Consider the following 72,089-nt stretch of genomic DNA (forward strand, 5'->3'; position numbering starts at 1 on the left):
CACCGTCCGTGTGAGGGGGCACACCCCGGAGACGCGTGCCGCCTCTTCGGACATGCCAGCACTCCACCCCGCATGTATGAGGGCCCGGTGCGACGCTCGGGTGGCATTGCTACCCCCCCCATGGCCCCCGTCCCGCCTAACCCTGTAGCGTTTGACCACGGGATCTAGCCCTTTGACTTTGCACGGACACGTTTTAACCAGTGGAACTATCCACCCGGTCGTGTTAGGTCAGCCCATACGAACACTTTAGAGCAACATCCAGGCCAAACCCACAGTAAGATCCCCTCCCTGCAGACCCGACGCGTCCGTTTCCCCCCTTCACGTGCCGGCGACGGCGCCGTCCGTGTGAGGGGGCACACCCCGGAGATGCGTGCCGCCTCTTCGGACATGCCAGCACACCATCCCGCATGTATGAGGGCCCGGTGCGACGCTCGGGTGGCATTGCTACCCCCCCCCCCCCCACGGCCCCCGTCCCACCTAACCCTGTAGCGTTTGACCACGGGATCTAGCCCTTTGACTTTGCACGGACGGGTTTTGACCAGTGGAACTATCCACCCGGTCGTGTTAGGTCAGCCCATACGAACACTTTAGAGCAACATCCGGGCCAAACCCACAGTAAGATCCCCTCCCTGTAGACCCGACGCGTCCGTTTCCCCCCTCCAGGTGCCGGCGGCGGCGCCGTCCGTGTGAGTGGGCACACCCCGGAGACGCGTGCCGCCTCTTCGGACATGCCAGCACACCATCCCGCATGTATGAGGGCCCGGTGCGATGCTCGGGTGGCATTGCTACCCCCCCACGGCCCCCGTCCCGCCTAACCTTGTAGCGTTTGACCAGGGGATCTAGCCCTTTGACTTTGCACGGACGGGTTTTGACCAGTGGAACTATCGACCCGGTCGTGTTAGGTCAGCCTATACGAACCTTTAGAGCAACATCCGGGCCAAACCCACAGTAAGACCCCCTCCGTGTAGACCCGACGCGTCCGTTTCCCCCTCCAGGTGCCGGCGTCGGCGCCGTCCGTGTGAGGGGGCACACCCCGGAGACGCGTGCCGCCTCTTCGGACATGCCAGCACTCCACCCCGCATGTATGAGGGCCCGGTGCGACGCTCGGGTGGCATTGCTACCCCCCCCCCATGGCCCCCGTCCCGCCTAACCCTGTAGCGTTTGACCACGGGATCTAGCCCTTTGACTTTGCACGGACACGTTTTAACCAGTGGAACTATCCACCCGGTCGTGTTAGGTCAGCCCATACGAACACTTTAGAGCAACATCCAGGCCAAACCCACAGTAAGATCCCCTCCCTGCAGACCCGACGCGTCCGTTTCCCCCCTTCAGGTGCCGGCGACGGCGCCGTCTGTGTGAGGGGGCACACCCCGGAGATGCGTGCCGCCTCTTCGGACATGCCAGCACACCATCCCGCATGTATGAGGGCCCGGTGCGACGCTCGGGTGGCATTGCTACCCCCCCACGGCCCCCGTCCCACCTAACCCTGTAGCGTTTGACCACGGGATCTAGCCCTTTGACTTTGCACGGACGGGTTTTGACCAGTGGAACTATCCACCCGGTCGTGTTAGGTCAGCCCATACGAACACTTTAGAGCAACATCCGGGCCAAACCCACAGTAAGATCCCCTCCCTGTAGACCCGACGCGTCCGTTTCCCCCCTCCAGGTGCCGGCGGCGGCGCCGTCCGTGTAAGGGGGCACACCCCGGAGACGTGTGCCGCCTCTTCGGACATGCCAGCACACCATCCCGCATGTATGAGGTCCCGGTGCGACGCTCGGGTGGCATTGCTACCCCCCCCCCCCCACGGCCCCCGTCCTGCCAAACCCTGTAGCGTTTGACCACGGGATCTAGCCTTTGACTTTGCACGGACGGGTTTTGACCAGTGGAACTATCGACCCGGTCGTGTTAGGTCAGCCTATACGAACACTTTAGAGCAACATCCGGGCCAAACCCACTGTAAGATCCCCTCCATGTAGACGCGACGCGTCCGTTTCCCCCCTCCAAGTGCCGGCGGCGGCGCCGTCCGTGTGAGGGGGCACACCCCGGAGACGCGTGCCACCTCTTCGGACATGCCAGCACACCACCCCGCATGTATGGGGGCCCGGTGCGACGCTCGGGTGGCATTGCTACCCCCCCCCCCCCCCCACGGCCCCCGTCCCGCCTAACCCTGTAGCGTTTGACCACGGGATCTAGCCCTTTGACTTTGCACGGACGGGTTTTGTCCAGTGGAACTATCCACCCGGTCGTGTTAGGTCAGCCCATACGAACACTTTAGAGCAACATCCGGGCCAAACCCACAGTAAGATCCCCTCACTGTAGACCCGACGCGTCCGTTTCCCCCCTCCAGGTGCCGGCGGTGGCGCCGTCCGTGTGAGGGGGCACACCCCGGAGACGCGTGCCGCCTCTTCGGACATGCCAGCACACCATCCCGCATGTATGAGGGCCCGGTGCGACGCTCGGGTGGCATTGATACCCCCCCCCCCCCACACGGCCCCCTTCCCGCCTAACCCTGTAGCGTTTGACCACGGGATCTAGCCCTTTGACTTTGCACGGACGGGTTTTGACCAGTGGAACTATCCACCCGGTCGTGTTAGGTCAGCCCATACAAACACTTTAGAGCAACATCCGAGCCAAACCCACAGTAAGATCCCCTCCTTGTAGACCCGACGCGTCCGTTTCCCCCCTTCAGGTGCCGGCGGCGGCGCCGTCCGTGTGAGGGGGCACACCCCGGAGACGCGTGCCGCCTCTTCGGACATGCCAGCACACCACCCCGCATGTATGAGGGCCCGGTGCGATGCTCGGGTGGCATTGCTACCCCCCCCCCCCCCCCCACGGCTCCCGTCCCGCCAAACCCTATAGCGTTTGACTACGGGATCTAGCCCTTTGACTTTGCACGGACGGGTTTTGACTAGTGGAACTATCCACCCGGTCGTGTTAGGTCAGCCCATACGAACACTTTAGAGCAACATCCGGGCCAAACCCACAGTAAGATCCCCTCCCTGTAGACCCGACGCGTCCGTTTCCCCCCTCCAGGTGCCGGCGGCGGCGCCGTGCGTGTGAGGGGGCACACCCCGGAGACGCGTGCCGCCTCTTCGGACATGCCAGCACACCATCCCGCATGTATGAGGGCCCGGGGCGACGCTCGGGTGCCATTGCTACCCCCCCCCCCCCCCACGGCGCCCGTCCCGCCTAACCCTGTAGCGTTTGACCACGGGATCTAGCCCTTTGACTTTGCACGGACGGGTCTTGACCAGTGGAACTATCGACCCGGTCGTGTTAGGTCAGCCTATACGAACACTTTAGAGCAACATCCGGGCCAAACCCACAGTAAGATCCCCTCCGTGTAGACCCGACGCGTCCGTTTCCCCCCTCCAAGTGCCGGCGGCGGCGCCGTCCGTGTGAGGGGCACACCCCGGAGACGCGTGCCGCCTCTTCGGAGATGCCAGCACACCACCCCGCATGTATGAGGGCCCGGTGCGACGCTCGGGTGGCATTGCTACCCCCCCCCCCCACGGCCCCCGTCCCGCCTAACCCTGTAGCGTTTGACCACGGGATCTAGCCCTTTGACTTTGCACGGACGGGTTTTGACCAGTGGAACTATCGACCCGGTCGTGTTAGGTCAGCCTATACGAACACTTTAGAGCAACATCCGGGCCAAACCCACAGTAAGATCCCCTCCCTGTAGACCCGACGCGTCCGTTTCCCCCCTCCAGGTGCCGGCGGCTGCGCCGCTCGTGTAAGGGGGCACACCCCGGAGACGCGAGCCGCCTCTTCGGACATGCCAGCACACCACCCCGCATGTATGAGGGCCCGGTGCGACGCTCGGGTGGCATTGCTACACCCCAACGGCCCCCGTCCCGCCTAACCCTGTAGCGTTTGACCACGGGATCTAGCCCTTTGACTTTGCACGGACGGGTTTTGACCAGTGGAACTATCGACCCGGTCGTGTTAGGTCAGCCCATACGAACACTTTAGAGCAACATCCGGGCCAAATCCACAGTAAGATCCCCTCCGTGTAGACCCGACCTGTCCGTTTCCCCCTCCAGGTGCTGGCGTCGGCGCCGTCCGTGTGAGGGGGCACACCCCGGAGAAGCGTGCCGCCTCTTCGGACATGCCAGCACACCACCCCGCATGTATGAGGGCCCGGTGCGACGCTCGGGTGGCATTGCTACCCCCCCCACGGCCCTCGTCCCGCCTAACCCTCTAGCGTTTGACCACGGGATCTAGCCCTTTGACTTTGCACGGACACGTTTTAACCAGTGGAACTATCCACCCGGTCGTGTTAGGTCAGCCCATACGAACACTTTAGAGCAACATCCAGGCCAAACCCACAGTAAGATCCCCTCCCTGTAGACCCGACGCGTCCGTTTCCCCCTTCCGGTGCCGGCGGCGGCGCCGTCCGTGTGAGGGGGCACACCCCGGAGACGCGTGCCGCCTCTTCGGACATGCCTGCACACCACCCCGCATGTATGAGGGCCCGGTGCGACGCTCGGGTGGCATTGCTACCCCCCACGGCCCCCGTCCCGCCTAACCCTGTAGCGTTTGACCACGGGATCTAGCCCTTTGACTTTGCACGGACGCGTTTTGACCAGTGGAACTATCCACCCGGTCGTGTTAGGTCAGCCCATACGAACACTTTAGAGCAACATCCGGGCCAAACCCATAGTAAGATCCCCTCCCTGTAGACCCGACGCGTCCGTTTCCCCCCTTCAGGTGCCGGCGGCGGCGCCGTCCGTGTGAGGGGGCACACCCCGGAGACGCGTGCCGCCTCTTCGGACATGCCAGCACACCACCCCGCATGTATGAGGGCCCGGTGCGACGCTCGGTGGCATTGCTACCCCCCCACGGCCCCCGTCCCGCCTAACCCTGCAGCGTTTGACCACGGGATCTAGCCCTTTGACTTTGCACGGACGGGTTTTGACCAGGGGAACTATCCACCCGGTCGTGTTAGGTCAGCCCATACGAACACTTTAGAGCAACATCCGGGCCAAACCCACAGTAAGATCCCCTCCCTGTAGACCCGACGCGTCCGTTTCCCCCCTCCAGGTGCCGGCGGTGGCGCCGTCCGTGTGAGGGGGCACACCCCGGAGACGCGTGCCGCCTCTTCGGACATGCCAGCACACCATCCCGCATGTATGAGGGCCCGGTGCGACGCTCGGGTGGCATTGATACCCCCCCCCACGGCCCCCTTCCCACCTAACCCTGTAGCGTTTGACCACGGGATCTAGCCCTTTGACTTTGCACGGACGGGTTTTGACCAGTGGAACTATCCACCCGGTCGTGTTAGGTCAGCCCATACAAACACTTTAGAGCAACATCCGAGCGAAACCCACAGTAAGATCCCCTCCCTGTAGACCCGACGCGTCCGTTTCCCCCCTTCAGGTGCCGGCGGCGGCGCCGTCCGTGTGAGGGGGCACACCCCGGAGACGCGTGCCGCCTCTTCGGACATGCCAGCACACCACCCCGCATGTATGAGGGCCCGGTGCGATGCTCGGCTGGCATTGCTACCCCCCCCCACGGCCCCCGTCCCGCCTAACCCTGTAGCGTTTGACCACGGGATCTAGCCCTTTGACTTTGCACGGACGGGTTTTGACTAGTGGAACTATCCACCCGGTCGTGTTAGGTCAGCCCATACGAACACTTTAGAGCAACATCCGGGCCAAACCCACAGTAAGATCCCCTCCCTGTAGACCCGACGCGTCCGTTTCCCCCCTCCAGGTGCCGGCGGCGGCGCCGTCCGTGTGAGGGGGCACATCCCGGAGACGCGTGCCGCCTCTTCGGACATGCCAGCACACCATCCCGCATGTATGAGGGCCCGGTGCGACGCTCGGGTGGCATTGCTACCCCCCCCCCCCCCACGGCCCCCGTCCCGCCTAACCCTGTAGCGTTTGACCACGGGATCTAGCCCTTTGACTTTGCACGGACGGGTCTTGACCAGTGGAACTATCGACCCGGTCGTGTTAGGTCAGCCTATACGAATACTTTAGAGCAACATCCGGGCCAAACCCACAGTAAGATCCCCTCCGTGTAGACCCGACGCGTCCGTTTCCCCCCTCCAAGTGCCGGCGTCGGCGCCGTCTGTGTGAGGGGGCACACCCCAGAGACGCGTGCCGCCTCTTCGGACATGCCAGCACACCACCCCGCATGTATGAGGGCCCGGTGCGACGCTCGGGTGGCATTGCTACCCCCCCCCCCAACGGCCCCCGTTCCGCCTAACCCTGTAGCGTTTGACCACGGGATCTAGCCGTTTGACTTTGCACGGACGGGTTTTGACTAGTGGAACTATCCACCCGATCGTGTTAGGTCAGCCGATACGAACACTTTAGAGCAACATCCGGGCCAAACCCACAGTAAGATCCCCTCCCTGTAGACCCGACGCGTCCGTTTCCCCCCTCCAGGTGCCGGCGGCGGCGCCGTCCGTGTGAGGGGGCACACCCCGGAGACGCGTGCCGCCTCTTCGGACATGCCAGCACACCATCCCGCATGTATGAGGGCCCGGTGCGACGCTCGGGTGGCATTGCTACCCCCCCCCACGGCCCCCGTCCCGCCTAACCCTGTAGCGTTTGACCACGGGATCTAGCCCTTTGACTTTGCACGGACGGGTCTTGACCAGTGGAACTATCGACCCGGTCGTGTTAGGTCAGCCTATACGAACACTTTAGAGCAACATCCGGGCCAAACCCACAGTAAGATCCCCTCCGTGTAGACCCGACGCGTCCGTTTCCCCCCTCCAAGTGCCGGCGTCGGCGCCGTCTGTGTGAGGGGGCACACCCCGGAGACGCGTGCCGCCTCTTCGGACATGCCAGCACACCACCCCGCATGTATGAGGGCCCGGTGCGACGCTCGGGTGGCATTGCTACCCCCCCCCACGGCCCCCGTCCCGCCTAACCCTGTAGCGTTTGACCACGGGATCTAGCCCTTTGACTTTGCACGGACGGGTTTTGACCAGTGGAACTATCGACCCGGTCATGTTAGGTCAGCCTATACGAACACTTTAGAGCAACATCCGGGCCAAACCCATAGTAAGATCCCCTCCGTGTAGACCCGACGCGTCCGTTTCCCCCCTCCAGGTGCCGGCGACGGCGCCGTCCGTGTAAGGGGGCACACCCCGGAGACGCGTGCCGCCTCTTCGGACATGCCAGCACACCACCCCGCATGTATGAGGGCCCGGTGCGACGCTCGGGTGGCATTGCTACCCCCGAACGGCCCCCGTCCCACCTAACCCTGTAGCGTTTGACCACGGGATCTAGCCCTTTGACTTTGCACGGACGGGTTTTGACCAGTGGAACTATCCACCCGGTCGTGTTAGGTCAGCCCATACGAACACTTTAGAGCAACATCCGGGCCAAACCCACAGTAAGATCCCCTCCCTGTAGACCCGACGCGTCCGTTTCCCCCCTCCAGGTGCCGGCGGCGGCGCCGTCCGTGTAAGGGGGCACACCCCGGAGACGCGTGCCGCCTCTTCGGACATGCCAGCACACCATCCCGCATGTATGAGGTCCCGGTGCGACGCTCGGGTGGCATTGCTACCCCCCCCCCCCCACGGCCCCCGTCCCGCCAAACCCTTTAGCGTTTGACCACGGGATCTAGCCCTTTGACTTTGCACGAACGGGTTTTGACCAGTGGAACTATCGACCCGGTCGTGTTAGGTCAGCCTATACGAACACTTTAGAGCAACATCCGGGCCAAACCCACTGTAAGATCCCCTCCATGTAGACGCGACGCGTCCGTTTCCCCCCTCCAAGTGCCGGCGGCGGCGCCGTCCGTGTGAGGGGGCACACCCCGGAGACGCGTGCCGCCTCTTCGGACATGCCAGCACACCACCCCGCATGTATGGGGGCCCGGTGCGACGCTCGGGTGGCATTGCTACCCCCCCCCACGGCCCCCGTCCCGCCTAACCCTGTAGCGTTTGACCACGGGATCTAGCCCTTTGACTTTGCACGGACGGGTTTTGACAAGTGGAACTATCCACCCGGTCGTGTTAGGTCAGCCCATACGAACACTTTAGAGCAACATCCGGGCCAAACCCATAGTAAGATCCCCTCCCTGTAGACCCGACGCGTCCGTTTCCCCCCTTCAGGTGCCGGCGGCGGCGCCGTCCGTGTGAGGGGGCACACCCCGGAGACGCGTGCCGCCTCTTCGGACATGCCAGCACACCATCCCGCATGTATGAGGGCCCGGTGCGACGCTCGGGTGGCATTGATACCCCCCCCACGGCCCCCTTCCCGCCTAACCCTGTAGCGTTTGACCACGGGATCTAGCCCTTTGACTTTGCACGGACGGGTTTTGACCAGTGGAACTATCCACCCGGTCGTGTTAGGTCAGCCCATACAAACACTTTAGAGCAACATCCGAGCCAAACCCACAGTAAGATCCCCTCCCTGTAGACCCGACGCGTCCGTTTCCCCCCTTCAGGTGCCGGCGGCGGCGCCGTCCGTGTGAGGGGGCACACCCTGGAGACGCGTGCCGCCTCTTCGGACATGCCAGCACACCACCCCGCATGTATGAGGGCCCGGTGCGATGCTCGGGTGGCATTGCTACCCCCCCCCCCCACGGCCCCCGTCCCGCCTAACCCTGTAGCGTTTGACCACGGGATCTAGCCCTTTGACTTTGCACGGATGGGTTTTGACTAGTGGAACTATCCACCCGGTCGTGTTAGGTCAGCCCATACGAACACTTTAGAGCAACATCCGGGCCAAACCCACAGTAAGATCCCCTCCCTGTAGACCCGACGCGTCCGTTTCCCCCCTCCAGGTGCCGGCGGCGGCGCCGTCCGTGTGAGGGGGCACACCCCGGAGACGCGTGCCGCCTCTTCGGACATGCCAGCACACCATCCCGCATGCATGAGGGCCCGGTGCGACGCTCGGGTGGCATTGATACCCCCCCACGGCCCCCTTCCCGCCTAACCCTGTAGCGTTTGACCACGGGATCTAGCCCTTTGACTTTGCACGGATGGGTTTTGACTAGTGGAACTATCCACCCGGTCGTGTTAGGTCAGCCCATACGAACACTTTAGAGCAACATCCGGGCCAAACCCACAGTAAGATCCCCTCCGTGTAGACCCGACGCGTCCGTTTCCCCCCTCCAAGTGCCGGCGTCGGCGCCGTCTGTGTGAGGGGGCACACCCCGGAGACGCGTGCCTCCTCTTCGGACATGCCAGCACACCACCCCGCATGTATGAGGGCCCGGTGCGACGCTCGGGTGGCATTGCTACCCCCCCCCACGGCCCCCGTCCCGCCTAACCCTGTAGCGTTTGACCACGGGATCTAGCCCTTTGACTTTGCACGGACGGGTTTTGACCAGTGGAACTATCGACCCGGTCATGTTAGGTCAGCCTATACGAACACTTTAGAGCAACATCCGGGCCAAACCCATAGTAAGATCCCCTCCGTGTAGACCCGACGCGTCCGTTTCCCCCCTCCAGGTGCCGGCGACGGCGCCGTCCGTGTAAGGGGGCACACCCCGGAGACGCGTGCCGCCTCTTCGGACATGCCAGCACACCACCCCGCATGTATGAGGGCCCGGTGCGACGCTCGGGTGGCATTGCTACCCCCGAACGGCCCCCGTCCCACCTAACCCTGTAGCGTTTGACCACGGGATCTAGCCCTTTGACTTTGCACGGACGGGTTTTGACCAGTGGAACTATCCACCCGGTCGTGTTAGGTCAGCCCATACGAACACTTTAGAGCAACATCCGGGCCAAACCCACAGTAAGATCCCCTCCCTGTAGACCCGACGCGTCCGTTTCCCCCCTCCAGGTGCCGGCGGCGGCGCCGTCCGTGTAAGGGGGCACACCCCGGAGACGCGTGCCGCCTCTTCGGACATGCCAGCACACCATCCCGCATGTATGAGGTCCCGGTGCGACGCTCGGGTGGCATTGCTACCCCCCCCCCCCCCCCACGGCCCCCGTCCCGCCAAACCCTTTAGCGTTTGACCACGGGATCTAGCCCTTTGACTTTGCACGAACGGGTTTTGACCAGTGGAACTATCGACCCGGTCGTGTTAGGTCAGCCTATACGAACACTTTAGAGCAACATCCGGGCCAAACCCACTGTAAGATCCCCTCCATGTAGACGCGACGCGTCCGTTTCCCCCCTCCAAGTGCCGGCGGCGGCGCCGTCCGTGTGAGGGGGCACACCCCGGAGACGCGTGCCGCCTCTTCGGACATGCCAGCACACCACCCCGCATGTATGGGGGCCCGGTGCGACGCTCGGGTGGCATTGCTACCCCCCCCCACGGCCCCCGTCCCGCCTAACCCTGTAGCGTTTGACCACGGGATCTAGCCCTTTGACTTTGCACGGACGGGTTTTGACAAGTGGAACTATCCACCCGGTCGTGTTAGGTCAGCCCATACGAACACTTTAGAGCAACATCCGGGCCAAACCCATAGTAAGATCCCCTCCCTGTAGACCCGACGCGTCCGTTTCCCCCCTTCAGGTGCCGGCGGCGGCGCCGTCCGTGTGAGGGGGCACACCCCGGAGACGCGTGCCGCCTCTTCGGACATGCCAGCACACCATCCCGCATGTATGAGGGCCCGGTGCGACGCTCGGGTGGCATTGATACCCCCCCCACGGCCCCCTTCCCGCCTAACCCTGTAGCGTTTGACCACGGGATCTAGCCCTTTGACTTTGCACGGACGGGTTTTGACCAGTGGAACTATCCACCCGGTCGTGTTAGGTCAGCCCATACAAACACTTTAGAGCAACATCCGAGCCAAACCCACAGTAAGATCCCCTCCCTGTAGACCCGACGCGTCCGTTTCCCCCCTTCAGGTGCCGGCGGCGGCGCCGTCCGTGTGAGGGGGCACACCCTGGAGACGCGTGCCGCCTCTTCGGACATGCCAGCACACCACCCCGCATGTATGAGGGCCCGGTGCGATGCTCGGGTGGCATTGCTACCCCCCCCCCCACGGCCCCCGTCCCGCCTAACCCTGTAGCGTTTGACCACGGGATCTAGCCCTTTGACTTTGCACGGATGGGTTTTGACTAGTGGAACTATCCACCCGGTCGTGTTAGGTCAGCCCATACGAACACTTTAGAGCAACATCCGGGCCAAACCCACAGTAAGATCCCCTCCCTGTAGACCCGACGCGTCCGTTTCCCCCCTCCAGGTGCCGGCGGCGGCGCCGTCCGTGTGAGGGGGCACACCCCGGAGACGCGTGCCGCCTCTTCGGACATGCCAGCACACCATCCCGCATGCATGAGGGCCCGGTGCGACGCTCGGGTGGCATTGATACCCCCCCACGGCCCCCTTCCCGCCTAACCCTGTAGCGTTTGACCACGGGATCTAGCCCTTTGACTTTGCACGGACGGGTTTTGACCAGTGGAACTATCCACCCGGTCGTGTTAGGTCAGCCCATACAAACACTTTAGAGCAACATCCGAGCCAAACCCACAGTAAGATCCCCTCCCTGTAGACCCGACGCGTCCGTTTCCCCCCTCCAGGTGCCGGCGGCGGCGCCGTCCGTGTGAGGGGGCACACCCTGGAGACGCGTGCCGCCTCTTCGGACATGCCAGCACACCACCCCGCATGTATGAGGGCCCGGTGCGATGCTCGGGTGGCATTGCTACCCCCCCCCCCCCACGGCCCCCGTCCCGCCTAACCCTGTAGCGTTTGACCACGGGATCTAGCCCTTTGACTTTGCACGGATGGGTTTTGACTAGTGGAACTATCCACCCGGTCGTGTTAGGTCAGCCCATACGAACACTTTAGAGCAACATCCGGGCCAAACCCACAGTAAGATCCCCTCCCTGTAGACCCGACGCGTCCGTTTCCCCCCTCCAGGTGCCGGCGGCGGCGCCGTCCGTGTGAGGGGGCACACCCCGGAGACGCGTGCCGCCTCTTCGGACATGCCAGCACACCATCCCGCATGTATGAGGGCCCGGTGCGACGCTCGGGTGGCATTGCTACCCCCCCCCCCACGGCCCCCGTCCCGCCTAACCCTGTAGCGTTTGACCACGGGATCTAGCCCTTTGACTTTGCACGGACGGGTCTTGACCAGTGGAACTATCGACCCGGTCGTGTTAGGTCAGCCTATACGAACACTTTAGAGCAACATCCGGGCCAAACCCACAGTAAGATCCCCTCCGTGTAGACCCGACGCGTCCGTTTCCCCCCTCCAAGTGCCGGCGTTGGCGCCGTCTGTGTGAGGGGGCACACCCCAGAGACGCGTGCCGCCTCTTCGGACATGCCAGCACACCACCCCGCATGTATGAGGGCCCGGTGCGACGCTCGGGTGGCATTGCTACCCCCCCCCAACGGCCCCCGTCCCGCCTAACCCTGTAGCGTTTGACCACGGGATCTAGCCGTTTGACTTTGCACGGACGGGTTTTGACTAGTGGAACTATCCACCCGGTCGTGTTAGGTCAGCCCATACGAACACTTTAGAGCAACATCCGGGCCAAACCCACAGTAAGATCCCCTCCCTGTAGACCCGACGCGTCCGTTTCCCCCCTCCAGGTGCCGGCGGCGGCGCCGTCCGTGTGAGGGGGCACACCCCGGAGACGCGTGCCGCCTCTTCGGACATGCCAGCACACCATCCCGCATGTATGAGGGCCCGGTGCGACTCTCGGGTGGCATTGCTACCCCCCCCCCCCCCCACGGCCCCCGTCCCGCCTAACCCTGTAGCGTTTGACCACGGGATCTAGCCCTTTGACTTTGCACGGACGGGTCTTGACCAGTGGAACTATCGACCCGGTCGTGTTAGGTCAGCCTGTACGAACACTTTAGAGCAACATCCGGGCCAAACCCACAGTAAGATCCCCTCCGTGTAGACCCGACGCGTCCGTTTCCCCCCTCCAAGTGCCGGCGTCGGCGCCGTCTGTGTGAGGGGGCACACCCCGGAGACGCGTGCCGCCTCTTCGGACATGCCAGCACACCACCCCGCATGTATGAGGGCCCGGTGCGACGCTCGGGTGGCATTGCTACCCCCCCCCCACGGCCCCCGTCCCGCCTAACCCTGTAGCGTTTGACCACGGGATCTAGCCCTTTGACTTTGCACGGACGGGTTTTGACAAGTGGAACTATCCACCCGGTCGTGTTAGGTCAGCCTATACGAACACTTTAGAGCAACATCCGGGCCAAACCCACAGTAAGATCCCCTCCGTGTAGACCCGACGCGTCCGTTTCCCCCCTCCAGGTGCCGGCGGCGGCGCCGTCCGTGTGAGGGGGCACACCCCGGAGACGCGTGCCGCCTCTTCGGACATGCCAGCACACCATCCCGCATGTTTGAGGTCCCGGTGCGACGCTCGGGTGGCATTGCTACCCCCCCCACGGCCCCCGTCCCGCCTAACCCTGTAGCGTTTGACCACGGGATCTAGCCCTTTGACTTTGCACGGACGGGTCTTGACCAGTGGAACTATCGACCCGGTCGTGTTAGGTCAGCCTATACGAACACTTTAGAGCAACATCCGGGCCAAACCCACAGTAAGATCCCCTCCGTGTAGACCCGACGCGTCCGTTTCCCCCCTCCAAGTGCCGGCGTCGGCGCCGTCTGTGTGAGGGGGCACACCCCAGAGACGCGTGCCGCCTCTTCGGACATGCCAGCACACCACCCCGCATGTATGAGGGCCCGGTGCGACGCTCTGGTGGCATTGCTACCCCCCCCCCCCCCCCCAACGGCCCCCGTCCCGCCTAACCCTGTAGCGTTTGACCACGGGATCTAGCCGTTTGACTTTGCACGGACGGGTTTTGACTAGTGGAACTATCCACCCGGTCGTGTTAGGTCAGCCCATACGAACACTTTAGAGCAACATCCGGGCCAAACCCATAGTAAGATCCCCTCCCTGTAGACCCGACGCGTCCGTTTCCCCCCTTCAGGTGCCGGCGGCGGCGCCGTCCGTGTGAGGGGGCACACCCCGGAGACGCGTGCCGCCTCTTCGGACATGCCAGCACACCATCCCGCATGTATGAGGGCCCGGTGCGACGCTCGGGTGGCATTGATACCCCCCCCCACGGCCCCCTTCCCGCCTAACCCTGTAGCGTTTGACCACGGGATCTAGCCCTTTGACTTTGCACGGACGGGTTTTGACCAGTGGAACTATCCACCCGGTCGTGTTAGGTCAGCCCATACAAACACTTTAGAGCAACATCCGAGCCAAACCCATAGTAAGATCCCCTCCCTGTAGACCCGACGCGTCCGTTTCCCCCCTTCAGGTGCCGGCGGCGGCGCCGTCCGTGTGAGGGGGCACACCCTGGAGACGCGTGCCGCCTCTTCGGACATGCCAGCACACCACCCCGCATGTATGAGGGCCCGGTGCGATGCTCGGGTGGCATTGCTACCCCCCCCCCCCCCACGGCCCCCGTCCCGCCTAACCCTGTAGCGTTTGACCACGGGATCTAGCCCTTTGACTTTGCACGGATGGGTTTTGACTAGTGGAACTATCCACCCGGTCGTGTTAGGTCAGCCCATACGAACACTTTAGAGCAACATCCGGGCCAAACCCACAGTAAGATCCCCTCCCTGTAGACCCGACGCGTCCGTTTCCCCCCTCCAGGTGCCGGCGGCGGCGCCGTCCGTGTGAGGGGGCACACCCCGGAGACGCGTGCCGCCTCTTCGGACATGCCAGCACACCATCCCGCATGTATGAGGGCCCGGTGCGACGCTCGGGTGGCATTGATACCCCCCCACGGCCCCCTTCCCGCCTAACCCTGTAGCGTTTGACCACGGGATCTAGCCCTTTGACTTTGCACGGACGGGTTTTGACCAGTGGAACTATCCACCCGGTCGTGTTAGGTCAGCCCATACAAACACTTTAGAGCAACATCCGAGCCAAACCCACAGTAAGATCCCCTCCCTGTAGACCCGACGCGTCCGTTTCCCCCCTTCAGGTGCCGGCGGCGGCGCCGTCCGTGTGAGGGGGCACACCCTGGAGACGCGTGCCGCCTCTTCGGACATGCCAGCACACCATCCCGCATGTATGAGGGCCCGGTGCGACGCTCGGGTGGCATTGATACCCCCCCCCCCCCACGGCCCCCTTCCCGCCTAACCCTGTAGCGTTTGACCACGGGATCTAGCCCTTTGACTTTGCACGGACGGGTTTTGACAAGTGGAACTATCCACCCGGTCGTGTTAGGTCAGCCTATACGAACACTTTAGAGCAACATCCGGGCCAAACCCACTGTAAGATCCCCTCCATGTAGACGCGACGCGTCCGTTTCCCCCCTCCAAGTGCCGGCGGCGGCGCCGTCCGTGTGAGGGGGCACACCCCGGAGACGCGTGCCGCCTCTTCGGACATGCCAGCACACCACCCCGCATGTATGGGGGCCCGGTGCGACGCTCGGGTGGCATTGCTACCCCCCCCCCCCACGGCCCCCGTCCCGCCTAACCCTGTAGCGTTTGACCACGGGATCTAGCCCTTTGACTTTGCACGGACGGGTTTTGACAAGTGGAACTATCCACCCGGTCGTGTTAGGTCAGCCCATACGAACACTTTAGAGCAACATCCGGGCCAAACCCATAGTAAGATCCCCTCCCTGTAGACCCGACGCGTCCGTTTCCCCCCTTCAGGTGCCGGCGGCGGCGCCGTCCGTGTGAGGGGGCACACCCCGGAGACGCGTGCCGCCTCTTCGGACATGCCAGCACACCATCCCGCATGTATGAGGGCCCGGTGCGACGCTCGGGTGGCATTGATACCCCCCCCCACGGCCCCCTTCCCGCCTAACCCTGTAGCGTTTGACCACGGGATCTAGCCCTTTGACTTTGCACGGACGGGTTTTGACCAGTGGAACTATCCACCCGGTCGTGTTAGGTCAGCCCATACAAACACTTTAGAGCAACATCCGAGCCAAACCCACAGTAAGATCCCCTCCCTGTAGACCCGACGCGTCCGTTTCCCCCCTTCAGGTGCCGGCGGCGGCGCCGTCCGTGTGAGGGGGCACACCCTGGAGACGCGTGCCGCCTCTTCGGACATGCCAGCACACCACCCCGCATGTATGAGGGCCCGGTGCGATGCTCGGGTGGCATTGCTACCCCCCCCCCCCCACGGCCCCCGTCCCGCCTAACCCTGTAGCGTTTGACCACGGGATCTAGCCCTTTGACTTTGCACGGATGGGTTTTGACTAGTGGAACTATCCACCCGGTCGTGTTAGGTCAGCCCATACGAACACTTTAGAGCAACATCCGGGCCAAACCCACAGTAAGATCCCCTCCCTGTAGACCCGACGCGTCCGTTTCCCCCCTCCAGGTGCCGGCGGCGGCGCCGTCCGTGTGAGGGGGCACACCCCGGAGACGCGTGCCGCCTCTTCGGACATGCCAGCACACCATCCCGCATGTATGAGGGCCCGGTGCGACGCTCGGGTGGCATTGATACCCCCCCACGGCCCCCTTCCCGCCTAACCCTGTAGCGTTTGACCACGGGATCTAGCCCTTTGACTTTGCACGGACGGGTTTTGACCAGTGGAACTATCCACCCGGTCGTGTTAGGTCAGCCCATACAAACACTTTAGAGCAACATCCGAGCCAAACCCACAGTAAGATCCCCTCCCTGTAGACCCGACGCGTCCGTTTCCCCCCTTCAGGTGCCGGCGGCGGCGCCGTCCGTGTGAGGGGGCACACCCTGGAGACGCGTGCCGCCTCTTCGGACATGCCAGCACACCACCCCGCATGTATGAGGGCCCGGTGCGATGCTCGGGTGGCATTGCTACCCCCCCCCCCCCACGGCCCCCGTCCCGCCTAACCCTGTAGCGTTTGACCACGGGATCTAGCCCTTTGACTTTGCACGGATGGGTTTTGACTAGTGGAACTATCCACCCGGTCGTGTTAGGTCAGCCCATACGAACACTTTAGAGCAACATCCGGGCCAAACCCACAGTAAGATCCCCTCCCTGTAGACCCGACGCGTCCGTTTCCCCCCTCCAGGTGCCGGCGGCGGCGCCGTCCGTGTGAGGGGGCACACCCCGGAGACGCGTGCCGCCTCTTCGGACATGCCAGCACACCATCCCGCATGTATGAGGGCCCGGTGCGACGCTCGGGTGGCATTGCTACCCCCCCCCCACGGCCCCCGTCCCGCCTAACCCTATAGCGTTTGACCACGGGATCTAGCCCTTTGACTTTGCACGGACGGGTCTTGACCAGTGGAACTATCGACCCGGTCGTGTTAGGTCAGCCTATACGAACACTTTAGAGCAACATCCGGGCCAAACCCACAGTAAGATCCCCTCCGTGTAGACCCGACGCGTCCGTTTCCCCCCTCCAAGTGCCGGCGTTGGCGCCGTCTGTGTGAGGGGGCACACCCCAGAGACGCGTGCCGCCTCTTCGGACATGCCAGCACACCACCCCGCATGTATGAGGGCCCGGTGCGACGCTCGGGTGGCATTGCTACCCCCCCCCCCCCCAACGGCCCCCGTCCCGCCTAACCCCGTAGCGTTTGACCACGGGATCTAGCCGTTTGACTTTGCACGGACGGGTTTTGACTAGTGGAACTATCCACCCGGTCGTGTTAGGTCAGCCCATACGAACACTTTAGAGCAACATCCGGGCCAAACCCACAGTAAGATCCCCTCCCTGTAGACCCGACGCGTCCGTTTCCCCCCTCCAGGTGCCGGCGGCGGCGCCGTCCGTGTGAGGGGGCACACCCCGGAGACGCGTGCCGCCTCTTCGGACATGCCAGCACACCATCCCGCATGTATGAGGGCCCGGTGCGACTCTCGGGTGGCATTGCTACCCCCCCCCCCACGGCCCCCGTCCCGCCTAACCCTGTAGCGTTTGACCACGGGATCTAGCCCTTTGACTTTGCACGGACGGGTCTTGACCAGTGGAACTATCGACCCGGTCGTGTTAGGTCAGCCTGTACGAACACTTTAGAGCAACATCCGGGCCAAACCCACAGTAAGATCCCCTCCGTGTAGACCCGACGCGTCCGTTTCCCCCCTCCAAGTGCCGGCGTCGGCGCCGTCTGTGTGAGGGGGCACACCCCGGAGACGCGTGCCGCCTCTTCGGACATGCCAGCACACCACCCCGCATGTATGAGGGCCCGGTGCGACGCTCGGGTGGCATTGCTACCCCCCCCCCCACGGCCCCCGTCCCGCCTAACCCTGTAGCGTTTGACCACGGGATCTAGCCCTTTGACTTTGCACGGACGGGTTTTGACAAGTGGAACTATCCACCCGGTCGTGTTAGGTCAGCCTATACGAACACTTTAGAGCAACATCCGGGCCAAACCCACAGTAAGATCCCCTCCGTGTAGACCCGACGCGTCCGTTTCCCCCCTCCAGGTGCCGGCGGCGGCGCCGTCCGTGTGAGGGGGCACACCCCGGAGACGCGTGCCGCCTCTTCGGACATGCCAGCACACCATCCCGCATGTTTGAGGTCCCGGTGCGACGCTCGGGTGGCATTGCTACCCCCCCCCCACGGCCCCCGTCCCGCCTAACCCTGTAGCGTTTGACCACGGGATCTAGCCCTTTGACTTTGCACGGACGGGTCTTGACCAGTGGAACTATCGACCCGGTCGTGTTAGGTCAGCCTATACGAACACTTTAGAGCAACATCCGGGCCAAACCCACAGTAAGATCCCCTCCGTGTAGACCCGACGCGTCCGTTTCCCCCCTCCAAGTGCCGGCGTCGGCGCCGTCTGTGTGAGGGGGCACACCCCAGAGACGCGTGCCGCCTCTTCGGACATGCCAGCACACCACCCCGCATGTATGAGGGCCCGGTGCGACGCTCGGGTGGCATTGCTACCCCCCCCCAACGGCCCCCGTCCCGCCTAACCCTGTAGCGTTTGACCACGGGATCTAGCCGTTTGACTTTGCACGGACGGGTTTTGACTAGTGGAACTATCCACCCGGTCGTGTTAGGTCAGCCCATACGAACACTTTAGAGCAACATCCGGGCCAAACCCACAGTAAGATCCCCTCCCTGTAGACCCGACGCGTCCGTTTCCCCCCTCCAGGTGCCGGCGGCGGCGCCGTCCGTGTGAGGGGGCACACCCCGGAGACGCGTGCCGCCTCTTCGGACAAGCCAGCACACCATCCCGCATGTATGAGGTCCCGGTGCGACGCTCGGGTGGCATTGCTACCCCCCCCCCCCCCCACGGCCCCCGTCCCGCCAAACCCTGTAGCGTTTGACCACGGGATCTAGCCGTTTGACTTTGCACGGACGGGTTTTGACTAGTGGAACTATCCACCCGGTCGTGTTAGGTCAGCCTATACGAACACTTTAGAGCAACATCTGGGCCAAACCCACTGTAAGATCCCCTCCCTGTAGACCCGACGCGTCCGTTTCCCCCCTCCAGGTGCCGGCGGCGGCGCCGTCCGTGTGAGGGGGCACACCCCGGAGATGCGTGCCGCCTCTTCGGACATGCCAGCACACCATCCCGCATGTATGAGGGCCCGGTGCGACTCTCGGGTGGCATTGCTACCCCCCCCCCCCACGGCCCCCGTCCCGCCTAACCCTGTAGCGTTTGACCACGGGATCTAGCCCTTTGACTTTGCACGGACGGGTCTTGACCAGTGGAACTATCGACCCGGTCGTGTTAGGTCAGCCTGTACGAACACTTTAGAGCAACATCCGGGCCAAACCCACAGTAAGATCCCCTCCGTGTAGACCCGACGCGTCCGTTTCCCCCCTCCACGTGCCGGCGTCGGCGCCGTCTGTGTGAGGGGGCACACCCCGGAGACGCGTGCCGCCTCTTCGGACATGCCAGCACACCACCCCGCATGTATGAGGGCCCGGTGCGACGCTCGGGTGGCATTGCTACCCCCGAACGGCCCCCGTCCCACCTAACCCTGTAGCGTTTGACCACGGGATCTAGCCCTTTGACTTTGCACGGACGGGTTTTGACCAGTGGAACTATCCACCCGGTCGTGTTAGGTCAGCCCATACAAACACTTTAGAGCAACATCCGGGCCAAACCCACAGTAAGATCCCCTCCCTGTAGACCCGACGCGTCCGTTTCCCCCCTCCAGGTGCCGGCGGCGGCGCCGTCCGTGTAAGGGGGCACACCCCGGAGACGCGTGCCGCCTCTTCGGACATGCCAGCACACCATCCCGCATGTATGAGGGCCCGGTGCGACGCTCGGGTGGCATTGCTACCCCCCCCCACGGCCCCCGTCCCGCCTAACCCTGTAGCGTTTGACCACGGGATCTAGCCCTTTGACTTTGCACGGACGGGTTTTGACAAGTGGAACTATCCACCCGGTCGTGTTAGGTCAGCCTATACGAACACTTTAGAGCAACATCCGGGCCAAACCCACAGTAAGATCCCCTCCGTGTAGACCCGACGCGTCCGTTTCCCCCCTCCAGGTGCCGGCGGCGGCGCCGTCCGTGTGAGGGGGCACACCCCGGAGACGCGTGCCGCCTCTTCGGACATGCCAGCACACCATCCCGCATGTTTGAGGTCCCGGTGCGACGCTCGGGTGGCATTGCTACCCCCCCCACGGCCCCCGTCCCGCCTAACCCTGTAGCGTTTGACCACGGGATCTAGCCCTTTGACTTTGCACGGACGGGTCTTGACCAGTGGAACTATCGACCCGGTCGTGTTAGGTCAGCCTATACGAACACTTTAGAGCAACATCCGGGCCAAACCCACAGTAAGATCCCCTCCGTGTAGACCCGACGCGTCCGTTTCCCCCCTCCAAGTGCCGGCGTCGGCGCCGTCTGTGTGAGGGGGCACACCCCAGAGACGCGTGCCGCCTCTTCGGACATGCCAGCACACCACCCCGCATGTATGAGGGCCCGGTGCGACGCTCTGGTGGCATTGCTACCCCCCCCCCCCCCAACGGCCCCCGTCCCGCCTAACCCTGTAGCGTTTGACCACGGGATCTAGCCGTTTGACTTTGCACGGACGGGTTTTGACTAGTGGAACTATCCACCCGGTCGTGTTAGGTCAGCCCATACGAACACTTTAGAGCAACATCCGGGCCAAACCCATAGTAAGATCCCCTCCCTGTAGACCCGACGCGTCCGTTTCCCCCCTTCAGGTGCCGGCGGCGGCGCCGTCCGTGTGAGGGGGCACACCCCGGAGACGCGTGCCGCCTCTTCGGACATGCCAGCACACCATCCCGCATGTATGAGGGCCCGGTGCGACGCTCGGGTGGCATTGATACCCCCCCCCCACGGCCCCCTTCCCGCCTAACCCTGTAGCGTTTGACCACGGGATCTAGCCCTTTGACTTTGCACGGACGGGTTTTGACCAGTGGAACTATCCACCCGGTCGTGTTAGGTCAGCCCATACAAACACTTTAGAGCAACATCCGAGCCAAACCCATAGTAAGATCCCCTCCCTGTAGACCCGACGCGTCCGTTTCCCCCCTTCAGGTGCCGGCGGCGGCGCCGTCCGTGTGAGGGGGCACACCCTGGAGACGCGTGCCGCCTCTTCGGACATGCCAGCACACCACCCCGCATGTATGAGGGCCCGGTGCGATGCTCGGGTGGCATTGCTACCCCCCCCCCCCACGGCCCCCGTCCCGCCTAACCCTGTAGCGTTTGACCATGGGATCTAGCCCTTTGACTTTGCACGGATGGGTTTTGACTAGTGGAACTATCCACCCGGTCGTGTTAGGTCAGCCCATACGAACACTTTAGAGCAACATCCGGGCCAAACCCACAGTAAGATCCCCTCCCTGTAGACCCGACGCGTCCGTTTCCCCCCTCCAGGTGCCGGCGGCGGCGCCGTCCGTGTGAGGGGGCACACCCCGGAGACGCGTGCCGCCTCTTCGGACATGCCAGCACACCATCCCGCATGTATGAGGGCCCGGTGCGACGCTCGGGAGGCATTGATACCCCCCCACGGCCCCCTTCCCGCCTAACCCTGTAGCGTTTGACCACGGGATCTAGCCCTTTGACTTTGCACGGACGGGTTTTGACCAGTGGAACTATCCACCCGGTCGTGTTAGGTCAGCCCATACAAACACTTTAGAGCAACATCCGAGCCAAACCCACAGTAAGATCCCCTCCCTGTAGACCCGACGCGTCCGTTTCCCCCCTTCAGGTGCCGGCGGCGGCGCCGTCCGTGTGAGGGGGCACACCCTGGAGACGCGTGCCGCCTCTTCGGACATGCCAGCACACCATCCCGCATGTATGAGGGCCCGGTGCGACGCTCGGGTGGCATTGATACCCCCCCCCCACGGCCCCCTTCCCGCCTAACCCTGTAGCGTTTGACCACGGGATCTAGCCCTTTGACTTTGCACGGACGGGTTTTGACAAGTGGAACTATCCACCCGGTCGTGTTAGGTCAGCCTATACGAACACTTTAGAGCAACATCCGGGCCAAACCCACTGTAAGATCCCCTCCATGTAGACGCGACGCGTCCGTTTCCCCCCTCCAAGTGCCGGCGGCGGCGCCGTCCGTGTGAGGGGGCACACCCCGGAGACGCGTGCCGCCTCTTCGGACATGCCAGCACACCACCCCGCATGTATGGGGGCCCGGTGCGACGCTCGGGTGGCATTGCTACCCCCCCCCCCCACGGCCCCCGTCCCGCCTAACCCTGTAGCGTTTGACCACGGGATCTAGCCCTTTGACTTTGCACGGACGGGTTTTGACAAGTGGAACTATCCACCCGGTCGTGTTAGGTCAGCCCATACGAACACTTTAGAGCAACATCCGGGCCAAACCCATAGTAAGATCCCCTCCCTGTAGACCCGACGCGTCCGTTTCCCCCCTTCAGGTGCCGGCGGCGGCGCCGTCCGTGTGAGGGGGCACACCCCGGAGACGCGTGCCGCCTCTTCGGACATGCCAGCACACCATCCCGCATGTATGAGGGCCCGGTGCGACGCTCGGGTGGCATTGATACCCCCCCCCCCCCACGGCCCCCTTCCCGCCTAACCCTGTAGCGTTTGACCACGGGATCTAGCCCTTTGACTTTGCACGGACGGGTTTTGACCAGTGGAACTATCCACCCGGTCGTGTTAGGTCAGCCCATACAAACACTTTAGAGCAACATCCGAGCCAAACCCACAGTAAGATCCCCTCCCTGTAGACCCGACGCGTCCGTTTCCCCCCTTCAGGTGCCGGCGGCGGCGCCGTCCGTGTGAGGGGGCACACCCTGGAGACGCGTGCCGCCTCTTCGGACATGCCAGCACACCACCCCGCATGTATGAGGGCCCGGTGCGATGCTCGGGTGGCATTGCTACCCCCCCCCCCCACGGCCCCCGTCCCGCCTAACCCTGTAGCGTTTGACCACGGGATCTAGCCCTTTGACTTTGCACGGATGGGTTTTGACTAGTGGAACTATCCACCCGGTCGTGTTAGGTCAGCCCATACGAACACTTTAGAGCAACATCCGGGCCAAACCCACAGTAAGATCCCCTCCCTGTAGACCCGACGCGTCCGTTTCCCCCCTCCAGGTGCCGGCGGCGGCGCCGTCCGTGTGAGGGGGCACACCCCGGAGACGCGTGCCGCCTCTTCGGACATGCCAGCACACCATCCCGCATGTATGAGGGCCCGGTGCGACGCTCGGGTGGCATTGATACCCCCCCACGGCCCCCTTCCCGCCTAACCCTGTAGCGTTTGACCACGGGATCTAGCCCTTTGACTTTGCACGGACGGGTTTTGACCAGTGGAACTATCCACCCGGTCGTGTTAGGTCAGCCCATACAAACACTTTAGAGCAACATCCGAGCCAAACCCACAGTAAGATCCCCTCCCTGTAGACCCGACGCGTCCGTTTCCCCTCTTCAGGTGCCGGCGGCGGCGCCGTCCGTGTGAGGGGGCACACCCTGGAGACGCGTGCCGCCTCTTCGGACATGCCAGCACACCACCCCGCATGTATGAGGGCCCGGTGCGATGCTCGGGTGGCATTGCTACCCCCCCCCCCACGGCCCCCGTCCCGCCTAACCCTGTAGCGTTTGACCACGGGATCTAGCCCTTTGACTTTGCACGGATGGGTTTTGACTAGTGGAACTATCCACCCGGTCGTGTTAGGTCAGCCCATACGAACACTTTAGAGCAACATCCGGGCCAAACCCACAGTAAGATCCCCTCCCTGTAGACCCGACGCGTCCGTTTCCCCCCTCCAGGTGCCGGCGGCGGCGCCGTCCGTGTGAGGGGGCACACCCCGGAGACGCGTGCCGCCTCTTCGGACATGCCAGCACACCATCCCGCATGTATGAGGGCCCGGTGCGACGCTCGGGTGGCATTGCTACCCCCCCCCACGGCCCCCGTCCCGCCTAACCCTGTAGCGTTTGACCACGGGATCTAGCCCTTTGACTTTGCACGGACGGGTCTTGACCAGTGGAACTATCGACCCGGTCGTGTTAGGTCAGCCTATACGAACACTTTAGAGCAACATCCGGGCCAAACCCACAGTAAGATCCCCTCCGTGTAGACCCGACGCGTCCGTTTCCCCCCTCCAAGTGCCGGCGTTGGCGCCGTCTGTGTGAGGGGGCACACCCCAGAGACGCGTGCCGCCTCTTCGGACATGCCAGCACACCACCCCGCATGTATGAGGGCCCGGTGCGACGCTCGGGTGGCATTGCTACCCCCCCCCCCCCCCAACGGCCCCCGTCCCGCCTAACCCTGTAGCGTTTGACCACGGGATCTAGCCGTTTGACTTTGCACGGACGGGTTTTGACTAGTGGAACTATCCACCCGGTCGTGTTAGGTCAGCCCATACGAACACTTTAGAGCAACATCCGGGCCAAACCCACAGTAAGATCCCCTCCCTGTAGACCCGACGCGTCCGTTTCCCCCCTCCAGGTGCCGGCGGCGGCGCCGTCCGTGTGAGGGGGCACACCCCGGAGACGCGTGCCGCCTCTTCGGACATGCCAGCACACCATCCCGCATGTATGAGGGCCCGGTGCGACTCTCGGGTGGCATTGCTACCCCCCCCCACGGCCCCCGTCCCGCCTAACCCTGTAGCGTTTGACCACGGGATCTAGCCCTTTGACTTTGCACGGACGGGTCTTGACCAGTGGAACTATCGACCCGGTCGTGTTAGGTCAGCCTGTACGAACACTTTAGAGCAACATCCGGGCCAAACCCACAGTAAGATCCCCTCCGTGTAGACCCGACGCGTCCGTTTCCCCCCTCCAAGTGCCGGCGTCGGCGCCGTCTGTGTGAGGGGGCACACCCCGGAGACGCGTGCCGCCTCTTCGGACATGCCAGCACACCACCCCGCATGTATGAGGGCCCGGTGCGACGCTCGGGTGGCATTGCTACCCCCCCCCCCCACGGCCCCCGTCCCGCCTAACCCTGTAGCGTTTGACCACGGGATCTAGCCCTTTGACTTTGCACGGACGGGTTTTGACAAGTGGAACTATCCACCCGGTCGTGTTAGGTCAGCCTATACGAACACTTTAGAGCAACATCCGGGCCAAACCCACAGTAAGATCCCCTCCGTGTAGACCCGACGCGTCCGTTTCCCCCCTCCAGGTGCCGGCGGCGGCGCCGTCCGTGTGAGGGGGCACACCCCGGAGACGCGTGCCGCCTCTTCGGACATGCCAGCACACCATCCCGCATGTTTGAGGTCCCGGTGCGACGCTCGGGTGGCATTGCTACCCCCCCCCCCCACGGCCCCCGTCCCGCCTAACCCTGTAGCGTTTGACCACGGGATCTAGCCCTTTGACTTTGCACGGACGGGTCTTGACCAGTGGAACTATCGACCCGGTCGTGTTAGGTCAGCCTATACGAACACTTTAGAGCAACATCCGGGCCAAACCCACAGTAAGATCCCCTCCGTGTAGACCCGACGCGTCCGTTTCCCCCCTCCAAGTGCCGGCGTCGGCGCCGTCTGTGTGAGGGGGCACACCCCAGAGACGCGTGCCGCCTCTTCGGACATGCCAGCACACCACCCCGCATGTATGAGGGCCCGGTGCGACGCTCGGGTGGCATTGCTACCCCCCCCCCCCCAACGGCCCCCGTCCCGCCTAACCCTGTAGCGTTTGACCACGGGATCTAGCCGTTTGACTTTGCACGGACGGGTTTTGACTAGTGGAACTATCCACCCGGTCGTGTTAGGTCAGCCCATACGAACACTTTAGAGCAACATCCGGGCCAAACCCACAGTAAGATCCCCTCCCTGTAGACCCGACGCGTCCGTTTCCCCCCTCCAGGTGCCGGCGGCGGCGCCGTCCGTGTGAGGGGGCACACCCCGGAGACGCGTGCCGCCTCTTCGGACAAGCCAGCACACCATCCCGCATGTATGAGGTCCCGGTGCGACGCTCGGGTGGCATTGCTACCCCCCCCCCCCCACGGCCCCCGTCCCGCCAAACCCTGTAGCGTTTGACCACGGGATCTAGCCGTTTGACTTTGCACGGACGGGTTTTGACTAGTGGAACTATCCACCCGGTCGTGTTAGGTCAGCCTATACGAACACTTTAGAGCAACATCCGGGCCAAACCCACTGTAAGATCCCCTCCCTGTAGACCCGACGCGTCCGTTTCCCCCCTCCAGGTGCCGGCGGCGGCGCCGTCCGTGTGAGGGGGCACACCCCGGAGACGCGTGCCGCCTCTTCGGACATGCCAGCACACCATCCCGCATGTATGAGGGCCCGGTGCGACTCTCGGGTGGCATTGCTACCCCCCCCCCCCACGGCCCCCGTCCCGCCTAACCCTGTAGCGTTTGACCACGGGATCTAGCCCTTTGACTTTGCACGGACGGGTCTTGACCAGTGGAACTATCGACCCGGTCGTGTTAGGTCAGCCTGTACGAACACTTTAGAGCAACATCCGGGCCAAACCCACAGTAAGATCCCCTCCGTGTAGACCCGACGCGTCCGTTTCCCCCCTCCACGTGCCGGCGTCGGCGCCGTCTGTGTGAGGGGGCACACCCCGGAGACGCGTGCCGCCTCTTCGGACATGCCAGCACACCACCCCGCATGTATGAGGGCCCGGTGCGACGCTCGGGTGGCATTGCTACCCCCGAACGGCCCCCGTCCCACCTAACCCTGTAGCGTTTGACCACGGGATCTAGCCCTTTGACTTTGCACGGACGGGTTTTGACCAGTGGAACTATCCACCCGGTCGTGTTAGGTCAGCCCATACAAACACTTTAGAGCAACATCCGGGCCAAACCCACAGTAAGATCCCCTCCCTGTAGACCCGACGCGTCCGTTTCCCCCCTCCAGGTGCCGGCGGCGGCGCCGTCCGTGTAAGGGGGCACACCCCGGAGACGCGTGCCGCCTCTTCGGACATGCCAGCACACCATCCCGCATGTATGAGGTCCCGGTGCGACGCTCGGGTGGCATTGCTACCCCACCCCCCCCCCCCCCACGGCCCCCGTCCCGCCAAACCCTGTAGCGTTTGACCACGGGATCTAGCCCTTTGACTTTGCACGAACGGGTTTTGACCAGTGGAACTATCGACCCAGTCGTGTTAGGTCAGCCTATACGAACACTTTAGAGCAACATCCGGGCCAAACCCACTGTAAGATCCCCTCCATGTAGACGCGACGCGTCCGTTTCCCCCCTCCAAGTGCCGGCGGCGGCGCCGTCCGTGTGAGGGGGCACACCCCGGAGACGCGTGCCGCCTCTTCGGACATGCCAGCACACCACCCCGCATGTATGGGGGCCCGGTGCGACGCTCGGGTGGCATTGCTACCCCCCCCCCCCCACGGCCCCCGTCCCGCCTAACCCTGTAGCGTTTGACCACGGGATCTAGCCCTTTGACTTTGCACGGACGGGTTTTGACAAGTGGAACTATCCACCCGGTCGTGTTAGGTCAGCCCATACGAACACTTTAGAGCAACATCCGGGCCAAACCCATAGTAAGATCCCCTCCCTGTAGACCCGACGCGTCCGTTTCCCCCGTTCAGGTGCCGGCGGCGGCGCCGTCCGTGTGAGGGGGCACACCCCGGAGACGCGTGCCGCCTCTTCGGACATGCCAGCACACCATCCCGCATGTATGAGGGCCCGGTGCGACGCTCGGGTGGCATTGCTACCCCCCCCCCCCCACGGCCCCCTTCCCGCCTAACCCTGTAGCGTTTGACCACGGGATCTAGCCCTTTGACTTTGCACGGACGGGTTTTGACTAGTGGAACTATCCACCCGGTCGTGTTAGGTCAGCCCATACAAACACTTTAGAGCAACATCCGAGCCAAACCCACAGTAAGATCCCCTCCCTGTAGACCCGACGCGTCCGTTTCCCCCCTTCAGGTGCCGGCGGCGGCGCCGTCCGTGTGAGGGGGCACACCCCGGAGACGCGTGCCGCCTCTTCGGACATGCCAGCACACCACCCCGCATGTATGAGGGCCCGGTGCGACGCTCGGGTGGCATTGCTACCCCCCCCCCCCCCCCACGGCCCCCGTCCCGCCTAACCCTGTAGCGTTTGACCACGGGATCTAGCCCTTTGACTTTGCACGGACGGGTCTTGACCAGTGGAACTATCGACCCGGTCGTGTTAGGTCAGCCTATACGAACACTTTAGAGCAACATCCGGGCCAAACCCACAGTAAGATCCCCTCCGTGTAGACCCGACGCGTCCGTTTCCCCCCTCCAAGTGCCGGCGTCGGCGCCGTCTGTGTGAGGGGGCACACCCCAGAGACGCGTGCCGCCTCTTCGGACATGCCAGCACACCACCCCGCATGTATGAGGGCCCGGTGCGACGCTCGGGTGGCATTGCTACCCCCCCCCCCCCAACGGCCCCCGTCCCGCCTAACCCTGTAGCGTTTGACCACGGGATCTAGCCGTTTGACTTTGCACGGACGGGTTTTGACTAGTGGAACTATCCACCCGGTCGTGTTAGGTCAGCCCATACGAACACTTTAGAGCAACATCCGGGGCAAACCCACAGTAAGATCCCCTCCCTGTAGACCCGACGCGTCCGTTTCCCCCCTCCAGGTGCCGGCGGCGGCGCCGTCCGTGTGAGGGGGCACACCCCGGAGACGCGTGCCGCCTCTTCGGACATGCCAGCACACCATCCCGCATGTATGAGGGCCCGGTGCGACTCTCGGGTGGCATTGCTACCCCCCCCCCCCACGGCCCCCGTCCCGCCTAACCCTGTAGCGTTTGACCACGGGATCTAGCCCTTTGACTTTGCACGGACGGGTCTTGACCAGTGGAACTATCGACCCGGTCGTGTTAGGTCAGCCTGTACGAACACTTTAGAGCAACATCCGGGCCAAACCCACAGTAAGATCCCCTCCGTGTAGACCCGACGCGTCCGTTTCCCCCCTCCAAGTGCCGGCGTCGGCGCCGTCTGTGTGAGGGGGCACACCCCGGAGACGCGTGCCGCCTCTTCGGACATGCCAGCACACCACCCCGCATGTATGAGGGCCCGGTGCGACGCTCGGGTGGCATTGCTACCCCCCCCCCCACGGCCCCCGTCCCGCCTAACCCTGTAGCGTTTGACCACGGGATCTAGCCCTTTGACTTTGCACGGACGGGTTTTGACCAGTGGAACTATCGACCCGGTCGTGTTAGGTCAGCCTATACGAACACTTTAGAGCAACATCCGGGCCAAACCCACAGTAAGATCCCCTCCGTGTAGACCCGACGCGTCCGTTTCCCCCCTCCAGGTGCCGGCGACGGCGCCGTCCGTGTAAGGGGGCACACCCCGGAGACGCGTGCCGCCTCTTCGGACATGCCAGCACACCACCCCGCATGTATGAGGGCCCGGTGCGACGCTCGGGTGGCATTGATACCCCCCCACGGCCCCCTTCCCGCCTAACCCTGTAGCGTTTGACCACGGGATCTAGCCCTTTGACTTTGCACGGACGGGTTTTGACCAGTGGAACTATCCACCCGGTCGTGTTAGGTCAGCCCATACGAACACTTTAGAGCAACATCCGGGCCAAACCCACAGTAAGATCCCCTCCCTGTAGACCCGACGCGTCCGTTTCCCCCCTCCAGGTGCCGGCGGCGGCGCCGTCCGTGTAAGGGGGCACACCCCGGAGACGCGTGCCACCTCTTCGGACAAGCCAGCACACCATCCCGCATGTATGAGGTCCCGGTGCGACGCTCGGGTGGCATTGCTACCCCCCCCCCCCCCACGGCCCCCGTCCCGCCAAACCCTGTAGCGTTTGACCACGGGATCTAGCCCTTTGACTTTGCACGGACGGGTTTTGACCAGTGGAACTATCGACCCGGTCGTGTTAGGTCAGCCTATACGAACACTTTAGAGCAACATCCGGGCCAAACCCACTGTAAGATCCCCTCCATGTAGACGCGACGCGTCCGTTTCCCCCCTCCAAGTGCCGGCGGCGGCGCCGTCCGTGTGAGGGGGCACACCCCGGAGACGCGTGCCGCCTCTTCGGACATGCCAGCACACCACCCCGCATGTATGGGGGCCCGGTGCGACGCTCGGGTGGCATTGCTACCCCCCCCCCCCCACGGCCCCCGTCCCGCCTAACCCTGTAGCGTTTGACCACGGGATCTAGCCCTTTGACTTCGCACGGACGGGTTTTGACAAGTGGAACTATCCACCCGGTCGTGTTAGGTCAGCCCATACGAACACTTTAGAGCAACATCCGGGCCAAACCCATAGTAAGATCCCCTCCCTGTAGACCCGACGCGTCCGTTTCCCCCCTTCAGGTGCCGGCGGCGGCGCCGTCCGTGTGAGGGGGCACACCCCGGAGACGCGTGCCGCCTCTTCGGACATGCCAGCACACCATCCCGCATGTATGAGGGCCCGGTGCGACGCTCGGGTGGCATTGATACCCCCCCCCACGGCCCCCTTCCCGCCTAACCCTGTAGCGTTTGACCACGGGATCTAGCCCTTTGACTTTGCACGGACGGGTTTTGACTAGTGGAACTATCCACCCGGTCGTGTTAGGTCAGCCCATACAAACACTTTAGAGCAACATCCGAGCCAAACCCACAGTAAGATCCCCTCCCTGTAGACCCGACGCGTCCGTTTCCCCCCTTCAGGTGCCGGCGGCGGCGCCGTCCGTGTGAGGGGGCACACCCCGGAGACGCGTGCCGCCTCTTCGGACATGCCTGCACACCACCCCGCATGTATGAGGGCCCGGTGCGACGCTCGGGTGGCATTGCTACCCCCCCCCCCCACGGCCCCCGTCCCGCCTAACCTTGTAGCGTTTGACCACGAGATCTAGCCCTTTGACTTTGCACGGACGCGTTTTGACCAGTGGAACTATCCACCCGGTCGTGTTAGGTCAGCCCATACGAACACTTTAGAGCAACATCCGGGCCAAACCCACAGTAAGATCCCCTCCCTGTAGACCCGACGCGTCCGTTTCCCCCCTCCAGGTGCCGGCGGCGGCGCCGTCCGTGTGAGGGGGCACACCCCGGAGACGCGTGCCGCCTCTTCAGACATGCCAGCACACCATCCCGCATGTATGAGGGCCCGGTCCGACGCTCGGGTGGCATTGCTACCCCCCTCCCCCCCCACGGCCCCCGTCCCGCCTAACCCTGTAGCGTTTGACCACGGGATCTAGCCCTTTGACTTTGCACGGACGGGTTTTGACCAGTGGAACTATCGACCTGGTCGTGTTAGGTCAGCCTATACGAACACTTTAGAGCAACATCCGGGCCAAACCCACAGTAAGATCCCCTCCGTGTAGACCCGACGCGTCCGTTTCCCCCCTCCAAGTGCCGGCGTCGGCGCCGTCTGTGTGAGGGGGCACACCCCAGAGACGCGTGCCGCCTCTTCGGACATGCCAGCACACCACCCCGCATGTATGAGGGCCCGGTGCGACGCTCGGGTGGCATTGCTACCCCCCCCCAACGGCCCCCGTCCCGCCTAACCCTGTAGCGTTTGACCACGGGATCTAGCCGTTTGACTTTGCACGGACGGGTTTTGACTAGTGGAACTATCCACCCGGTCGTGTTAGGTCAGCCCATACGAACACTTTAGAGCAACATCCGGGCCAAACCCACAGTAAGATCCCCTCCCTGTAGACCCGACGCGTCCGTTTCCCCCCTCCAGGTGCCGGCGGCGGCGCCGTCCGTGTGAGGGGGCACACCCCGGAGACGCGTGCCGCCTCTTCGGACATGCCAGCACACCATCCCGCATGTATGAGGGCCCGGTGCGACGCTCGGGTGGCATTGCTACCCCCCCCCCCCCACGGCCCCCGTCCCGCCTAACCCTGTAGCGTTTGACCACGGGATCTAGCCCTTTGACTTTGCACGGACGGGTCTTGACCAGTGGAACTATCGACCCGGTCGTGTTAGGTCAGCCTATACGAACACTTTAGAGCAACATCCGGGCCAAACCCACAGTAAGATCCCCTCCGTGTAGACCCGACGCGTCCGTTTCCCCCCTCCAAGTGCCGGCGTCGGCGCCGTCTGTGTGAGGGGGCACACCCCGGAGACGCGTGCCGCCTCTTCGGACATGCCAGCACACCACCCCGCATGTATGAGGGCCCGGTGCGACGCTCGGGTGGCATTGCTACCCCCCCCCCACGGCCCCCGTCCCGCCTAACCCTGTAGCGTTTGACCACGGGATCTAGCCCTTTGACTTTGCACGGACGGGTTTTGACCAGTGGAACTATCGACCCGGTCGTGTTAGGTCAGCCTATACGAACACTTTAGAGCAACATCCGGGCCAAACCCACAGTAAGATCCCCTCCGTGTAGACCCGACGCGTCCGTTTCCCCCCTCCAGGTGCCGGCGACGGCGCCGTCCGCGTAAGGGGGCACACCCCGGAGACGCGTGCCGCCTCTTCGGACATGCCAGCACACCACCCCGCATGTATGAGGGCCCGGTGCGACGCTCGGGTGGCATTGCTACCCCCGAACGGCCCCCGTCCCACCTAACCCTGTAGCGTTTGACCACGGGATCTAGCCCTTTGACTTTGCACGGACGGGTTTTGACCAGTGGAACTATCCACCCGGTCGTGTTAGGTCAGCCCATACGAACACTTTAGAGCAACATCCGGGCCAAACCCACAGTAAGATCCCCTCCCTGTAGACCCGACGCGTCCGTTTCCCCCCTCCAGGTGCCGGCGGCGGCGCCGTCCGTGTAAGGGGGCACACCCCGGAGACGCGTGCCGCCTCTTCGGACATGCCAGCACACCATCCCGCATGTATGAGGTCCCGGTGCGACGCTCGGGTGGCATTGCTACCCCCCCCCCACGGCCCCCATCCCGCCAAACCCTGTAGCGTTTGACCACGGGATCTAGCCCTTTGACTTTGCACGGACGGGTTTTGACCAGTGGAACTATCGACTCGGTCGTGTTAGGTCAGCCTATACGAACACTTTAGAGCAACATCCGGGCCAAACCCACTGTAAGATCCCCTCCATGTAGACGCGACGCGTCCGTTTCCCCCCTCCAAGTGCCGGCGGCGGCGTCGTCCGTGTGAGGGGGCACACCCCGGAGACGCGTGCCGCCTCTTCGGACATGCCAGCACACCACCCCGCATGTATGGGGGCCTGGTGCGACGCTCGGGTGGCATTGCTACCCCCCCCCCCCACGGCCCCCGTCCCGCCTAACCCTGTAGCGTTTGACCACGGGATCTAGCCCTTTGACTTTGCACGGACGGGTTTTGACAAGTGCAACTATCCACCCGGTCGTGTTAGGTCAGCCCATACGAACACTTTAGAGCAACATCCGGGCCAAACCCATAGTAAGATCCCCTCCCTGTAGACCCGACGCGTCCGTTTCCCCCCTTCAGGTGCCGGCGGCGGCGCCGTCCGTGTGAGGGGGCACACCCCGGAGACGCGTGCCGCCTCTTCGGACATGCCAGCACACCACACCGCATGTATGAGGGCCCGGTGCGACGCTCGGGTGGCATTGCTACCCCCCCCCCCCACGGCCCCCGTCCCGCCTAACCCTGTAGCGTTTGACCACGGGATCTAGCCCTTTGACTTTGCACGGACGGGTTTTGACCAGTGGAACTATCCACCCGGTCGTTTTAGGTCAGCCCATACGAACACTTTAGAGCAACATCCGGGCCAAACCCACAGTAAGATCCCCTCACTGTGGACCCGACGCGTCCGTTTCCCCCCTCCAGGTGCCGGCGGTGGCGCCGTCCTTGTGAGGGGGCACACCCCGGAGACGCGTGCCGCCTCTTCGGACATGCCAGCACACCATCCCGCATGTATGAGGGCCCGGTGCGACGCTCGGGTGGCATTGATACCCCCCCCCCCCACACGGCCCCCTTCCCGCCTAACCCTGTAGCGTTTGACCACGGGATCTAGCCCTTTGACTTTGCGCGGACGGGTTTTGACCAGTGGAACTATCCACCCGGTCGTGTTAGGTCCGCCCATACAAACACTTTAGAGCAACATCTGAGCCAAACCCACAGTAAGATCCCCTCCCTGTAGACCCGACGCGTCCGTTTCCCCCCTTCAGGTGCCGGCGGCGGCGCCGTCCGTGTGAGGGGGCACACCCCGGAGACGCGTGCCGCCTCTTCGGACATGCCAGCACACCACCCCGCATGTATGATGGCCCGGTGCGATGCTCGGGTGGCATTGCTACCCCCCCCCCCCCACGGCCCCCGTCCCGCCTAACCATGTAGCGTTTGACCACGGGATCTAGCCCTTTGACTTTGCACGGACGGGTTTTGACGAGTGGAACTATCCACCCGGTCGTGTTAGGTCAGCCCATACGAACACTTTAGAGCAACATCCGGGGCAAACCCACAGTAAGATCCCCTCCCTGTAGACCCGACGCGTCCGTTTCCCCCCTCCAGGTGCCGGCGGCGGCGCCGTCCGTGTGAGGGGGCACACCCCGGAGACGCGTGCCGCCTCTTCGGACATGCCAGCACACCATCCCGCATGTATGAGGGCCCGGTGCGACGCTCGGGTGCCATTGCTACCCCCCCCCCCCCCCACGGCCCCCGTCCCGCCTAACCCTGTAGCGTTTGACCACGGGATCTAGCCCTTTGACTTTGCACGGACGGGTCTTGACCAGTGGAACTATCGACCCGGTCGTGTTAGGTCAGCCTATACGAACACTTTAGAGCAACATCCGGGCCAAACCCACAGTAAGATCCCCTCCGTGTAGACCCGACGCGTCCGTTTCCCCCCTCCAAGTGCCGGCGTCAGCGCCGTCGGTGTGAGGGGGCACACCACGGAGACGCGTGCCGCCTCTTCGGACATGCCAGCACACCACCCCGCATGTATGAGGGCCCGGTGCGACGCTCGGGTGGCATTGCTACCCCCCCCCCCACGGCCCCCGTCCCGCCTAACCCTGTAGCGTTTGACCACGGGATCTAGCCCTTTGACTTTGCACGGACGGGTTTTGACCAGTGGAACTATCGACCCGGTCGTGTTAGGTCAGCCTATACGAACACTTTAGAGCAACATCCGGGCCAAACCCACAGTAAGATCCCCTCCCTGTAGACCCGACGCGTCCGTTTCCCCCCTCCAGGTGCCGGCGGCTGCGCCGCTTGTGTAAGGGGGCACACCCCGGAGACGCGTGCCGCCTCTTCGGACATGCCAGCACACCACCCCGCATGTATGAGGGCCCGGTGCGACGCTCGGGTGGCATTGCTACCCCCCAACGGCCCCCGTCCCGCCTAACCCTGTAGCGTTTGACCACGGGATCTAGCCCTTTGACTTTGCACGGACGGGTTTTGACCAGTGGAACTATCGACCCGGTCGTGTTAGGTCAGCCCATACGAACACTTTAGAGCAACATCCGGGCCAAACCCACAGTAAGATCCCCTCCGTGTAGACCCGACCTGTCCGTTTCCCCCTCCAGGTGCCGGCGTCGGCGCCGTCCGTGTGAGGGGGCACACCCCGGAGAAGCGTGCCGCCTCTTTGGACATGCCAGCACACCACCCCGCATGTATGAGGGCCCGGTGCGACGCTCGGGTGGCATTGCTACCCCTCCCCCCCCCACGGCCCTCGTCCCGCCTAACCCTCTAGCGTTTGACCACGGGATCTAGCCCTTTGACTTTGCACGGACACGTTTTAACCAGTGGAACTATCCACCCGGTCGTGTTAGGTCAGCCCATACAAACACTTTAGAGCAACATCCGAGCCAAACCCACAGTAAGATCCCCTCCCTGTAGACCCGACGCGTCCGTTTCCCCCCTTCAGGTGCCGGCGGCGGCGCCGTCCGTGTGAGGGGGCACACCCCGGAGACGCGTGCCGCCTCTTCGGACATGCCTGCACACCACCCCGCATGTATGAGGGCCCGGTGCGACGCTCGGGTGGCATTGCTACCCCCCCCCCCCCACGGCCCCCGTCCCGCCTAACCTTGTAGCGTTTGACCACGAGATCTAGCCCTTTGACTTTGCACGGACGCGTTTTGACCAGTGGAACTATCCACCCGGTCGTGTTAGGTCAGCCCATACGAACACTTTAGAGCAACATCCGGGCCAAACCCACAGTAAGATCCCCTCCCTGTAGACCCGACGCGTCCGTTTCCCCCCTCCAGGTGCCGGCGGCGGCGCCGTCCGTGTGAGGGGGCACACCCCGGAGACGCGTGCCGCCTCTTCAGACATGCCAGCACACCATCCCGCATGTATGAGGGCCCGGTCCGACGCTCGGGTGGCATTGCTACCCCCCTCCCCCCCCACGGCCCCCGTCCCGCCTAACCCTGTAGCGTTTGACCACGGGATCTAGCCCTTTGACTTTGCACGGACGGGTTTTGACCAGTGGAACTATCGACCTGGTCGTGTTAGGTCAGCCTATACGAACACTTTAGAGCAACATCCGGGCCAAACCCACAGTAAGATCCCCTCCGTGTAGACCCGACGCGTCCGTTTCCCCCCTCCAAGTGCCGGCGTCGGCGCCGTCCGTGTGAGGGGGCACACCCCGGAGACGCGTGCCGCCTCTTCGGACATGCCAGCACACCACCCCGCATGTATGAGGGCCCGGTGCGACGCTCGGGTGGCATTGCTACCCCCCCCACGGCCCCCGTCCCGCCTAACCCTGTAGCGTTTGACCACGGGATCTAGCCCTTTGACTTTGCACGGACGGGTTTTGACCAGTGGAACTATCGACCCGGTCGTGTTAGGTCAGCCTATACGAACACTTTAGAGCAACATCCGGGCCAAACCCACAGTAAGATCCCCTCCCTGTAGACCCGACGCGTCCGTTTCCCCCCTCCAGGTGCCGGCGGCGGCGCCGTCCGTGTAAGGGGGCACACCCCGGAGACGCGTGCCGCCTCTTTAGAGCAATATCCAGGCCAAACCCACAGTAAGATCCCCTCCCTGTAGACACGACGCGTCCGTTTCCCCCCTTCAAGTGCCGGCGGCGGCGCCGTCCGTGTGAGGGGGCACACCCCGGAGACGCGTGCCGCCTCTTCGGACATGCCTGCACACCACCCCGCATGTATGAGGGCCCGGTGCGATGCTCGGGTGGCATTGCTACCCCCCACGGCCCCCGTCCCGCCTAACCCTGTAGCGTTTGACCACGGGATCTAGCCCTTTGACTTTGCACGGACGCGTTTTGACCAGTGGAACTATCCACCCGGTCGTGTTAGGTCAGCCCATACGAACACTTTAGAGCAACATCCGGGCCAAACCCACAGTAAGATCCCCTCCCTGTAGACCCGACGCGTCCGTTTCCCCCCTTCAGGTGCCGGTGGCGGCGCCGTCCGTGTGAGGGGGCACACCCCGGAGACGCGTGCCGCCTCTTCGGACATGCCAGCACACCACCCCGCATGTATGAGGGCCCGGTGCGACGCTCGGGTGGCATTGCTACCCCCCCACGCCCCCGTCCCGCCTAACCCTGTAGCGTTTGACCACGGGATCTAGCCCTTTGACTTTGCACGGATGGGTTTTGACTAGTGGAACTATCCACCCGGTCGTGTTAGGTCAGCCCATACGAACACTTTAGAAAAACATCCGGGCCAAACCCACAGTAAGATCCCCTCCCTGTAGACCCGACGCGTCCGTTTCCCCCCTTCAGGTGCCGGCGGCGGCGCCCTCCGTGTGAGGGGGCACACCCCGGAGACGCGTGCCGCCACTTCGGACATGCCAGCACACCACCACGCATGTATGAGCGCCCGGTGGGACGTTCGGGTGGCATTGCTACCCCCCACGGCCCCCGTCCCGCCTAACCCTGTAGCGTTTGACCACGGGATCTAGCCCTTTGACTTTGCATGGACGGGTTTTGACCAGTGGAACTATCCACCCGGTCGTGTTAGGTCAGCCCATACGAACGCTTTAGAGCAACATCCGGGCCAAACCCACAGTAAGATCCCCTCCCTGTAGACCCGACGCGTCCGTTTCCCCCCTTCAGGTGCCGGCGGTGGCGCCGTCCGTGTGAGGGGGCACACCCCGGAGACGCGTGCCGCCTCTTCAGACATGCCAGCACACCACCCCGCATGTATGAGGGCCCGGTGCGACGCTCGGGTGGCATTGCTACCCCCCCACCACTGGTAGAAAAAGGGCTTTTAGTCCCGGTTCGTAAGGGCCTTTAGTCCCGGTTCTGGAACCGGGACTAAAGTATCGGTACTAATGCCCTGACCCTTTAGTCCCGGTTCAATCCAGAACCGGGACTAAAGGCCCTCCACGTGGCCGGTCCACCTTTAGTCCCGGTGGGTAACACCAACCGGTACTAAAGGAAATTTCCTGATTTTTTTTTTGAAATTTTTTTTTGAAATTTTTTTTTGAATTTTTTTTATTTTCAAATTTCTGAATTATTTTAACCTCTAATCTCTAATCACCCCTCATCACTACTCAATTTAATCTCTAATCACCCCTCATCATTCCAAATCATCTCACTTCCCGAACGGTCACCCATCCTCTCACTACTCCAGCCTGAGCACGCTTAACTTCCGGGTTCTATTCTCCCTTGTTTCCAAGTCTGCACTTGTTGTTTTCCTGACAATAGTAAGATGTCAATCCTATTAACCCTCAGGAATTTAGCTTGAGCATGAAGTCACATATTTCACTGTTTGAGTTTAAAACTATTGTTCTAAAAAACAATAATTTTTTAGTAACACTAATATTTTTGAATAAGTAGTTTGACCATTGTTTGACCACAGTTTGACCATAGTTTGACCAGATTTGACCAAAATTCAAAAAAGGTGAAATAATTATTTAATAACACTAATATTCTTGAATAATTATTTAGTAACACTAATACTTCTTGAATAAGTAGTTTTTGACCATAGTTTGACCAGATTTACTAAAAATTTAAAAAAACTGAAATTTGAGCATAACTTTTTTTCCTTTTGGAATTTGAGGATTCTAGAAATTTGCAAACAGGCCGTAGGCCGTCTCCATCGGATGTAACTTTTCGAGTAGATGATTTTTCATATAAAAAGCTTTTTCATCCGAGTTCGTATGCAAAAGTTATGCCCATTTTACAAATTCTAGAGAGATTTTGTAAATAAAGTCGAAATTCATATTTGTAAATTTTCCCAACAACTAGACCACATATCACATGTGAAAATTATTTTCTTTTATTTTTTTTAAAACTGAAAAGGCGGTCCACGGGGGGGGGGGTAGAGTTTGAAAATGGGACCTTTAGTACCGGTTCGTGGCACGAACCGGGACTAAAGGTCTCATCCCCATTGGTCCCGGTTCGTGCCTCAAACCGGGACTAAAGGTCTAATCTTTAGTCCCGGTTTGTGGCACCAACCGGGACCAATGGTTCTAGATGAACCGGGACTAATGCCTTAGCCGCACGAACCGGGACCAATGCTCACATTAGTCCCCGTTCTAGACTGAACCGGGACTAATGGGCTAAGCCGGCCTGGACCATAGCCCTGTTTTCTACTAGTGCACGGCCCCCGTCCCGCCTAACCCTGTAGCGTTTGACCACGGGATCTAGCCCTTTGACTTTGCACGGACGGGTTTTGACCAGTGGAACTATCCACCCGGTCGTGTTAGGTCAGCCCATACGAACACTTTAGAACAACATCCGGGCCAAAACCACAGTAAGATCCCCTCCCTGTAGACCCGACGCGTCCGTTTCCCCCCTTCAGGTGCCGGCGGCGGCGCCCTCCGTGTGAGGGGGCACACCCCGGAGACGCGTGCCGCCTCTTCGGACATGCCAGCACACCACCCCGCATGTATGAGGGCCCGGTGCGACGCTCGGGTGGCATTGCTACCCCCCCACGGCCCCCGTCCCGCCTAACCCTGTAGCGTTTGACCACGGGATCTAGCCCTTTGACTTTTGCACGGACGCGTTTTGACCAGTGGAACTATCCACCCGGTCGTGTTAGGTCAGCCCATACGAACACTTTAGAGCAACATCCGGGCCAAACCCACAGTAAGATCCCCTCCCTGTAGACCCGACGTGTCCGTTTCCCCCCTCCAAGTGCCGGCGGCGGCGCCGTCCGTGTGAGGGGGCACACCCCAGAGACGCGTGCGGCCTCTTCGGACATGCCAGCACACCACCCCGCATGTATGAGGGCCCGGTGCGATGCTCGGGTGGCATTGCTACCCCCCACGGCCGTCGTCCCGCCTAACCCTGTAGCGTTTGACCAGGGGATCTAGCCCTTTGACTTTGCACGGACGGGTTTTGACCAGTGGAACTATCCACCCGGTCGTGTTAGGTCAGCCCATACGAACACTTTAGAGCAACATCCGGGCCAAACCCACAGTAAGATCCCCTCCGTGTAGACCTGACGCGTCCGTTTCCCCCCTCCAGGTGCCGGCGGCGGCGCCGTCCGTTAGCGGGGGCACAACCCGGAGACGCGTTCCGCCTCTAATTTGGACATGGCACCACACCACCCCGCATGTATGAGGGCCCGGTGCGATGCTCCGGTGGTATTGCTATCCCCCAGGGCCCCTGTCCCGCCTCTTCAGACATGGCACCACACCGCCCGGCATGTATGAGGGCCCGGTTAGACGGGAGGGTGTACCTGGGGCGTAGCAATGCCGCTAGGTGTTGCTTTGGGCCCTCCTACGTTTGTGAAAACGTGGTGGCTATTGCAGGCACCCAGCACGCAGCTCCGGGGTGTGCCCCCCATCTCCGGCGTCGCTGTGGGGCACGGCGCGGCGGCAGCAACGTCCGTGAGGGGGGCAATCGATATACCATCTGGATATGTTTTTTTTGTGTTAGACAAGGCACATTTATGTTGTGAAAAAAACAGGGAAAAGTAAATAAAAATAAGTAAAAATAAAAAATAATAAAAAAAATAGAGATATGCCGACGGGAAGGCCGTCGGCATACCTGCGCACATGGCCACGGATCGATGACGTGCCTAAGGGCGCGGATCGGTGATGTGGCAACATCCATGGGCCATACCTATGCCGACGGCCAGGCCGTCGGCATAGATTTGCCACCCCACGGACAGGCGAGCGACGCGGATCGATGACGTGGCGGGCGACGCGGATCGATGACATGGCGTCTATGCCGACGGCCGCCGTTAGCCCGTCGGCGTAGATTGACGCCGTCAAAAGGCCGTCTCCGTCCGGGTAGCCGGGCCCACGAGCTATGCCGATGGCCTTCTCTATGCCGACGGCCACCGTAGGCATATTTCTATCGACGCCAACGGGTGAGCTTTGCCGACGGGGGCCGTCGGCATAGATTGATATACGCTGACGGCTTTTCTATGCCGACGGCCTGGGCTGGGCCTTCGGGATAGGCCAATCTATGCCGATGGGGCCCGTCGGCATAGGTTCGGCCGTCGGCATCGCCAGTTATTCTGGTAGTGGTGGAAGGTTAATTAGCAAAGAGAGAGACTTTTTTTTGTAGAAAAGGAGGATGACCCCCGGCCTCTGCATCTGGGCGATGCATACGACCACTTTATTAATTATTCTCACAAGACCTTACAAAGTAATACAACAGTAAAACTAAAGCCGCCGTCTAAGCCACTCTATCCAGTTGATGAAGGGGCGCAGATAGCCTGGACCTAATAACAAACAGGCATCGCAGGCAAACCTAACATTTAAGACCTGAGATCCCATCCAGTACGCCTGCCGGGCATGGCTCTCACCGGTCCGGCGTGCACTCAGAGGCCGCCGCCACCAACTTCCACCGCTCCATCTTCAGAACTATACTAATGCATCAACCTTGCTCGGTCCAGCTATCGTCGACGCCACCACGGTGCCCAACGACACCTCCCTGCGCACAAACATCCGAGGACGTCGCGGTCTCCACTGATACACCTCAGCACCATGCTGCCAAGTACCACCAGCCGACACAGCTTGAAGTCTTTGGAAGATCTGTCGTGCGTAGCACCTGCCGACCAGGCATGATAAAGCGTAGCACCTGTCGGTCAGGCATGACTTGACATCTCCACCGAAGCTCCGTGCAAGATGAAGCCGCTCCACCTCCAGCCTCTCTGAACGGGATGGGAACACCCCAGGAAGACACGGCGAAGAGTTGGGCACCACAATCACCACGAGAGCCAGACCAGCCGACCGCCATGGCGAAGCGACACCACTAAAGAGAACCGCCGCCATTAGGACACCAAGAATGCGCTGCAGCTGTCCCACCTCCCCGCGGACCCAAAGCGGTGCCTTCAAGAAGGTGACGGAGCTGGGCACCGCCGCCGCCCAACCAAAGTTGTGGGTTTTCACCCGGGTGCAGGGGGAGGACGAGGGGGAGGGAGCTGGATCTCGAAGCCGCCTTCAAGAATAAAGAAAAAAGTGAAAATACATTTATACATTGAATAAAGAAAAAATGATGGTTCGCTGGAGTAGGCTACGAGGCCCAAGCGGCCTAGGAGTGCAGCGGCCCGTTATCCTTCCACCGTTGGAAGCGGGCAGTTGTCGCTGCTCTGTGAAGCCAGCCTCACGCGGTGCCTGCCACATTATGGACCGTGAGGCCCAACTTTCGCATAGGCCCCAAGCGGTCCACTACTCAACTTGGAACGGGCTGGCCAACAGTAGCACACCTAGACCAGGCTTGCAGCGCTACAACAGCGTCCACACCACCTTAATGCCCCCACTTGGGTTACAAGCTCTCGCAACTGAGCTCGGCGAGAGAAGAGAGTGGAGACGGGTATTTAAGCTGGTTGAATGCCTCCTCGGCTGGCGAGGTGGGACTAAAATAAGTGGAGTGTTGTGCTTAGCTGGGGAATGAGGCGGAGCGTTGTGGACTGATAGAAGATTTTAGCGTGGGCTTCTGTGGCTTCGGCCTTTGTCCTTTTGGGCTCATGGACGTGTCCATGCGGACATGGTTTGGGCAGCCATTCGCTGGTTTTGCAACGAGTGCTAATTAGCACAGAGAACTTACTTAGCAGAAGTGGAAACAATATAAATTGCCGCATGTTTAAAGCTCGACAGCTGGGTCCTCCTTTCCATCCGTTTGTTCTCTGCCTTGTTGATTAGTCTTCTCTTCTTTTCCAACCCTCTCCAAACAGATCAAACAAGCAAAAAAGAAAAGAAAAAGAGGAGATTCTTACTGCATGTAAAGCTGCCTCCACAGATTTGATTGGTGCATCATCAAGCACACACCATCAGATGCCGGTATGAAGCCATCGACGAGTCTTATGAACGCGACATCGGCAAGTTCAAATGATGAAACATCTGAACCGCGCTCCGCCTTTCACCCTTGTGAACTCCAACAATATCGCCGGCGCAAACTCTCTCGCCCATGCTGGTGAAGGATATGTTTGTCACTGTGAGCTGCCTTGGTTGCTTGCATGCACTTATGCTTAATTTTTGCTACCTGGGTGGTCTATTTATAAGGCTTCAGAGAGTTCTATCCGGATCCAAGACATGACAAATAGATTGTTGCTCCTTTTCCATCGACTGTATTTGGATGATGTTCATTTTTTTAATGTAGCCTTCTATGTAGACTGTAGTGTCTGTCTGTTGGTATGGGAAACTTCTGTTGATGTGTGCTGTTCCATTCTTAATTTGGGGCTGTTTATCCATGTGTTATCTGCAAATCTTTGACTCTTGAACAGACACTGTATGCACCTGTCAGGACAACTGATTTGCCAATTTTGGACACACGTGGTATCTAGTACATGTATCATGTATATGTGCAGAGCAGAGAATGGTTGCCAACCTGTGATGTCCCCAGATCCAGAGTATTAGTTTGCCCATGAAGAAGCATATGTGATTATGCTTGTTAACTGTGTGATTATGTTGTCTCATGCTCGCTGCTAATGATTTGTGTTAATTGTCCTATCTGATGATGTAGCTGCTGCAGTCTGGTGGTTGGCCTTGACCGGTCTTGGTTCAACACATGTGTTAGACACAGATTCTTGGCCATCCTTTTGTTAATAAATTAATCCATGGCCGTCTCCTGTAATTGATCATAAGCCTCTGCATTTTTCTTGAGATGGCAATTTTATGCTAATCATTTGCATTCCATAAGCCAAGAAAGCAAAGTCCGAGTGTGATTAAACAAGACATTACGATAAAAGCTGGGACAAAGTAGATCAATTATGTAGTACCCAGCTTCTTGTTTGTACGAAGTGATATGGCTATTGGATCTCTAAGTGAGAACCGATTGGCTGTCTTGGTAACTTCGAAAATCAAATTGTTTTGCGTAGCTTGCAATTTCAATGTTTACAAACTTGCAAATTCAGAAATGTTATTTTGGTAGTCCAAAAAGAACCATAATGGCAATTTGTAGTCAATAGATAAAGAAACGGAAAAAAATAAAAATAAAATGATGGTCTGCTAGAGTAGGTTGTGAGGCCCAAATGGCCTACTCGACCTCGGTACCATCTCCTTGATAATCCGAAAAGAACCATAATGGCAATTTGTAGTCAACAGTCATAAGAAAAGGAAAGAAAATGATGGTTCGCTAGAGTAGCCTACTCGACCTCGCACCATCTCCTTGATAGTCCCAAAATAACTATAATGGCCGAGGGAGTCCTGGATTAGGGGGTCTGCGGACAGCCGGACTATATCCTTTGGCTGGACTGTTAGACTATGAAGATACAAGATTGAAGACTTCGTCTCATGTCCGGATGGGACTCTACTTAGCATGGAAGGCAAGCTAGGCAATACGGATATGTATATCTCCTTCTTTGTAACCGACCTTGTGTAGCCCTATCCCGGAGACGCGTGCCGCCTCTTCGGACATGCCTGCACACCACCCCGCATGTATGAGGGCCCGGTGCGACGCTCGGGTGGCATTGCTACCTCCCACGGCCCCCGTCCCGCCTAACCCTGTAGCGTTTGACCACGGGATCTAGCCCTTTGACTTTGCACGGACGCGTTTTGACCAGTGGAACTATCCACCCGGTCGTGTTAGGTCAGCCCATACGAACACTTTACAGCAACATCCGGGCCAAACCCACAGTAAGTTCCCCTCCCTGTAGACCCGACGCGTCCGTTTCCCCCCTTCAGGTGCCGGCGGCGGCGCCGTCCGTGTGAGGGGGCACACCCCGGAGACGCGTGCCGCCTCTTCGGACATGCTAGCACACCACCCCACATGTATGAGGGCCCGGTGTGATGCTCGGGTGGCATTGCTACCCCCCCACGGCCCCCGTCCCGCCTAACCCTGTAGCGTTTGACCACGGGATCTAGCCCTTTGACTTTGCACGGACACGTTTTAACCAGTGGAACTATCCACCCGGTCGTGTTAGGTCAGCCCATACGAACACTTTAGAGCAATATCCAGGCCAAACCCACATTAAGATCCCCTCCCTGTAGACCCGACGCGTCCGTTTCCCCCCTTCAGGTGCCGGCGGCGGCGCCGTCCGTGTGAGGGGGCACACCCCGGAGATGCGTGCCGCCTCTTCGGACATGCCAGCACACCATCCCGCATGTATGAGGGCCCGGTGCGACGCTCGGGTGGCATTGCTACCCCCCCCCCACGGCCCCCGTCCCGCCTAACCCTGTAGCGTTTGACCACGGGATCTAGCCCTTTGACTTTGCACGGACGGGTTTTGACCAGTGGAACTATCGACCCGGTCGTGTTAGGTCAGCCTATATGAACACTTTACAGCAACTCCCAGGCCAAACCCACAATAAGATCCCCTCCCTGTAGACCCGACGCGTCCGTTTCCCCGCTTCAGGTGCCGGCGGCGGCGCCGTCCGTGTGAGGGGGCACACCCCGGAGATGCGTGCCGCCTCTTCAGACATGCCAGCACAACATCCCGCATGTATGAGGGCCCGGTGCGACGCTCGGGTGGCATTGCTACCCCCCCCCCCCCACGGATCCCGTCCCGCCTAACCCTGTAGCGTTTGACCACGGGATCTAGCCCTTTGACTTTGCACGGACGGGTTTTGACCAGTGGAACTATCCACCCGGTCGTGTTAGGTCAGCCAATACGAACACTTTAGAGCAACATCCGGGCCAAACCCACAGTAAGATCCCCTCCCTGTAGACCCGACGCGTCCGTTTCCCCCCTCCAGGTGTCGGCGGCGGCGCCGTCCGTGTGAGGGGGCACACCCCGGAGACGCGTGCCGCCTCTTCGGACATGCCAGCACACCATCCCGCATGTATGAGGGCCCGGTGCGATGCTCGGGTGGCATTGCTACCCCGCCCCCCCACGGCCCCCGTCCCGCCTAACCTTGTAGCATTTGACCACGGGATCTAGCCCTTTGACTTTGCACGGACGGGTTTTGACCAGTGGAACTATCGACCCGGTCGTGTTAGGTCAGCCTATACGAACCTTTAGAGCAACATCCGGGCCAAACCCACAGTAAGACCCCCTCCGTGTAGACCCGACGCGTCCGTTTCCCCCTCCAGGTGCCGGCGTCGGCGCCGTCCGTGTGAGGGGGCACACCCCGGAGACGCGTGCCGCCTCTTCGGACATGCCAGCACTCCACCCCGCATGTATGAGGGCCCGGTGCGACGCTCGGGTGGCATTGCTACCCCCCCCATGGCCCCCGTCCCGCCTAACCCTGTAGCGTTTGACCACGGGATCTAGCCCTTTGACTTTGCACGGACGGGTTTTGACCAGTGGAACTATCGACCCGGTCGTGTTAGGTCAGCCTATACGAACACTTTAGAGCAACATCCGGGCCAAACCCACAGTAAGATCCCCTCCCTATAGACCCGACGCATCCGTTTCCCCCCTCCAGGTGCCGGCGGCGGCGCCGTCCGTGTGAGGGGGCACACCCCAGAGACGCGTGCCGCCTCTTCAGACATGCCAGCACACCACCCCGCATGTATGAGGGCCCGGTGCGACGCTCGGGTGGCATTGCTACCCCCCAACGGCCCCCGTCCCGCCTAACCCTGTAGCGTTTGACCACGGGATCTACCCCTTTGACTTTGCACGGACGGGTTTTGACCAGTGGAACTATCGACCCGGTCGTGTTAGGTCAGCCCATACGAACACTTTAGAGCAACATCCGGGCCAAACCCACAGTAAGATCCCCTCCGTGTAGACCCGACAAGTCCGTTTCCCCCTCTAGGTGCCGGCGTCGGCGCCGTCCGTGTGAGGGGGCACACCCCGGAGACGCGTGCCGCCTCTTCGGACATGGCAGCACACCACCCCACATGTATGAGGGCCCCCACCCCACATGTATGAGGGCCCGGTGCGACGCTCGGGTGGCATTGCTACCCCCCCCCCCACGGCCCCCGTCCCGCCTAACCCTGCAGCGTTTGACCACGGGATCTAGCCCTTTGACTTTGCACGGACACGTTTTAACCAGTGGAACTATCCACCCGGTCGTGTTAGGTCCGCCCATACGAACACTTTAGAGCAACATCCAGGCCAAACCCACAGTAAGATCCCCTCCCTGTAGACCCGACGCGTCCGTTTCCCCCCTTCAGGTGCCGGCGGCGGCGCCGTCCGTGTGAGGGGGAACACCCCGGAGATGCGTGCCGCCTCTTCGGACATGCCAGCACACCATCCCGCATGTATGAGGGCCCGGTGCGACGCTCGGGTGGCATTGCTACCCCCCCCCCCCCACGGCCCCCGTCCCGCCTAACCCTGTAGCGTTTGGCCACGGGATCTAGCCCTTTGACTTTGCACGGACGGGTTTTGACCAGTGGAACTATCGACCCGGTCGTGTTAGGTCAGCCCATACGAACACTTTAGAGCAACATCCGGGCCAAACCCACAGTAAGATCCCCTCCTTGTAGACCCGACGCGTCCGTTTTCCCCCTCCAGGTGCTGGCGTCGGCGCCGTCCGTGTGAGGGGGCACACCCCGGAGACCCGTGCCGCCTCTTCGGACATGCCAGCACACCACCCCGCATGTATGAGGGCCCGGTGCGACGCTCGGGTGGCATTGCTACCCCCCCCCCCCCACGGCCCCCGACCCGCCTAACCCTGTAGCGTTTGACCACGGGATCTAGCCCTTTGACTTTGCACGGACATGTTTTAACCAGTGGAACTATCCAAACGGTCGTGTTAGGTCAGCCCATACGAACACATTAGAGCAACATCCAGGCCAAACCCACAGTAAGATCCCCTCCCTGTAGACCCGATGCGTCCGTTTCCCCCCTTGAGGTGCCGGCGGCGGCGCCGTCCGTGTGAGGGGGCACACCCCGGAGATGCGTGCCGCCTCTTCGGACATGCCAGCACACCATCCCGCATGTATGAGGGCCCGGTGCAACGCTCGGGTGGCATTGCTACCCCCCCCCCCCCACGGCCCCCGTCCCGCCTAACCCTGTAGCGTTTGACCACGGGATCTAGCCCTTTGACTTTGCACGGACGGGTTTTGACCAGTGGAACGATCCACCCGGTCGTGTTAGGTCAGCCCATACGAACACTTTAGAGCAACATCCGGGCCAAACCCACAGTAAGATCCCCTCCCTGTAGACCCGACGCGTCCGTTTCCCCCCTCCAGGTGCCGGCGGCGGCGCCGTCCGTGTGAGTGGGCACACCCCGGAGACGCGTGCCGCCTCTTCGGACATGCCAGCACACCATCCCGCATGTATGAGGGCCCGGTGCGATGCTCGGGTGGCATTGCTACCCCCCCCCCCCCACGGCCCCGTCCCGCCTAACCTTGTAGCGTTTGACCACGGGATCTAGCCCTTTGACTTTGCACGGACGGGTTTTGACCAGTGGAACTATCGACCCGGTCGTGTTAGGTCAGCCTATACGAACCTTTAGAGCAACATCCGGGCCAAACCCACAGTAAGACCCCCTCCGTGTAGACCCGACGCGTCCGTTTCCCCCTCCAGGTGCCGGCGTCGGCACCGTCCGTGTGAGGGGGCACACCCCGGAGACGCGTGCCGCCTCTTCGGACATGCCAGCACTCCACCCCGCATGTATGAGGGCCCGGTGCGACGCTCGGGTGGCATTGCTACCCCCCCCATGGCCCCCGTCCCGCCTAACCCTGTAGCGTTTGACCACGGGATCTAGCCCTTTGACTTTGCACGGACACGTTTTAACCAGTGGAACTATCCACCCGGTCGTGTTAGGTCAGCCCATACGAACACTTTAGAGCAACATCCAGGCCAAACCCACAGTAAGATCCCCTCCCTGCAGACCCGACGCGTCCGTTTCCCCCCTTCAGGTGCCGGCGACGGCGCCGTCCGTGTGAGGGGGCACACCCCGGAGATGCGTGCCGCCTCTTCGGACATGCCAGCACACCATCCCGCATGTATGAGGGCCCGGTGCGACGCTCGGGTGGCATTGCTACCCCCCCACGGCCCCCGTCCCACCTAACCCTGTAGCGTTTGACCACGGGATCTAGCCCTTTGACTTTGCATGGACGGGTTTTGACCAGTGGAACTATCCACCCGGTCGTGTTAGGTCAGCCCATACGAACACTTTAGAGCAACATCCGGGCCAAACCCACAGTAAGATCCCCTCCCTGTAGACCCGACGCGTCCGTTTCCCCCCTCCAGGTGCCGGCGGCGGCGCCGTCCGTGTGAGTGGGCACACCCCGGAGACGCGTGCCGCCTCTTCGGACATGCCAGCACTCCACCCCACATGTATGAGGGCCCGGTGCGACGCTCTGGTGGCATTGCTACCCCCCAACGGCCCCCGTCCCGCCTAACCCTGTAGCGTTTGACCACGGGATCTAGCCCTTTGACTTTGCACGGACGGGTTTTGACCAGTGGAACTATAGACCCGGTCGTGTTAGGTCAGCCCATATGAACACATTAGAGCAACATCCGGGCCAAATCCACAGTAAGATCCCCTCCGTGTAGACCCGACCTGTCCGTTTCCCCCTCCAGGTGCCGGCGTCGGCGCCGTTCGTGTGAGGGGGCACACCCCGGAGACGCGTGCCGCCTCTTCGGACATGCCAGCACACCACCCCGCATGTATGAGGGCCCGGTGCGACGCTCGGGTGGCATTGCTACCCCCCCCCCCCCCCCACGGCCCCCGTCCCGCCTAACCGTGTAGCGTTTGACCACGGGATCTAGCCCTTTGACTTTGCACGGACGCGTTTTGACCAGTGGAACTATCCACCCGGTCGTGTTAGGTCAGCCCATACGAACACTTTAGAGCAACATCCGGGCCAAACCCACAGTAATATCCCCTCCCTGTAGACCCGACGCGTCCGTTTCCCCCCTTCAGGTGCCGGCGGCGGCGCCGTCCGTGTGAGGGGGCACACCCCGGAGACGCGTGCCGCCTCTTCGGACATGCCTGCACACCACCCCGCATGTATGAGGGCCCGGTGTGACGCTCGGATGGCATTGCTACCCCCCAACGGCCCCCGTCCCGCCCAACCCTGTAGCGTTTAACCAAGGGATCTAGCCCTTTGACTTTGCACGGAGGGTTTTGACCAGTGGAACTATCGACCCGGTCGTGTTAGGTCAGCCCATACGAACACTTTAGAGAAACATCCGGGCCAAACCCACAGTAAGATCCCCTCCGTGTAGACCCGACTTGTCCGTTTCCCCCTCCAGGTGCCGGCGTCGGCGCCGTTCGTGTGCGGGGGCACACCCCGGAGACGCGTGCCGCCTCTTCGGACATGCCAGCACACCACCCCGCATGTATGAGGGCCCGGTGCGACGCTCGGGTGGCATTGCTACCCCCCCCCCCCCCCCACGGCCCCCGTCCCGCCTAACCCTGTAGCGTTTGACCACGGGATCTAGCCCTTGGACTTTGCACGGACACGTTTTAACCAGTGGAACTATCCACCCGGTCGTGTTAGGTCAGCCCATACGAACACTTTAGAGCAATATCCAGGCCAAACCCACATTAAGATCCCCTCCCTGTAGACCCGACGCGTCCGTTTCCCCCCTTCAGGTGCCGGCGGCGGCGCCGTCCGTGTGAGGGGGCACACCCCGGAGATGCGTGCCGCCTCTTCGGACATGCCAGCACACCATCCCGCATGTATGAGGGCCCGGTGCGACGCTCGGGTGGCATTGCTACCCCCCCCCCCCCACGGCCCCCGTCCCGCCTAACCCTGTAGCGTTTGACCACGGGATCTAGCCCTTTGACTTTGCACGGACGGGTTTTGACCAGTGGAACTATCGACCCGGTCGTGTTAGGTCAGCCCATACGAACACTTTAGAGCAACATCCGGGCCAAACCCACAGTAAGATCCCCTCCGTGTAGACCCGACAAGTCCGTTTCCCCCTCTAGGTGCCGGCGTCGGCGCCGTCCGTGTGAGGGGGCACACCCCGGAGACGCGTGCCGCCTCTTCGGACATGGCAGCACACCACCCCACAAGTATGAGGGCCCGGTGCGACGCTCGGGTGGCATTGCTACCCCCCCCCCCACGGCCCCCGTCCCGCCTAACCCTGTAGCGTTTGACCACGGGATCTAGCCCTTTGACTTTGCACGGACACGTTTTAACCAGTGGAACTATCCACCCGGTCGTGTTAGGTCCGCCCATACGAACACTTTAGAGCAACATCCAGGCCAAACCCACAGTAAGATCCCCTCCCTGTAGACCCGACGCGTCCGTTTCCCCCCTTCAGGTGCCGGCGGCGGCGCCGTCTGTGTGAGGGGGCACACCCCGGAGATGCGTGCCGCCTCTTCGGACATGCCAGCACACCATCCCGCATGTATGAGGGCCCGGTGCGACGCTCGGGTGGCATTGCTACCCCCCCCCCCCCACGGCCCCCGTCCCGCCTAACCCTGTAGCGTTTGACCACGGGATCTAGCCCTTTGACTTTGCACGGACGGGTTTTGACCAGTGGAACTATCGACCCGGTCGTGTTAGGTCAGCCCATACGAACACTTTAGAGCAACATCCGGGCCAAACCCACAGTAAGATCACCTCCTTGTAGACCCGACGCGTCTGTTTTCCCCCTCCAGGTGCTGGCGTCGGCGCCGTCCGTGTGAGGGGGCACACCCCAGAGACGCGTGCCGCCTCTTCGGACATGCCAGCACACCACCCCGCATGTATGAGGGCCCGGTGCGACGCTCGGGTGGCATTGCTACACCCCCCCCCACGGCCCCCGTCCCGCCTAACCCTGTAGCGTTTGACCACGGGATCTAGCCCTTTGACTTTGCACGGACATGTTTTAACCAGTGGAACTATCCAAACGGTCGTGTTAGGTCAGCCCATACGAATACATTAGAGCAACATCCAGGCCAAACCCACAGTAAGATCCCCTCCCTGTAGACCCGATGCGTCCGTTTCCCCCCTTCAGGTGCCGGCGGCGGCGCCGTCCGTGTGAGGGGGCACACCCCGGAGATGCGTGCCTCCTCTTCGGACATGCCACCACACCATCCCGCATGTATGAGGGCCCGGTGCGACGCTCGGGTGGCATTGCTACCCCCCCCCCACACGGCCCCCGTCCCACCTAACCCTGTAGCGTTTGACCACGGGATCTAGCCCTTTGACTTTGCACGGACGGGTTTTGACCAGTGGAACGATCCACCCGGTCGTGTTAGGTCAGCCCATACGAACACTTTAGAGCAACATCCGGGCCAAACCCACAGTAAGATCCCCTCCCTGTAGACCCGACGCGTCCGTTTCCCCCCTTCAGGTGCCGGCGGCGGCGCCGTCCGTGTGAGTGGGCACACCCCGGAGACGCGTGCCGCCTCTTCGGACATGCCAGCACACCATCCCGCATGTATGAGGGCCCGGTGCGATGCTCGGGTGGCATTGCTACCCCCCCCACGGCCCCGTCCCGCCTAACCTTGTAGCGTTTGACCACGGGATCTAGCCCTTTGACTTTGCACGGACGGGTTTTGACCAGTGGAACTATCGACCCGGTCGTGTTAGGTCAGCCTATACGAACCTTTAGAGCAACATCCGGGCCAAACCCACAGTAAGACCCCCTCCGTGTAGACCCGACGCGTCCGTTTCCCCCTCCAGGTGCCGGCGTCGGCACCGTCCGTGTGAGGGGGCACACCCCGGAGACGCGTGCCGCCTCTTCGGACATGCCAGCACTCCACCCCGCATGTATGAGGGCCCGGTGCGACGCTCGGGTGGCATTGCTACCCCCCCCATGGCCCCCGTCCCGCCTAACCCTGTAGCGTTTGACCACGGGATCTAGCCCTTTGACTTTGCACGGACACGTTTTAACCAGTGGAACTATCCACCCGGTCGTGTTAGGTCAGCCCATACGAACACTTTAGAGCAACATCCAGGCCAAACCCACAGTAAGATCCCCTCCCTGCAGACCCGACGCGTCCGTTTCCCCCCTTCACGTGCCGGCGACGGCGCCGTCCGTGTGAGGGGGCACACCCCGGAGATGCGTGCCGCCTCTTCGGACATGCCAGCACACCATCCCGCATGTATGAGGGCCCGGTGCGACGCTCGGGTGGCATTGCTACCCCCCCCCCCCCCCACGGCCCCCGTCCCACCTAACCCTGTAGCGTTTGACCACGGGATCTAGCCCTTTGACTTTGCACGGACGGGTTTTGACCAGTGGAACTATCCACCCGGTCGTGTTAGGTCAGCCCATACGAACACTTTAGAGCAACATCCGGGCCAAACCCACAGTAAGATCCCCTCCCTGTAGACCCGACGCGTCCGTTTCCCCCCTCCAGGTGCCGGCGGCGGCGCCGTCCGTGTGAGTGGGCACACCCCGGAGACGCGTGCCGCCTCTTCGGACATGCCAGCACACCATCCCGCATGTATGAGGGCCCGGTGCGATGCTCGGGTGGCATTGCTACCCCCCCCCCCCCCACGGCCCCCGTCCCGCCTAACCTTGTAGCGTTTGACCAGGGGATCTAGCCCTTTGACTTTGCACGGACGGGTTTTGACCAGTGGAACTATCGACCCGGTCGTGTTAGGTCAGCCTATACGAACCTTTAGAGCAACATCCGGGCCAAACCCACAGTAAGACCCCCTCCGTGTAGAACCGACGCGTCCGTTTCCCCCTCCAGGTGCCGGCGTCGGCGCCGTCCGTGTGAGGGGGCACACCCCGGAGACGCGTGCCGCCTCTTCGGACATGCCAGCACTCCACCCCGCATGTATGAGGGCCCGGTGCGACGCTCGGGTGGCATTGCTACCCCCCCCCCCCCCCATGGCCCCCGTCCCGCCTAACCCTGTAGCGTTTGACCACGGGATCTAGCCCTTTGACTTTGCACGGACACGTTTTAACCAGTGGAACTATCCACCCGGTCGTGTTAGGTCAGCCCATACGAACACTTTAGAGCAACATCCAGGCCAAACCCACAGTAAGATCCCCTCCCTGCAGACCCGACGCGTCCGTTTCCCCCCTTCAGGTGCCGGCGACGGCGCCGTCTGTGTGAGGGGGCACACCCCGGAGATGCGTGCCGCCTCTTCGGACATGCCAGCACACCATCCCGCATGTATGAGGGCCCGGTGCGACGCTCGGGTGGCATTGCTACCCCCCCACGGCCCCCGTCCCACCTAACCCTGTAGCGTTTGACCACGGGATCTAGCCCTTTGACTTTGCACGGACGGGTTTTGACCAGTGGAACTATCCACCCGGTCGTGTTAGGTCAGCCCATACGAACACTTTAGAGCAACATCCGGGCCAAACCCACAGTAAGATCCCCTCCCTGTAGACCCGACGCGTCCGTTTCCCCCCTCCAGGTGCCGGCGGCGGCGCCGTCCGTGTAAGGGGGCACACCCCGGAGACGTGTGCCGCCTCTTCGGACATGCCAGCACACCATCCCGCATGTATGAGGTCCCGGTGCGACGCTCGGGTGGCATTGCTACCCCCCCCCACGGCCCCCGTCCTGCCAAACCCTGTAGCGTTTGACCACGGGATCTAGCCTTTGACTTTGCACGGACGGGTTTTGACCAGTGGAACTATCGACCCGGTCGTGTTAGGTCAGCCTATACGAACACTTTAGAGCAACATCCGGGCCAAACCCACTGTAAGATCCCCTCCATGTAGACGCGACGCGTCCGTTTCCCCCCTCCAAGTGCCGGCGGCGGCGCCGTCCGTGTGAGGGGGCACACCCCGGAGACGCGTGCCGCCTCTTCGGACATGCCAGCACACCACCCCGCATGTATGGGGGCCCGGTGCGACGCTCGGGTGGCATTGCTACCCCCCCCCCCCCCACGGCCCCCGTCCCGCCTAACCCTGTAGCGTTTGACCACGGGATCTAGCCCTTTGACTTTGCACGGACGGGTTTTGACCAGTGGAACTATCCACCCGGTCGTGTTAGGTCAGCCCATACGAACACTTTAGAGCAACATCCGGGCCAAACCCACAGTAAGATCCCCTCACTGTAGACCCGACGCGTCCGTTTCCCCCCTCCAGGTGCCGGCGGTGGCGCCGTCCGTGTGAGGGGGCACACCCCGGAGACGCGTGCCGCCTCTTCGGACATGCCAGCACACCATCCCGCATGTATGAGGGCCCGGTGCGACGCTCGGGTGGCATTGATACCCCCCCCCCCACACGGCCCCCGTCCCGCCTAACCCTGTAGCGTTTGACCACGGGATCTAGCCCTTTGACTTTGCACGGACGGGTTTTGACCAGTGGAACTATCGACCCGGTCGTGTTAGGTCAGCCTATACGAACACTTTAGAGCAACATCCGGGCCAAACCCACAGTAAGATCCCCTCCCTGTAGACCCGACGCGTCCGTTTCCCCCCTCCAGGTGCCGGCGGCTGCGCCGCTCGTGTAAGGGGGCACACCCCGGAGACGCGAGCCGCCTCTTCGGACATGCCAGCACACCACCCCGCATGTATGAGGGCCCGGTGCGACGCTCGGGTGGCATTGCTACCCCCCAACGGCCCCCTTCCCGCCTAACCCTGTAGCGTTTGACCACGGGATCTAGCCCTTTGACTTTGCACGGACGGGTTTTGACCAGTGGAACTATCCACCCGGTCGTGTTAGGTCAGCCCATACAAACACTTTAGAGCAACATCCGAGCCAAACCCACAGTAAGATCCCCTCCCTGTAGACCCGACGCGTCCGTTTCCCCCCTTCAGGTGCCGGCGGCGGCGCCGTCCGTGTGAGGGGGCACACCCCGGAGAAGCGTGCCGCCTCTTCGGACATGCCAGCACACCACCCCGCATGTATGAGGGCCCGGTGCGACGCTCGGGTGGCATTGCTACCCCCCCCCCCCCCACGGCCCTCGTCCCGCCTAACCCTCTAGCGTTTGACCACGGGATCTAGCCCTTTGACTTTGCACGGACACGTTTTAACCAGTGGAACTATCCACCCGGTCGTGTTAGGTCAGCCCATACGAACACTTTAGAGCAACATCCAGGCCAAACCCACAGTAAGATCCCCTCCCTGTAGACCCGACGCGTCCGTTTCCCCCTTCCGGTGCCGGCGGCGGCGCCGTCCGTGTGAGGGGGCACACCCCGGAGACGCGTGCCGCCTCTTCGGACATGCCTGCACACCACCCCGCATGTATGAGGGCCCGGTGCGACGCTCGGGTGGCATTGCTACCCCCCACGGCCCCCGTCCCGCCTAACCCTGTAGCGTTTGACCACGGGATCTAGCCCTTTGACTTTGCACGGACGCGTTTTGACCAGTGGAACTATCCACCCGGTCGTGTTAGGTCAGCCCATACGAACACTTTAGAGCAACATCCGGGCCAAACCCATAGTAAGATCCCCTCCCTGTAGACCCGACGCGTCCGTTTCCCCCCTTCAGGTGCCGGCGGCGGCGCCGTCCGTGTGAGGGGGCACACCCCGGAGACGCGTGCCGCCTCTTCGGACATGCCAGCACACCACCCCGCATGTATGAGGGCCCGGTGCGACGCTCGGGTGGCATTGCTACCCCCCCACGGCCCCCGTCCCGCCTAACCCTGTAGCGTTTGACCACGGGATCTAGCCCTTTGACTTTGCACGGACGGGTTTTGACCAGTGGAACTATCCACCCGGTCGTGTTAGGTCAGCCCATACGAACACTTTAGAGCAACATCCGGGCCAAACCCACAGTAAGATCCCCTCCCTGTAGACCCGACGCGTCCGTTTCCCCCCTCCAGGTGCCGGCGGTGGCGCCGTCCGTGTGAGGGGGCACACCCCGGAGACGCGTGCCGCCTCTTCGGACATGCCAGCACACCATCCCGCATGTATGAGGGCCCGGTGCGACGCTCGGGTGGCATTGATACCCCCCCCCCACGGCCCCCTTCCCGCCTAACCCTGTAGCGTTTGACCACGGGATCTAGCCCTTTGACTTTGCACGGACGGGTTTTGACCAGTGGAACTATCCACCCGGTCGTGTTAGGTCAGCCCATACAAACACTTTAGAGCAACATCCGAGCCAAACCCACAGTAAGATCCCCTCCCTGTAGACCCGACGCGTCCGTTTCCCCCCTTCAGGTGCCGGCGGCGGCGCCGTCCGTGTGAGGGGGCACACCCCGGAGACGCGTGCCGCCTCTTCGGACATGCCAGCACACCACCCCGCATGTATGAGGGCCCGGTGCGATGCTCGGGTGGCATTGCTACCCCCCCCCCCCCCACGGCCCCCGTCCCGCCTAACCCTGTAGCGTTTGACCACGGGATCTAGCCCTTTGACTTTGCACGGACGGGTTTTGACTAGTGGAACTATCCACCCGGTCGTGTTAGGTCAGCCCATACGAACACTTTAGAGCAACATCCGGGCCAAACCCACAGTAAGATCCCCTCCCTGTAGACCCGACGCGTCCGTTTCCCCCCTCCAGGTGCCGGCGGCGGCGCCGTCCGTGTGAGGGGGCACATCCCGGAGACGCGTGCCGCCTCTTCGGACATGCCAGCACACCATCCCGCATGTATGAGGGCCCGGTGCGACGCTCGGGTGGCATTGCTACCCCCCCCCCACGGCCCCCGTCCCGCCTAACCCTGTAGCGTTTGACCACGGGATCTAGCCCTTTGACTTTGCACGGACGGGTCTTGACCAGTGGAACTATCGACCCGGTCGTGTTAGGTCAGCCTATACGAACACTTTAGAGCAACATCCGGGCCAAACCCACAGTAAGATCCCCTCCGTGTAGACCCGACGCGTCCGTTTCCCCCCTCCAAGTGCCGGCGTCGGCGCCGTCTGTGTGAGGGGGCACACCCCAGAGACGCGTGCCGCCTCTTCGGACATGCCAGCACACCACCCCGCATGTATGAGGGCCCGGTGCGACGCTCGGGTGGCATTGCTACCCCCCCCCAACGGCCCCCGTTCCGCCTAACCCTGTAGCGTTTGACCACGGGATCTAGCCGTTTGACTTTGCACGGACGGGTTTTGACTAGTGGAACTATCCACCCGATCGTGTTAGGTCAGCCCATACGAACACTTTAGAGCAACATCCGGGCCAAACCCACAGTAAGATCCCCTCCCTGTAGACCCGACGCGTCCGTTTCCCCCCTCCAGGTGCCGGCGGCGGCGCCGTCCGTGTGAGGGGGCACACCCCGGAGACGCGTGCCGCCTCTTCGGACATGCCAGCACACCATCCCGCATGTATGAGGGCCCGGTGCGACGCTCGGGTGGCATTGCTACCCCCCCCCCCCCACGGCCCCCGTCCCGCCTAACCCTGTAGCGTTTGACCACGGGATCTAGCCCTTTGACTTTGCACGGACGGGTCTTGACCAGTGGAACTATCGACCCGGTCGTGTTAGGTCAGCCTATACGAACACTTTAGAGCAACATCCGGGCCAAACCCACAGTAAGATCCCCTCCGTGTAGACCCGACGCGTCCGTTTCCCCCCTCCAAGTGCCGGCGTCGGCGCCGTCTGTGTGAGTGGGCACACCCCGGAGACGCGTGCCGCCTCTTCGGACATGCCAGCACACCACCCCGCATGTATGAGGGCCCGGTGCGACGCTCGGGTGGCATTGCTACCCCCCCCCCCCCCCACGGCCCCCGTCCCGCCTAACCCTGTAGCGTTTGACCACGGGATCTAGCCCTTTGACTTTGCACGGACGGGTTTTGACCAGTGGAACTATCGACCCGGTCATGTTAGGTCAGCCTATACGAACACTTTAGAGCAACATCCGGGCCAAACCCATAGTAAGATCCCCTCCGTGTAGACCCGACGCGTCCGTTTCCCCCCTCCAGGTGTCGGCGACGGCGCCGTCCGTGTAAGGGGGCACACCCCGGAGACGCGTGCCGCCTCTTCGGACATGCCAGCACACCACCCCGCATGTATGAGGGCCCGGTGCGACGCTCGGGTGGCATTGCTACCCCCGAACGGCCCCCGTCCCACCTAACCCTGTAGCGTTTGACCACGGGATCTAGCCCTTTGACTTTGCACGAACGGGTTTTGACCAGTGGAACTATCCACCCGGTCGTGTTAGGTCAGCCCATACGAACACTTTAGAGCAACATCCGGGCCAAACCCACAGTAAGATCCCCTCCCTGTAGACCCGACGCGTCCGTTTCCCCCCTCCAGGTGCCGGCGGCGGCGCCGTCCGTGTAAGGGGGCACACCCCGGAGACGCGTGCCGCCTCTTCGGACATGCCAGCACACCATCCCGCATGTATGAGGTCCCGGTGCGACGCTCGGGTGGCATTGCTACCCCCCCCCCCCCCCCACGGCCCCCGTCCCGCCAAACCCTGTAGCGTTTGACCACGGGATCTAGCCCTTTGACTTTGCACGAACGGGTTTTGACCAGTGGAACTATCGACCCGGTCGTGTTAGGTCAGCCTATACGAACACTTTAGAGCAACATCCGGGCCAAACCCACTGTAAGATCCCCTCCATGTAGACGCGACGCGTCCGTTTCCCCCCTCCAAGTGCCGGCGGCGGCGCCGTCCGTGTGAGGGGGCACACCCCGGAGACGCGTGCCGCCTCTTCGGACATGCCAGCACACCACCCCGCATGTATGGGGGCCCGGTGCGACGCTCGGGTGGCATTGCTACCCCCCCCCCCCACGGCCCCCGTCCCGCCTAACCCTGTAGCGTTTGACCACGGGATCTAGCCCTTTGACTTTGCACGGACGGGTTTTGACAAGTGGAACTATCCACCCGGTCGTGTTAGGTCAGCCCATACGAACACTTTAGAGCAACATCCGGGCCAAACCCATAGTAAGATCCCCTCCCTGTAGACCCGACGCGTCCGTTTCCCCCCTTCAGGTGCCGGCGGCGGCGCCGTCCGTGTGAGGGGGCACACCCCGGAGACGCGTGCCGCCTCTTCGGACATGCCAGCACACCATCCCGCATGTATGAGGGCCCGGTGCGACGCTCGGGTGGCATTGATACCCCCCCCCACGGCCCCCTTCCCGCCTAACCCTGTAGCGTTTGACCACGGGATCTAGCCCTTTGACTTTGCACGGACGGGTTTTGACCAGTGGAACTATGCACCCGGTCGTGTTAGGTCAGCCCATACAAACACTTTAGAGCAACATCCGAGCCAAACCCACAGTAAGATCCCCTCCCTGTAGACCCGACGCGTCCGTTTCCCCCCTTAAGGTGCCGGCGGCGGCGCCGTCCGTGTGAGGGGGCACACCCTGGAGACGCGTGCCGCCTCTTCGGACATGCCAGCACACCACCCCGCATGTATGAGGTCCCGGTGCGATGCTCGGGTGGCATTGCTACCCCCCCCCCACGGCCCCCGTCCCGCCTAACCCTGTAACGTTTGACCACGGGATCTAGCCCTTTGACTTTGCACGGATGGGTTTTGACTAGTGGAACTATCCACCCGGTCGTGTTAGGTCAGCCCATACGAACACTTTAGAGCAACATCCGGGCCAAACCCACAGTAAGATCCCCTCCCTGTAGACCCGACGCGTCCGTTTCCCCCCTCCAGGTGCCGGCGGCGGCGCCGTCCGTGTGAGGGGGCACACCCCGGAGACGCGTGCCGCCTCTTCGGACATGCCAGCACACCATCCCGCATGTATGAGGGCCCGGTGCGACGCTCGGGTGGCATTGCTACCCCCCCCCCACGGCCCCCGTCCCGCCTAACCCTGTAGCGTTTGACCACGGGATCTAGCCCTTTGACTTTGCACGGACGGGTCTTGACCAGTGGAACTATCGACCCGGTCGTGTTAGGTCAGCCTATACGAACACTTTAGAGCAACATCCGGGCCAAACCCACAGTAAGATCCCCTCCGTGTAGACCCGACGCGTCCGTTTCCCCCCTCCAAGTGCCGGCGTTGGCGCCGTCTGTGTGAGGGGGCACACCCCAGAGACGCGTGCCGCCTCTTCGGACATGCCAGCACACCACCCCGCATGTATGAGGGCCCGGTGCGACGCTCGGGTGGCATTGCTACCCCCCCCCCCCAACGGCCCCCGTCCCGCCTAACCCTGTAGCGTTTGACCACGGGATCTAGCCGTTTGACTTTGCACGGACGGGTTTTGACTAGTGGAACTATCCACCCGGTCGTGTTAGGTCAGCCCATACGAACACTTTAGAGCAACATCCGGGCCAAACCCACAGTAAGATCCCCTCCCTGTAGACCCGACGCGTCCGTTTCCCCCCTCCAGGTGCCGGCGGCGGCGCCGTCCGTGTGAGGGGGCACACCCCGGAGACGCGTGCCGCCTCTTCGGACATGCCAGCACACCATCCCGCATGTATGAGGGCCCGGTGCGACTCTCGGGTGGCATTGCTACCCCCCCCCATGGCCCCCGTCCCGCCTAACCCTGTAGCGTTTGACCACGGGATCTAGCCCTTTGACTTTGCACGGACGGGTCTTGACCAGTGGAACTATCGACCCGGTCGTGTTAGGTCAGCCTGTACGAACACTTTAGAGCAACATCCGGGCCAAACCCACAGTAAGATCCCCTCCGTGTAGACCCGACGCGTCCGTTTCCCCCCTCCAAGTGCCGGCGTCGGCGCTGTCTGTGTGAGGGGGCACACCCCGGAGACGCGTGCCGCCTCTTCGGACATGCCAGCACACCATCCCGCATGTATGAGGGCCCGGTGCGACGCTCGGGTGGCATTGATACCCCCCCCCCCCACACGGCCCCCGTCCCGCCTAACCCTGTAGCGTTTGACCACGGGATCTAGCCCTTTGACTTTGCACGGACGGGTTTTGACCAGTGGAACTATCGACCCGGTCGTGTTAGGTCAGCCTATACGAACACTTTAGAGCAACATCCGGGCCAAACCCACAGTAAGATCCCCTCCCTGTAGACCCGACGCGTCCGTTTCCCCCCTCCAGGTGCCGGCGGCTGCGCCGCTCGTGTAAGGGGGCACACCCCGGAGACGCGAGCCGCCTCTTCGGACATGCCAGCACACCACCCCGCATGTATGAGGGCCCGGTGCGACGCTCGGGTGGCATTGCTACCCCCCAACGGCCCCCTTCCCGCCTAACCCTGTAGCGTTTGACCACGGGATCTAGCCCTTTGACTTTGCACGGACGGGTTTTGACCAGTGGAACTATCCACCCGGTCGTGTTAGGTCAGCCCATACAAACACTTTAGAGCAACATCCGAGCCAAACCCACAGTAAGATCCCCTCCCTGTAGACCCGACGCGTCCGTTTCCCCCCTTCAGGTGCCGGCGGCGGCGCCGTCCGTGTGAGGGGGCACACCCCGGAGAAGCGTGCCGCCTCTTCGGACATGCCAGCACACCACCCCGCATGTATGAGGGCCCGGTGCGACGCTCGGGTGGCATTGCTACCCCCCCCCCCCCCACGGCCCTCGTCCCGCCTAACCCTCTAGCGTTTGACCACGGGATCTAGCCCTTTGACTTTGCACGGACACGTTTTAACCAGTGGAACTATCCACCCGGTCGTGTTAGGTCAGCCCATACGAACACTTTAGAGCAACATCCAGGCCAAACCCACAGTAAGATCCCCTCCCTGTAGACCCGACGCGTCCGTTTCCCCCTTCCGGTGCCGGCGGCGGCGCCGTCCGTGTGAGGGGGCACACCCCGGAGACGCGTGCCGCCTCTTCGGACATGCCTGCACACCACCCCGCATGTATGAGGGCCCGGTGCGACGCTCGGGTGGCATTGCTACCCCCCACGGCCCCCGTCCCGCCTAACCCTGTAGCGTTTGACCACGGGATCTAGCCCTTTGACTTTGCACGGACGCGTTTTGACCAGTGGAACTATCCACCCGGTCGTGTTAGGTCAGCCCATACGAACACTTTAGAGCAACATCCGGGCCAAACCCATAGTAAGATCCCCTCCCTGTAGACCCGACGCGTCCGTTTCCCCCCTTCAGGTGCCGGCGGCGGCGCCGTCCGTGTGAGGGGGCACACCCCGGAGACGCGTGCCGCCTCTTCGGACATGCCAGCACACCACCCCGCATGTATGAGGGCCCGGTGCGACGCTCGGGTGGCATTGCTACCCCCCCACGGCCCCCGTCCCGCCTAACCCTGTAGCGTTTGACCACGGGATCTAGCCCTTTGACTTTGCACGGACGGGTTTTGACCAGTGGAACTATCCACCCGGTCGTGTTAGGTCAGCCCATACGAACACTTTAGAGCAACATCCGGGCCAAACCCACAGTAAGATCCCCTCCCTGTAGACCCGACGCGTCCGTTTCCCCCCTCCAGGTGCCGGCGGTGGCGCCGTCCGTGTGAGGGGGCACACCCCGGAGACGCGTGCCGCCTCTTCGGACATGCCAGCACACCATCCCGCATGTATGAGGGCCCGGTGCGACGCTCGGGTGGCATTGATACCCCCCCCCCCCCCACGGCCCCCTTCCCGCCTAACCCTGTAGCGTTTGACCACGGGATCTAGCCCTTTGACTTTGCACGGACGGGTTTTGACCAGTGGAACTATCCACCCGGTCGTGTTAGGTCAGCCCATACAAACACTTTAGAGCAACATCCGAGCCAAACCCACAGTAAGATCCCCTCCCTGTAGACCCGACGCGTCCGTTTCCCCCCTTCAGGTGCCGGCGGCGGCGCCGTCCGTGTGAGGGGGCACACCCCGGAGACGCGTGCCGCCTCTTCGGACATGCCAGCACACCACCCCGCATGTATGAGGGCCCGGTGCGATGCTCGGGTGGCATTGCTACCCCCCCCCCCCCCACGGCCCCCGTCCCGCCTAACCCTGTAGCGTTTGACCACGGGATCTAGCCCTTTGACTTTGCACGGACGGGTTTTGACTAGTGGAACTATCCACCCGGTCGTGTTAGGTCAGCCCATACGAACACTTTAGAGCAACATCCGGGCCAAACCCACAGTAAGATCCCCTCCCTGTAGACCCGACGCGTCCGTTTCCCCCCTCCAGGTGCCGGCGGCGGCGCCGTCCGTGTGAGGGGGCACATCCCGGAGACGCGTGCCGCCTCTTCGGACATGCCAGCACACCATCCCGCATGTATGAGGGCCCGGTGCGACGCTCGGGTGGCATTGCTACCCCCCCCCCCCCACGGCCCCCGTCCCGCCTAACCCTGTAGCGTTTGACCACGGGATCTAGCCCTTTGACTTTGCACGGACGGGTCTTGACCAGTGGAACTATCGACCCGGTCGTGTTAGGTCAGCCTATACGAACACTTTAGAGCAACATCCGGGCCAAACCCACAGTAAGATCCCCTCCGTGTAGACCCGACGCGTCCGTTTCCCCCCTCCAAGTGCCGGCGTCGGCGCCGTCTGTGTGAGGGGGCACACCCCAGAGACGCGTGCCGCCTCTTCGGACATGCCAGCACACCACCCCGCATGTATGAGGGCCCGGTGCGACGCTCGGGTGGCATTGCTACCCCCCCCCAACGGCCCCCGTTCCGCCTAACCCTGTAGCGTTTGACCACGGGATCTAGCCGTTTGACTTTGCACGGACGGGTTTTGACTAGTGGAACTATCCACCCGATCGTGTTAGGTCAGCCCATACGAACACTTTAGAGCAACATCCGGGCCAAACCCACAGTAAGATCCCCTCCCTGTAGACCCGACGCGTCCGTTTCCCCCCTCCAGGTGCCGGCGGCGGCGCCGTCCGTGTGAGGGGGCACACCCCGGAGACGCGTGCCGCCTCTTCGGACATGCCAGCACACCATCCCGCATGTATGAGGGCCCGGTGCGACGCTCGGGTGGCATTGCTACCCCCCCCCCCCCCACGGCCCCCGTCCCGCCTAACCCTGTAGCGTTTGACCACGGGATCTAGCCCTTTGACTTTGCACGGACGGGTCTTGACCAGTGGAACTATCGACCCGGTCGTGTTAGGTCAGCCTATACGAACACTTTAGAGCAACATCCGGGCCAAACCCACAGTAAGATCCCCTCCGTGTAGACCCGACGCGTCCGTTTCCCCCCTCCAAGTGCCGGCGTCGGCGCCGTCTGTGTGAGTGGGCACACCCCGGAGACGCGTGCCGCCTCTTCGGACATGCCAGCACACCACCCCGCATGTATGAGGGCCCGGTGCGACGCTCGGGTGGCATTGCTACCCCCCCCCCCCCCACGGCCCCCGTCCCGCCTAACCCTGTAGCGTTTGACCACGGGATCTAGCCCTTTGACTTTGCACGGACGGGTTTTGACCAGTGGAACTATCGACCCGGTCATGTTAGGTCAGCCTATACGAACACTTTAGAGCAACATCCGGGCCAAACCCATAGTAAGATCCCCTCCGTGTAGACCCGACGCGTCCGTTTCCCCCCTCCAGGTGTCGGCGACGGCGCCGTCCGTGTAAGGGGGCACACCCCGGAGACGCGTGCCGCCTCTTCGGACATGCCAGCACACCACCCCGCATGTATGAGGGCCCGGTGCGACGCTCGGGTGGCATTGCTACCCCCGAACGGCCCCCGTCCCACCTAACCCTGTAGCGTTTGACCACGGGATCTAGCCCTTTGACTTTGCACGAACGGGTTTTGACCAGTGGAACTATCCACCCGGTCGTGTTAGGTCAGCCCATACGAACACTTTAGAGCAACATCCGGGCCAAACCCACAGTAAGATCCCCTCCCTGTAGACCCGACGCGTCCGTTTCCCCCCTCCAGGTGCCGGCGGCGGCGCCGTCCGTGTAAGGGGGCACACCCCGGAGACGCGTGCCGCCTCTTCGGACATGCCAGCACACCATCCCGCATGTATGAGGTCCCGGTGCGACGCTCGGGTGGCATTGCTACCCCCCCCCCACGGCCCCCGTCCCGCCAAACCCTGTAGCGTTTGACCACGGGATCTAGCCCTTTGACTTTGCACGAACGGGTTTTGACCAGTGGAACTATCGACCCGGTCGTGTTAGGTCAGCCTATACGAACACTTTAGAGCAACATCCGGGCCAAACCCACTGTAAGATCCCCTCCATGTAGACGCGACGCGTCCGTTTCCCCCCTCCAAGTGCCGGCGGCGGCGCCGTCCGTGTGAGGGGGCACACCCCGGAGACGCGTGCCGCCTCTTCGGACATGCCAGCACACCACCCCGCATGTATGGGGGCCCGGTGCGACGCTCGGGTGGCATTGCTACCCCCCCCCCCCCCCCCCCCACGGCCCCCGTCCCGCCTAACCCTGTAGCGTTTGACCACGGGATCTAGCCCTTTGACTTTGCACGGACGGGTTTTGACAAGTGGAACTATCCACCCGGTCGTGTTAGGTCAGCCCATACGAACACTTTAGAGCAACATCCGGGCCAAACCCATAGTAAGATCCCCTCCCTGTAGACCCGACGCGTCCGTTTCCCCCCTTCAGGTGCCGGCGGCGGCGCCGTCCGTGTGAGGGGGCACACCCCGGAGACGCGTGCCGCCTCTTCGGACATGCCAGCACACCATCCCGCATGTATGAGGGCCCGGTGCGACGCTCGGGTGGCATTGATACCCCCCCCCCCACGGCCCCCTTCCCGCCTAACCCTGTAGCGTTTGACCACGGGATCTAGCCCTTTGACTTTGCACGGACGGGTTTTGACCAGTGGAACTATGCACCCGGTCGTGTTAGGTCAGCCCATACAAACACTTTAGAGCAACATCCGAGCCAAACCCACAGTAAGATCCCCTCCCTGTAGACCCGACGCTTCCGTTTCCCCCCTTAAGGTGCCGGCGGCGGCGCCGTCCGTGTGAGGGGGCACACCCTGGAGACGCGTGCCGCCTCTTCGGACATGCCAGCACACCACCCCGCATGTATGAGGTCCCGGTGCGATGCTCGGGTGGCATTGCTACCCCCCCCCCACGGCCCCCGTCCCGCCTAACCCTGTAACGTTTGACCACGGGATCTAGCCCTTTGACTTTGCACGGATGGGTTTTGACTAGTGGAACTATCCACCCGGTCGTGTTAGGTCAGCCCATACGAACACTTTAGAGCAACATCCGGGCCAAACCCACAGTAAGATCCCCTCCCTGTAGACCCGACGCGTCCGTTTCCCCCCTCCAGGTGCCGGCGGCGGCGCCGTCCGTGTGAGGGGGCACACCCCGGAGACGCGTGCCGCCTCTTCGGACATGCCAGCACACCATCCCGCATGTATGAGGGCCCGGTGCGACGCTCGGGTGGCATTGCTACCCCCCCCCCCACGGCCCCCGTCCCGCCTAACCCTGTAGCGTTTGACCACGGGATCTAGCCCTTTGACTTTGCACGGACGGGTCTTGACCAGTGGAACTATCGACCCGGTCGTGTTAGGTCAGCCTATACGAACACTTTAGAGCAACATCCGGGCCAAACCCACAGTAAGATCCCCTCCGTGTAGACCCGACGCGTCCGTTTCCCCCCTCCAAGTGCCGGCGTTGGCGCCGTCCGTGTGAGGGGGCACACCCCAGAGACGCGTGCCGCCTCTTCGGACATGCCAGCACACCACCCCGCATGTATGAGGGCCCGGTGCGACGCTCGGGTGGCATTGCTACCCCCCCCCCCCCCAACGGCCCCCGTCCCGCCTAACCCTGTAGCGTTTGACCACGGGATCTAGCCGTTTGACTTTGCACGGACGGGTTTTGACTAGTGGAACTATCCACCCGGTCGTGTTAGGTCAGCCCATACGAACACTTTAGAGCAACATCCGGGCCAAACCCACAGTAAGATCCCCTCCCTGTAGACCCGACGCGTCCGTTTCCCCCCTCCAGGTGCCGGCGGCGGCGCCGTCCGTGTGAGGGGGCACACCCCGGAGACGCGTGCCGCCTCTTCGGACATGCCAGCACACCATCCCGCATGTATGAGGGCCCGGTGCGACTCTCGGGTGGCATTGCTACCCCCCCCCCCATGGCCCCCGTCCCGCCTAACCCTGTAGCGTTTGACCACGGGATCTAGCCCTTTGACTTTGCACGGACGGGTCTTGACCAGTGGAACTATCGACCCGGTCGTGTTAGGTCAGCCTGTACGAACACTTTAGAGCAACATCCGGGCCAAACCCACAGTAAGATCCCCTCCGTGTAGACCCGACGCGTCCGTTTCCCCCCTCCAAGTGCCGGCGTCGGCGCCGTCTGTGTGAGGGGGCACACCCCGGAGACGCGTGCCGCCTCTTCGGACATGCCAGCACACCACCCCCCATGTATGAGGGCCCGGTGCGACGCTCGGGTGGCATTGCTACCCCCGAACGGCCCCCGTCCCACCTAACCCTGTAGCGTTTGACCACGGGATCTAGCCCTTTGACTTTGCACGGACGGGTTTTGACCAGTGGAACTATCCACCCGGTCGTGTTAGGTCAGCCCATACAAACACTTTAGAGCAACATCCGGGCCAAACCCACAGTAAGATCCCCTCCCTGTAGACCCGACGCGTCCGTTTCCCCCCTCCAGGTGCCGGCGGCGGCGCCGTCCGTGTAAGGGGGCACACCCCGGAGACGCGTGCCGCCTCTTCGGACATGCCAGCACACCATCCCGCATGTATGAGGTCCCGGTGCGACGCTCGGGTGGCATTGCTACCCCCCCCCCACGGCCCCCGTCCCGCCAAACCCTGTAGCGTTTGACCACGGGATCTAGCCCTTTGACTTTGCACGAACGGGTTTTGACCAGTGGAACTATCGACCCGGTCGTGTTAGGTCAGCCTATACGAACACTTTAGAGCAACATCCGGGCCAAACCCACTGTAAGATCCCCTCCATGTAGACGCGACGCGTCCGTTTCCCCCCTCCAAGTGCCGGCGGCGGCGCCGTCCGTGTGAGGGGGCACACCCCGGAGACGCGTGCCGCCTCTTCGGACATGCCAGCACACCACCCCGCATGTATGGGGGCCCGGTGCAACGCTCGGGTGGCATTGCTACCCCCCCCCCACGGCCCCCGTCCCGCCTAACCCTGTAGCGTTTGACCACGGGATCTAGCCCTTTGACTTTGCACGGACGGGTTTTGACAAGTGGAACTATCCACCCGGTCGTGTTAGGTCAGCCCATACTAACACTTTAGAGCAACATCCGGGCCAAACCCATAGTAAGATCCCCTCCCTGTAGACCCGACGCATCCGTTTCCCCCCTTCAGGTGCCGGCGGCGGCGCCGTCCGTGTGAGGGGGCACACCCCGGAGACGCGTGCCGCCTCTTCGGACATGCCAGCACACCATCCCGCATGTATGAGGGCCCGGTGCGACGCTCGGGTGGCATTGATACCCCCCCCACGGCCCCCTTCCCGCCTAACCCTGTAGCGTTTGACCACGGGATCTAGCCCTTTGACTTTGCACGGACGGGTTTTGACCAGTGGAACTATCCACCCGGTCGTGTTAGGTCAGCCCATACAAACACTTTAGAGCAACATCCGAGCCAAACCCACAGTAAGATCCCCTCCCTGTAGACCCGACGCGTCCGTTTCCCCCCTTCAGGTGCCGGCGGCGGCGCCGTCCGTGTGAGGGGGCACACCCTGGAGACGCGTGCCGCCTCTTCGGACATGCCAGCACACCACCCAGCATGTATGAGGGCCCGGTGCGATGCTCGGGTGGCATTGCTACCCCCCCCCGCCACGGCCCCCGTCCCGCCTAACCCTGTAGCGTTTGACCACGGGATCTAGCCCTTTGACTTTGCACGGACACGTTTTAACCAGTGGAACTATCCACCCGGTCGTGTTAGGTCCGCCCATACGAACACTTTAGAGCAACATCCAGGCCAAACCCACAGTAAGATCCCCTCCCTGTAGACCCGACGCGTCCGTTTCCCCCCTTTAGGTGCCGGCGGCGGCGCCGTCTGTGTGAGGGGGCACACCCCGGAGATGCGTGCCGCCTCTTCGGACATGCCAGCACACCATCCCGCATGTATGAGGGCCCGGTGCGACGCTCGGGTGGCATTGCTACCCCCCCCCACGGCCCCCGTCCCGCCTAACCCTGTAGCGTTTGACCACGGGATCTAGCCCTTTGACTTTGCACGGACGGGTTTTGACCAGTGGAACTATCGACCCGGTCGTGTTAGGTCAACCCATACGAACACTTTAGAGCAACATCCGGGCCAAACCCACAGTAAGATCCCCTCCTTGTAGACCCGACGCGTCTGTTTTCCCCCTCCAGGTGCTGGCGTCGGCGCCGTCCGTGTGAGGGGGCACACCCCAGAGACGCGTGCCGCCTCTTCGGACATGCCAGCACACCACCCCGCATGTATGAGGGCCCGGTGCGATGCTCGGGTGGCATTGCTACACCCCCCCCCACGGCCCCCGTCCCGCCTAACCCTGTAGCGTTTGACCACGGGATCTAGCCCTTTGACTTTGCACGGACATGTTTTAACCAGTGGAACTATCCAAACGGTCGTGTTAGGTCAGCCCATACGAATACATTAGAGCAACATCCAGGCCAAACCCACAGTAAGATCCCCTCCCTGTAGACCCGATGCGTCCGTTTCCCCCCTTCAGGTGCCGGCGGCGGCGCCGTCCGTGTGAGGGGGCACACCCCGGAGATGCGTGCCTCCTCTTCGGACATGCCAGCACACCATCCCGCATGTATGAGGGCCCGGTGCGACGCTCGGGTGGCATTGCTACCCCCCCCCCCCCCACGGCCCCCGTCCCGCCTAACCCTGTAGCGTTTGACCACGGGATCTAGCCCTTTGACTTTGCACGGACGGGTTTTGACCAGTGGAACGATCCACCCGGTCGTGTTAGGTCAGCCCATACGAACACTTTAGAGCAACATCCGGGCCAAACCCACAGTAAGATCCCCTCCCTGTAGACCCGACGCGTCCGTTTCCCCCCTCCAGGTGCCGGCGGCGGCGCCGTCCGTGTGAGTGGGCACACCCCGGAGACGCGTGCCGCCTCTTCGGACATGCCAGCACACCATCCCGCATGTATGAGGGCCCGGTGCGATGCTCGGGTGGCATTGCTACCCCCCCCCCCACGGCCCCGTCCCGCCTAACCTTGTAGCGTTTGACCACGGGATCTAGCCCTTTGACTTTGCACGGACGGGTTTTGACCAGTGGAACTATCGACCCGGTCGTGTTAGGTCAGCCTATACGAACCTTTAGAGCAACATCCGGGCCAAACCCACAGTAAGACCCCCTCCGTGTAGACCCGACGCGTCCGTTTCCCCCTCCAGGTGCCGGCGTCGGCACCGTCCGTGTGAGGGGGCACACCCCGGAGACGCGTGCCGCCTCTTCGGACATGCCAGCACTCCACCCCGCATGTATGAGGGCCCGGTGCGACGCTCGGGTGGCATTGCTACCCCCCCCATGGCCCCCGTCCCGCCTAACCCTGTAGCGTTTGACCACGGGATCTAGCCCTTTGACTTTGCACGGACACGTTTTAACCAGTGGAACTATCCACCCGGTCGTGTTAGGTCAGCCCATACGAACACTTTAGAGCAACATCCAGGCCAAACCCACAGTAAGATCCCCTCCCTGCAGACCCGACGCGTCCGTTTCCCCCCTTCACGTGCCGGCGACGGCGCCGTCCGTGTGAGGGGGCACACCCCGGAGATGCGTGCCGCCTCTTCAGACATGCCAGCACACCATCCCGCATGTATGAGGGCCCGGTGCGACGCTCGGGTGGCATTGCTACCCCCCCACGGCCCCCGTCCCACCTAACCCTGTAGCGTTTGACCACGGGATCTAGCCCTTTGACTTTGCACGGACGGGTTTTGACCAGTGGAACTATCCACCCGGTCGTGTTAGGTCAGCCCATACGAACACTTTAGAGCAACATCCGGGCCAAACCCACAGTAAGATCCCCTCCCTGTAGACCCGACGCGTCCGTTTCCCCCCTCCAGGTGCCGGCGGCGGCGCCATCCGTGTGAGTGGGCACACCCCGGAGACGCGTGCCGCCTCTTCGGACATGCCAGCACACCATCCCGCATGTATGAGGGCCCGGTGCGATGCTCGGGTGGCATTGCTACCCCCCCCACGGCCCCCGTCCCGCCTAACCTTGTAGCGTTTGACCAGGGGATCTAGCCCTTTGACTTTGCACGGACGGGTTTTGACCAGTGGAACTATCGACCCGGTCGTGTTAGGTCAGCCTATACGAACCTTTAGAGCAACATCCGGGCCAAACCCACAGTAAGACCCCCTCCGTGTAGAACCGACGCGTCCGTTTCCCCCTCCAGGTGCCGGCGTCGGCGCCGTCCGTGTGAGGGGGCACACCCCGGAGACGCGTGCCGCCTCTTCGGACATGCCAGCACTCCACCCCGCATGTATGAGGGCCCGGTGCGACGCTCGGGTGG

At 62.4% G+C, this 72,089-nt stretch overlaps 1 non-coding gene across 1 annotated transcript; it reads right to left on the reverse strand.

Moving 5' to 3' along the window:
- Nucleotides 1–42,305: 42,305 nt before the first annotated feature.
- LOC147956916 (signal recognition particle RNA) lies at nt 42,306–42,609 on the reverse strand. The gene has a single exon (XR_015612429.1).
- Nucleotides 42,610–72,089: the final 29,480 nt, after the last annotated feature.

Source organism: Triticum urartu, chromosome 7A (genome assembly GCF_056163025.1).
Source record: "Triticum urartu cultivar PI428250 chromosome 7A, HENAU_Tu73, whole genome shotgun sequence".
NCBI classification, from domain to species: domain Eukaryota; kingdom Viridiplantae; phylum Streptophyta; class Magnoliopsida; order Poales; family Poaceae; genus Triticum; species Triticum urartu.